This window comes from Dendropsophus ebraccatus, chromosome 8 (genome assembly GCF_027789765.1).
Source record: "Dendropsophus ebraccatus isolate aDenEbr1 chromosome 8, aDenEbr1.pat, whole genome shotgun sequence".
Classification (NCBI taxonomy): Eukaryota; Metazoa; Chordata; class Amphibia; order Anura; family Hylidae; genus Dendropsophus; species Dendropsophus ebraccatus.
Window position 1 is genome coordinate 27,996,342 of NC_091461.1, and position 72,089 is coordinate 28,068,430.

Sequence of the window (72,089 nt, forward strand, 5' to 3'; positions counted from 1 at the left end):
CTTTGTTTTAACCAATTGCAATTGCAAAATTCTGTACGTGTGAACACACCATAATATGGCTTTAACAGCACAGGTCGGGCCTTGTAACACATACTTATGTTATGTTCACATGATGCCGATCAGTTGCAGAAAATCTAAAGTTTCTGTACCAAAATAGAGACATTTTCAAACATGCCGATTTTCTGCAACTGATGAGCAGCATATCTGCAACTAACCGGCAGCAAATCCACACATGTAAATATACTCTCTGGTTATTGTTTACACATGCAGACCTCATGCGGATCAGTAAAAAAGCTGCAGCAAATCTGCACGTGTGAACATACCTTTAGGGAATGTTTACACGTGCAGATTTGCTGCAGATCTGTGGCTGATTAGCTGCAGAAAATGTGCAGTGATTATGCACCACAGCAGTGTATATACAATCAGTTGCAGATATGCTGCTGATCAGTTGCAAGAATCTCATCTTCAATAGAGATGTGTGAACCTCAAGCATGCAAGGGTTTATCCAGTCCCGAGAGTGCACCATTTGATTATCAGTGGCTGAAGAAGTTGAATGCATAGACTGTAGACTGTATACATGTTTTGTAGGACTCCCTAGGGCTGCATCCAACTTCTTTAACCACCAGAAATCCAATTTCGTATGCTCGGGTTTAGACGAACTAGCGCATGCTCCAAGTTTGCACATCTCTACATTCCAACTACAAACCTACCCTGAATATCCCAACTCTTCTTTAATATGGAAACAACATGTGGATCTCGCTAACAGCCTTTAACCATATCTTCTGACTGCTGTTCTATATCACAAAATCTGGTTAGCGATCCTGTCCATAAAATGGCCAACCATCTGACCATGCATGTGGTTTGGTGTCCTCCACTGCACCTGTGTTTGCTTTCTGTCCACAATGTACGCCTACGGAGGACACAAATTACAGAAACGTCACAAGATTCTCCATGCTCAGCCATTTTATGGACATGATTACCTTCTACAGGGGCAGCAAGGAGTTGGGGCTTCTTGTATATTTCCACCAGTCTGTTCTTTCTATATTTCTCAACTATTTCCTTACTTATGTTTATGTTTCATTTATGTCTTGCCTTGGGGATTCCTTGACATCTCACAGCGTTGATGACCCATAACCTTCGTCCACCTTTGACCATGAATACTGTATCTTATTGTGAAACCGCCATTCTCTGCAGCATTAAAAATTTATAGATATGACACACATGAGCCCAACTAAACATAGTCTCTGGAGGCTCCTAGAGAATTACTAAGATACCCATGACCTGTGGATCCTGGTGGTCATCTCCACTGGAGACCACAATACGTAGACTAGCAACCAAAGAAATGTTAAATTTGTATACATTGCAAACGACCCCTAAAGATATAGAAAATAAAACGTACATCAACCTTTAAAAGTTATGGCCATTTAATAACATTTGTTACCTTACGTTATTGCTTTCCATTATAAGAGATAAAACTTGGCTTTCTAGCTCGAAAGATGCAATTTCTGATAGGGCACGAAAGCTATTACACAGTGTCATTTCTAACTAAGTAACAAAACTACTCTTATTCTCACTTTCGCAGGCTTCTATAGTAAAGAATAGGAATACTCTTATTTCGCCAGCTGAAGAATCTGCCAACCCTTCGGAACAGATCTCTTTTTCAGCGACGTACCATTAATCAATTTCACCTCAAGATGGAGGAGAAGAGTATTAAACACACAACAATGCCGCAAGCCAAGTGCAAACATTATTGGCTGTAGACAATTGTCTGGGGAAAAATAGCCCCGTAATGGTGGAAAGATAAAACGAAATCCACTCTTGGGCACCTGATATTGGTCAGACCTCTGCGGAATATTGATGAACCTGGCCCTGCCGCTTGTACCCAACTTTGTTGCACAACTACAGATTAAAGAGATTTGTCTAAATGTCCGACTTTGGAGGGCGAGTGTATCCCGTGAGAAGGTACTGGAGAGTTGCAGTTGGAGGTAGTCTGTGCTTCAGCCTGACAAAGATCAGATACAAATGATCTTTTTATGTGTAACAAGGTTTATATCAGCGGAATATGCCGCCTGTCCACTTTCTTGGAAAGATGCCCAGGAAAGACAGATGCTTCTACGTTTATGGGACAGTCTGTGGATCATGTAAAAACATCATTGATTCTAACTTTCTGCATCTGCCAGACAGCAATTAAACTGACTGGGCTTTTGCCTAGCAACAGATTCTAGATCATTGCCTAGCAACAGAATTCTGGTCATTGTCTAGTAAGGAGAACTAAGGTTATTGTCTAGCAATAAATTCTAGCCCAAAGACCACAACCACAGATTCCAGGTTATTGCTTAGCAACTGGTGCCAGATCATTGCCTAGAAACAAATTCCAGCCAGTTGTTTAGCAACAACTTCCAGGACAACAGTTTCTAGGTTATTGCATAGCAACACATTCCAGGTAACTATCTAGCAACAATATCCAAGTCATTGCCTAGCAACAGTATCCAGGCAATTGTCTAGCAACTGATTCCAGGTTATTGCCTAGCAACAGATTGCAGATCACTGCCTATTACAGTATCAAGGACATTGCCTAGCAACAGGTACCAAATCATTGTTTAGAAACAGTCCCCAAGTTATTGCCAAGCAACAGTTTTCACATTACTGCCTTAAAACAGTATCCAGGTCATTGCCTAGCTGCCCCTAGCAACAAGTTCCTTGTTATTTCCTAGCAACAGCTTAAAAGCAATTAACCAGAAACAGACGGCAAAAAATCAACATATTTTGTTTTTTACAAAATGGGTGACAACTATAAAAATTTTTGAGGGTAGGTGGAGAAAATAAATACTGTTGTCATTCCTCTGCCATGGTGAATGACGCCACTGCTGAGAGCTTCTCCATCCCAACAGACAGAACCTACCCAATCAGTCCTGTGTGTTGTACTTACCTCACTGGGCTCCAGTGGCCAATCCCCTCTCCCTGCTGCAGTAAAGCTAGGGATCTCTGTGGCTACCAGCTTCACCAGATACACTGATCAGTGGGCATCCTCAGTGTTCCATGCTAGTCTAGGCTATTTTAATCAGATTCCTCTATGGCAGATGCCTATAACTGTTTCTTCCATGGGCATCACTAGCATTTTGGAGGTGAGTTCTGATCTTTAGATTTTTGACCATCTTCCTGAACTCCTGAAAGTTTATCCCTGTGTCTACTAATTCTGTACTTTGTAACCTCCTGGCTTGGACCTTGGACCACACCCTGTTAACCCTTTGACTGCTGATTTTACTCCTACATGACCTCCTGGGTTTCCACTTTTTGGAATATCCGAATAAAACCCCTGACTGGGAATTCTGCAGATTCGTGACCTCCAGATACTGACCCAGCTACTCAACCCTGTTCACTCTGTCACATCAGCATAGGAAAAGACCTTTTAAAAAAAAAAATTATGGTTGTGGTCACCCTTATTTGGGTGGGGACTTTAAGGGGAAAAGACAGTGGCTCGGGACAGATTAAATAGGTACTCTGGGCAAAGGTGAAAAATCCAGGTCAAGAAATGGGGTCAGGGGTTGGCAACATAATAATGAAGTCCCTCATACCCATCCTACTTCGCCCGCAGCGCAGTTCCACCAGTTTATTGTCAGCATCTGGTCTTCTGAATCTTCCAAGTTTCTGTTTTATCATGGCCCCATAGGAACGACCTGCTCAGCCAGTCAGTAGCTGCACCAGTGTACCACCTCAGTCACTGAGTACGTATTTCTGAGCAGAGCCATGACATCACAGGATCAGCAGCTGCGGGGGTCCATGAGTGGTGATGCTGCACCCCAGGGGCACAGGGACAGGTAAGTAGAAGGACTTCTTTATTATGTCCCCACCACCCTCTGCCCCCCCCCCCCCCCTGGATTTTTCTTCTGTGCCCGGAGTATCCCTTTAAGGCTTTACATTCCTTCCACTTTCATTGCACACTTATACACTTAGCACAAAATAAATGAAGAAACAGTGCAATTGCCGTTATTGTAGCGATTAACTAATAGAGGAAAAGTGGGACTTATAAGAGGAACAGTAGCAGAGTGTGAGCCAAGTATTGGTAAAGTGACTTCTTCAGAAGACACATCAAAGGCAGTGTGCAGAATGCTCAACGTATTTGGGTTTTCTGAATCCATGCACCTGGAACTAAGTACTGTGGGAAATAAAACACTTGACACTTTCAAGAAAAGCTCCAGAAGTGTAAGACATCTTGTGAACATCCCCGGAATGTAATTACATTGATTGCAGTTTGTGCTCTTAGGCAATGGCTTGATTACCAATATGACATAACGGTGACAAATGTGTCTGCGGCAAAAGTACAAGGTAGGAATAAAGGATCACATATCTGCAACTCCGAGACAAAAGAAATTCTCTGCACACCCTGCAAATCAGTGGAAGAATACCGCAGTAATTGGCTGATAAAAAAAAAAAACGTATATACATGACACTAGGGCAACGCTACCTTTATAGAGGCAAAGCTGGAACAAATCCATAGATTTCCTGAAACTATGCAGACTGGAAGTCTGTAATAAATGTAACAAGTGATACAACTAGAGAGATTGCTCACCTGTCATAATATGAGACAGCAGTCATCACGCTTTTGCTTAAAGGGGTTGCTCCACTGCTGAGACCCCCCCCCCCCTTAATAATGAATTGCAATCTATGGAGGAACCCTGCGGCAAGTGTTCAGTTTACCTGCCGTGTTACAGTAGATGAAAGGAAGCATTATATAGTTTTCACAGATATCAATGAGCTGCCTGTGTAATACACAAACATACCGGGCCCTCCGGAGTAAGAGACACTATGTAGCTGCACCTTTATAGACCTCTACATATTTACTGTATATTTTGGAATTTATTGACAATAAGAAAACATAACATCAGATATGATCCAATGTCTTGACATTTATACCAAATGCATATATATTTATATATATAACGTGATGAGCAAAGTTGCCAAACCCGAACACTCTGACTACTACTGGCAGCTGGAAAAGTTGAATTCAGCCTTAGGGCCGCCAGGAATACATGGATACAGTCTATGGCTATGTTCACACAGCATATTTTTTCATATCTATACGGCTGTTGTTGCAATTTGCAACAACGGCCGTAAAAATATGAAAAAATACATTGGCCGGGTGTCTATGGGATCACAGCCGGAGCGTATACACATAGGGGGACATTTATTAAGTCCGAAGTTTTTTTACGCCGGACTTATAAATGTCCGCATCTCCGGCGCTACAGAGATTTATGTAGAGACAGACTGCCTCTAGATAAATCCCGTGCGCGTCGGTGCGCACAGCCAAAAACCTACGCCACCTACCTAGGTTTTCGGTGTATCTTTTAGTTTAAAAAATGATAAATCGCGCGGAGTCCCGCCCCCGTTCCGCCCCCTTTGGTTTGGCGGGTTCGGGGACCTGAAACGGAAATTACAGTCTGGCTCTCAGGGGGTTGAGTGGAGATGCATAGCATCCCTACTTAACCCCTTGGGATCCAGACTGAACAGACTCAGTCTTGGGGCCAGACTGATTGGGGGGAGGGGAGTAATCATACTTACCCTTCTGGACTCAGGTCTTCTGTCTTCAGCAGGCTGACACACAGTGATTGATATGCTGGGTCTGTTCCTGCAGTGTCCCCTCAGTGGCCAAGGCGGGACAATTTTGCATCCACTGATTGGCTGAACAGCAATTGCAAGAGCCAATCAGAACACAGCAAATGCTGTGTGCAGGTTTAGTAAAGACCAGCTGTCCTGCTGACTGATTGACATTAGCTGTCGGCGTAATAAACGGGCGTCACCAGGATTATAGTCATGTGACTTTGGTTGCTCAGCCAGGATGCATCAGTGGAGCCTGCACGAGGAGTTCAAATTAATTGGTGCTTCTTTGAAAATTAAGTTGACAAAATTTGGTCATATTTTAGGCATCCAAGCAGCTTAAAGGGAATCTGGAATGGGACTTTGAGGAAGGGTAAGTATAAGGGGCTCCACCGGGGGGTCGGGCGGGCTTCAATCCGGCAGCCGGGGTGACAGGTCTTCTTTAGGAACAGTAGATAAGTCACAGTAGATATTCCATAGAACTTTGCAGGCTGTAGTGAATAGGAAACCTGCATTATCCAAACATTAAGAAAGGCTTCTCAAGACTTACAGTAAGACAGATGGCAAGCGAGAGATCAAAATGCACTAGTTTAATGAACGCCTTGAGTCAATTGAGTCCTTCAAAGATCCAGCCTTAATGTATGATGTTCTTGAAGAACTGTCCATCCTTTCATTACAGCTACAAATAAGAGCTCGCACAGTTACTCAGTTAGATAAATTTATTAGGTGATAGGTTCACATACTACTCACAGTGATAGACAAACCCTTCCTGACTAGCCTTGCTAATAACCTGGAAGCTAGGTGTTTCTGCATTGTTCTGCTTTTCGTGACAATTCTGAGATGATAAAATACTAATAGACTCTCAATATTTGTGCAGGACATGGCCAGAGGATACGGAAACAACAACAGATCAATAACAGTACCACGGCTTTTTATCAGTAAAATGGCAACTTAACACCATTACCCTTACCCAACTATCCACCATCCATATGAGCATAATCTATACTATGGGTATATCTATCTCCTGGGATTCTTACTCTTTACACCCTAAGGCCATGTTCACACAATGTGAGATACCAGCCGTTCCGTGACTCGGCCGGGTCACGGAACGGCTGGGGTCAGAAAAGATCATCCCGGACAATACTGCAGTACAGGCCGGATGATCTTTACGGCCGCTGAATTCGGATGCAGGTGCATCCATGTGTGCCCACATCCAAATTCCCTGCTGCTCACAATGGAGTATGCAGCTGGAGCCGCTTGCTCCATTGTGTGAACTGACAGGGTTTTCTGTTGCTGCTATTCATTTAATAGTGGCCGCAGAAAACTGACATTTTAGTTTCTTGCAGCACCGCTATGGATCCCGGCCGGAGTGTATACCATGTGTATACACTCAGGCTGGGATTCCATAGAGGGCAGCACAATGTAAGTTCAGTAGTAATCACGGCCGTTGTTAATAATGAACTTACATTGTGTAAACATAGCCTAAGAAACCATGGATAAGTTTTGCTTTTGCCTTCCAAAGAACTTAAAACGTTAAGGCAGAGAAAAGTATGGTAAGAATCAGTAATAGTAATTAATATTTATTAGAGACAAGCCAACCAAACTCATTGAACTCAAAATTTGTCTTAACTTTGCTAAAGGTTTTTTTCAGCACAAACTTGACCTTGGGGCAGTTCGCCTTGACGGAACCTGCTAAAATAGCATTGGCTGCTGCTGAAAGGGAAGCCTTGATTTACCTTTCAGGCACAGTGATGGTCCCCTAGATGAGGTAGACAGGATCACAGATTGCAGGTTCACAGACCAAGCTTGCGCTCCCCCTCTCCCAACAATAGCAGTAGCTAAACATAAGAAGATTGCAGGGAAGGTTGCCCCAGGTGGAAAATTCTTAGAGGTGAAAAGTACTAAGCCCCTAAGAATCCGTCTCTCTGCTTCTGTCCTGTACATACACTCCATGGAAATCTTTGCCAATAGCATAGCAAGCTATAAAATGTATATAAAAGAGAAGAACCTCCAGTGCTGTGCAGACTCCCTGCTCCTGTACTGTCCAGGGTTTCTATTGCAGCCACACATAATTACTTTATTTCATTGTGCACCACCTGCAGTAGAAGGCCTGTGCCACTCCAGGTGACCAGTCCCTGGGTGGAGGAGAAGAAGGAACTGGCATCAGTGCTAAAACAAAAGGAAATTAGATTTTTAATATTGTTTATTTTGATAGAGAATTGTCAAATGGGGTATTATCTCCCTATTGGGGGCTTCTACCTAATATGGAGGACTAACTACCTACTGGAGGCATCTACCTAATGTGGGGGGTTCTAATGGGGAGATTACCAATCCATTGGGAGCATTTACCTAATAGAGGATTACTTACCTACTGGCGGCAACTACTAATAGGGGGATTACCTACCTACTTGGGGCATCTACATAATAAGGGGGGATTATCTACTTACAGACACCTTCTACCTAATGGGGGATTACGTATTTATTGGAAGCATTTATCTAATGGTATTGAGGGGATTAGCTACTGTGGTATTAACCTAATGGAGGAGATTATCTACTTACTGGGGCATCTACTTCATGGGGGGCTAATCTACCTACTGGGGGAATCTACCTGATGGGGGATGGGTTGCACCTACTAGAGGCATCTAACTAACGGGGTTCTATCTACTAGAGACATCTATTGATTTAGTGGGGATATCTACCTACTAGAGGCTTCTACCTAATGAAGGGGATTATATACCTACAAGGGGGGGGGTCTAGTTATTGTGGGGGATTACCTACTCACTGGAGCTGATTAAATGCTGATTAACCAGGCAATGTCTCATGAAAACTGTAATCCTGGAAATGCTGTGCATCGAGATTGCAACAGCGTGAGCAGGGGGGGGAGTGAGAAAGGTAAGTATCACTTCTTCATGTTAAACAGCTGTCTGAGCACATTAAAAAAGATGGACAACCCCTTTAATACCAGGAAGCAATACAATAAAACCTCCATAGTAGAGTGAACCCAGGAAATAATTCAGCACATAAATCAAATGATAATCCAAGCATCAATGATATGATGTATCTCTTTCATTTTTCATCAGTCTGATGATTCATCTTTACCTGTAAGAGTTCCTGAAAGCCAAAGCTCAGGATGACAGCAGAAAAGCACAAGACATAGCACAGTTTGGAAATTGAATGTCAGAAACACTTACGAAATAGATGTCTCATTGTTGTAATTGCTTTTTGTCGTAATTTCACATTTCATAAACAATAAAACTGTAAAGGTAAAAATTTCAGCGAACACTGCTTTAATTTATCATAGTTTAAAACAATTACAAAATCTTACATTGCCTACGGAACATTTTAAAATTTCTATATAAAAGGTGCCCACTTTCTGCACATGTTCAGCACAAGGGTCCAAGAACCAGACGGACGTTACTATGAGAAGCTAGGAGCTCATACTCCGAACCCGAATACTTGGCATTGCAATTGGTTGGAGAAGTCTATTCAACACTTAACGTTCGTTTTGAATGGACTTCTCTGACCAACTTCTCTACCCATCGGGAGTGCAATGCCGAGCATTCGGGTTTGGACAATATTGTCGAACCCAAACAGCTTGGCAACATTCTCCCAACCTAAACTCTTGGCATTGCACTCCCTGCGACTAGAGACGTTGAATTCAGCCCTAGGGAGTACTAGGGCGGTATCCAATTTCTCCAGCCACGGGAAGTCAAATGCAGAGTGTTTAGGTTCAGAGAACATTGACCAACAAAACACAACAATCACTGAGCTCAAGGAGATCAGCAATCAATTTTAATGAAGTACTTAATCGAGTCCTCACCGATGCCCTCCAAAAAATTTAAATATGCAAAAATGGGGGTCCATGGAGCCTCGGTTGCCAGTCTCAAAACATGGAAATAGTCAGATATCCCCAGCCTGTTGCCAATGGGTGCCGCCAGATAGGGAAGGGGCACCAAGCCACCCTGATCCCCTTAAGTCCCACTTGGTTGAGAGTATTGGAGCATAAATAGGGAAGCAATAGGGTGCCCCCTTTAGTGTCAAAGTTCAACTCTGTGGCGAGCACAGCGACTTGACAAGCAGGACTCTGGCTAGTGGGGGCAATGAAAAATAGACCAACAAAACACAACAATCACTGAGCTCAAGGAGATCAGCGATAGATTGCAATGAAGTACTCAATCAAGAGTCCTCACCGATGACCTCCAAAAAATTTAAATATGCAAAATGGAGCCTCGGTTGCAAGTCTCAAAACACGGAAATAGCCAGATATGCCCAGCCTGTTGGGTGCCACCAGATAGGGAGAGCACCAAGCTCTGGTATCAGCTTTTCCCTCCGAGAACAAACAGATTAGGTAATAGAAATGCAACATGCCCAATCCTTCTCTTCCCTAAAACACATTACATAATGAGATTGGCATGATGGGCCAACTTATTTCTAATGGGTTTAGCAAATGCTGAGAAGGAGACCCATGACAAGAAGCCTAAAACAAAGGGAAACGGCTATTCTTAGCCTAAAATTGTTTATAGTAAAAAAAGAAATAATAAAAAATGTGGTGTTACATTCAGAAGAGTACAATACCTATATATCCTGTATAACTGCTGTCATCTGCCACTTTGGGCACTTATTTTTGCTGGAACCATTGGACTGTGTAGTAAAAAGGGGAAAACGGGCAACACAAGGCAACTGCAAGACTAGGGTGAATTCTGCTATATAAATATATGGCTGTCCTATAACAGCTTGCACTATCTCTGCCACCATAGTTAGCAAAATCACAGTTGCAAATAATAATTGCATGCTTCATAAAGAACAGAAAATGTAAGCATGTAAAAAATTATATATAAATCTATATATTAACACTACATCCCATATTTTTATCATTTCTGCCAAATCTCGGCAGCCGACGTATTTCCGTGCGCCGTACTTTACCTTCAATATTTACATCCCTTATTTTACATTAATGATTGCTTCTGCTTGCCAAGAACGCCTCAGTTTCTTAGCGTGCGTCACGCTGACAGCCAGCTATACGCCATCTATGTGATCTCCCTTTATTATAATGTTGTTGTAAGCACTTGATACGGAACGCTCATTCAATCTCTATTTGATCTGGCTCACGCTGTTCTGAGAATGGCCAATTCCCCGTTCTTTATGTTTACCATTGCGAAGGTAGGAACTTCAATGCTTTATGTTCTTCAGGTGGATAAATTAACAAACTCACAAAAGGAAGCGTGCCCATCAAAAGACGGATGTGCTTTCCTTGTGATATCAGGGCTTGAGAATATAAAAGGTCCTTTATCGTTTGTCTTTTCATGCATTTCAGATGCTGCCTTCTACATGAACAATGCATGAACAATAATCTTACCATGTCAGAAAAGTTGTAAGGCGCATAATATAAAGATATTGAACCGTCACTTCACCACTCAATAGAGGTACTGTAGAACACTGACATATATACAGTTCTTGGTCTATACAGAGGTACTTTACTCTTAGCAGTGACAACAACATATATACAGGTATACAGTTCTTGTACAACAGTAGTGGGCTGGTGATAAGTGTTGCAGAAATGGCTCAGGGTCTCTATACCCCATACCAGGGTCATACCCTCCAGACAATTAAAACCTATTAGTTGGGCCCAGGGACTGCGTCAGCACAGGGCCTACTCGGGCAGGTGCCAGGGCCCACAGCGCCTCTAGGGGCCCTGGCACTTGCTCACAGAGCAGGACCTGCACAGAGAAAGAAAAGGGTAAAGGACCTGATCCCATGACCCGAAGGTCCTCAACCTTACAGTATGGAGAGCTGCCTGATAGAGAGAAAGGGGTAGAAGACTGAGCTGTAAGTGCTGTGTGTCAGTGTCAGTCAGTCAATGTCTATGTCAATAATGTGTATTGTATGTTAGTGGTGTCTAAAGTGATTGTGCATACTGTGTAGATGATGGGTGCATAGTGGATGGATGAGGGGCCCGCAAAAAGCTGGAGCTGGCCCTGGTTTTGCCTGTCTGTAATCGAGCACCAATCTAGATGGTCGGTTCTTATCTCCACATGCACAAGCCTGGAGGACAGAAATGGCTGCACATCGCACCCATGGTTGATACGAAAGCTTGTTCAAGTTAGAATATAATTTGATCAAACCATATTGCCTCATGTATCAAGTGCAGGTCTTCTGCACATAAATCCCTACGCTAAACGACACTGTGCCAACGTATCTGTGCGATGTGCAGTCAATTCTGTCCTCCAGGCTTGTGCATTTTATGTATTCTGTCCCTTTTCTCTTTGTGGCTAGCACTCCTTCTTTGTAAGACCCATGTGATCCAAATTAGCAGGAAGCACCTGTGTACATATGGTAAGTACCTCCTCTTTCTCCCATTCTAACTGCTGGTACAATGGTGAGTAGTAACGCCTTGTTCCCACTTGTGTTGCTTGGCGGCCGCCTTCTCTGACGACTGCAGGGTATGGGGGCTCTTAGGTTTTGGTCCTGTAACAGTGGGATTGCAGGGCCATTCTATGGCCCCCCTTCCCTGCTTGCACTTGCTTTGCGGGGTTGGCGTTCGCTGACCGGCACAGTGTCTTTTAGCGTAGGAACTCATTTGTATCAGAAGACCTGCACGTGGTACGAGGAGTGCTAGCCACAAAGAAAAAAGGGACAGAATAAAATGCACAAGCCTGGAGGACAGAAATGGCTGCACATCGCACAGATACATCGGCACAGTGTCGTTTAGCGTAGGGATTCATGTGCAGAAGACCTGCACATGGTACATGAGGCAATATGGTTTGATCAAATTATATACTAACTTCTGATATTAGTTTTTAATGTAGCTGAACAAGTTTTCATATCAACCATGGGTGTGATATGCAGCCATTTCTGTCCTCCAGGTTTGCCTCAGCTCCACATCGCTCGATCAGTCATGTGGCCAGGCCACACCAATGATGACTGAATCATTTATCGGGTCCTTTCTGGCAATTGTCAGCCATCAGCCATGCATCCCCTATTGCACACGGTGATGTGCAGCTGACAGCCAATGATTCTTTACTGGCTCAAAGCAACCTGATGTCTTAGATGCTTCTGTCTATACCAGGAGTCCTCTGGCCTAGCTATCACTATCGCTGGTGGCAATCATATAGTCTAATAACTGCACAGCAAGAAAATTCACTCCACAGATATCCTCAGCCACAGCTCCACTTACAATTGATGGCTTCCCTGCACCCAGACAGACTTTTGCAATCACCACCAGAACAATCGTTGCATTTCACACAGGCCAGGAACCACCCACTATGTATCACAGAGTACTTTTTCCTATCCCACTATCACACAACATCAGGGGCGGATTAACTTTACCATAGGCCCCGGGCTTTTCACCAAGCCTAACCCCCCCCCCCCCCACTCCACTGTAACAGAGACCTGTCACCAATAACTGTCTAGCCTAGGGCTTCCCATTCTAGCCATGGCCCAAAGACTGCCCAGTGCCCATATTGCTAAACAAGCGAATAGGCCTAATGTAGAGTTCTCCTTCTGCTTTCAGCAGCGAGATGTAGAGAGAAGCACTTGGCCAAGCCCTTCTCCTGGCTTACTCTAATAATCAATGAGCATCTCAGCTCTAATACCCCGAACAATCAAAATTTTTGACACTTCAAAAGTTTATTTTAAGTGACAGAAGCACTTTAAGCATGGTAACAAAATGCTCTTGTACATTTTATGTTTCATTCTCCTTAAATATATACAAAGCTACTTTTCACCAACCACCATGACCTGATAACCCCTGAGATCAGTAGAGTACCAGAAAGCGCAGGGGTGGACTAAGACAGCAAAGGGCCCCAGTTCTGGAATGATATGTGGGATCCAGTGCTGAAACAGTATATGGGACCCAGCGCTGGAATGGTATATAGGATCAAGTGCTGGATCGGTATATGGGATCCAGTGCTGGAATAGTATATGGGATCCAGTTCTGGAATAGTATATGGGAACCAGTGCTGGAACGGTATATGAGATCCAGTGCTGGAACGGTATATGGGACCCAGAACTTGAACGGTATATGGGATCCAGTGCTGAAATCGTTTATGGGATCCAGTTCTGGAACAATATATGGGATCCAGTGCTGGAACGGTATATGGGATGCAATGCTGGAACAGTATATGGGTCCAGTGCTGGAACATTATATGGGATCCATTGCTGGAACATTATATGGGCCCCTTGTTCTTAAATAACTCAGCATAAAGCACCCCCTTATGTTCCTCTAGAAATCCTCCAGTAATTGTGAGCTCAGTACTTGCCTTAAATTCAATACCTAATAGAAAGCTACTGTTAGCGTGATATTGGGGGCCCTCACCTTCTGGGCCTATGTACAATTACACCTGTTGGACGTATTTCCATGTATGTCCTGCACTTTATAGCATTCTTTGACTAACAAACAGACACACTTTCTTACTTTGTTTCCGCAATTTGAGATCACAATGACACTTTACCAGCTCTTATTTAGGATGAGGGTTTTGTTGAGAAGACTTTGTTGCGTGAATGAGGGCAAGTTATGCGAATCTAGAACATTTTACATATGAAAATATTACTGTCATGAATTAAAAGAGAGGGGCTGACTGAATAACCACTTGGCATTTGAGTTTTCTGATTTATCGCCACTTGCTTTATAGGGCATAATAAAATATGAACGATGCATGGTTTAGGGAGACCAATTTAAATTCCAAATTTATATGTAAGTAGTGCAGAAGTTAAAAGGCGTGAGGTGATCGTATAAAGAGAGCATGACAGTAAAGCAGACATTATTGTTTCCTTAAAGGGGACAAACTAAAGATTTGCTGGTGAAAAAAAATGAAAAAGAAACATGAACAAACATTAAAAGATGCTCATCTGTCTACACTGTCAATCTCAAGGGTAACTTTTTATATGTTATATACTGTATATATATATATATATATATATATATATATATACACTCAACGGCCACTTTATTAGGTATACCATGCTAGTAACGGGTGGTCTTCTGCTGCTGTAGCCCATCTCAAAGTTCGAGGTACTGTGCGTTCAGAGATGCTCTTCTGCCTACCTTGGTTGTAACGGTTGGCTATTTGAGTCACTGTTGCCTTTCTATCAGCTCAAACCAGTCTGCCCATTCTCCTCTGACCTCTGGCATCAACAAGGCATTTCCGCCCACAGAACTGCCGCTCACTGGATGTTTTTTCTTTTTCGGACCATTCTCTGTAAACCCTAGAGATGGTTGTGCGTGAAAATCCCAGTAGATCAGCAGTTTCTGAAATACTCAGACCAGCCCTTCTGGCACCAACAACCATGCCACGTTCAAAGGCACTCAAATCACCTTTCTTCCCCATACTGATGCTCAGTTTGAACTGCAGGAAATTGTCTTGACCATGTCTACATGCCTAAATGCACTGAGTTGCCGCCATGTGATTGGCTGATTAGAAATTAAGTGGTAACGTGCAGTTGGACAGGTGTACCTAATAAAGTGGCCGGTGAGTGTATATATATATATATATATAGAGAGAGAGAGAGAGAGAGAGAGAGAGAGATACAGTACCTCACATCAAATATTTCCCTTTCTTCATTAAGCATCATGTTCTCCATACACTTTACTAGGGCCAGAGGATAAGGGAGGAAAAGATAAAGTTGGCTTTATCCCTCATTGTGCTCATGGGGCAACGACCTGGTATCCTCTAGTAGCAGAAGTCCAGTTTCCACATCCTTTTAGGCTGTATAATATGGCACAATAATCAGGGGGAAGTGAATGGTGACCTGTCAGCTCAGTGCTTGCTTCTCCCTCATCCCCCACTCTCCAAATTGAGCTATTAGCTATTATACATACAGTGAGTGGAGAGCAGTGGGAGGAGCTGCCCAAACGATCCTTAGATCATTCAGGCTACCCACTGAAGTCGGCGGCAGTCTGTTGCTGCCACCGCTCCTCTTACATGGCACAACGTGCTGCAGACTGTTGCTGGTGTGATAATAATCTTTCAACATGCTGAAAAATTACTCTTCGAAATGCGCTATTACACTAAACGAATATCAACCTGAACGGTCAGTAATTGGCCAAGTACATCTGATAATCATTTAGTGTAATAGGGCCTTAAGTGGGTAAAGGCTGAAAACCTTAGAGGAAACTTCCTTCCTTCCTTTCTTTCTTCTTTTCCTACTTCCCCTCCCCCTACATTCCCTTCCTTCCTCCTCCCCTCCCCACTCCCTCTTTCTTGCCATCCCTCCCTCCCTTCCTTTCTCTTTCTTTCCTTCTTTTTTCTCTTTTCTTCCTTCCATCCTTTTCCCATGCATATCTTCTCTTATTCTTTCTTGCTTAATCCCACCCTTCCTTCTTCATTTTCTCTCATTCTTTCTTAATTCAATCCTCCTCCCACTTCCCACCTCCCTTCATTCCTGCCTTCCTTCCTCTCTCTCATTTCAATCCATCCTTCCTTTCTTTCTCCCTCTTTCTGCATCCTTTCCTTCCCTTTTCCTTCTTTACTTTCTTCTTTCCTTCACATCTTTTCTCCTTCTTTTTTTCTTAAGTCCACCCCCCCTCACTTCTCACTTCCCTTCATTCCTGCCTTCCTTCCTCCTCTCTCTCCTTCCTCCTTCCTATTCATCCTTCTTTCCTTCCATGTGAGGAACCATTTACATAAACATTTGATGACAAACAAGGATGAAGAGGCTAATATGATCGCTGTGATTGAGAGTAATTACTTTTTACTTTCCTGACACTCCAGCTAAGCTAAATTTAGCCCGGACTGGATCACAAAAGTTACACTGAATATTTTTAGCATGAAGTATACATTTATTAAACTTGACACCGTTACTAAAGAACCAATTTGACATAATTAACAGCTACACATTGTTACAGCCATCTGCTTGATACATTTTCCCTCTTATCGAGCTTTCACCTTTAGTTGATGACACCAAAGCCGTTTTAAGTTCACAAAATTCTTTTTGTGGCAAATAGCCTGGGAATTGTTTGATGTCACAGAATGAAAGACGCAAAAGCTTTTATATATTATGCATGTGCAGATTATTTTGGTTGTATAAACTATACTATTTTAGTTTTATCTTTTTCATCTCTTTGATATAGAACTTTGTAGAGACTTTTTAAAAGGGCAATATAGTAACAAAGTAAAAAATATAATGCAAAAATTACAAGCTACATTAACCATGATGTCCTGCTGTATCTTGGTTCTATTCTTGATTTCAGAGCCTGATGTACTGTATGCTGCTTCTATGTTCCAATGGTTTTATGGCATCACTTCAGTTTTAGATGGAAAGATAGATGGATAGATAGATAGATAGATAGATAGATAGATAGATAGATAGATAGATAAGATAGATAGATAGATAAGATAGATAAGATAGATAAGATAGATAGATAGATAGATAGATAGATAGATAGATAGATAGATAGATAGACAGATAGATAGATAGATGAATATCTGGCTATTCCTGTGTTTTGAGACTCGCAACTGAGGCTCCACGGACCCCTTCTTTGCATAGATAGATAGATAGATAGATAAAAAAAATTCTGAAAAAGACGCAGCACTCCATGGACTTGTGCAAAATGTTTAACCATATTTATTGCATCTAGTGCCCATCTAAAAATATACAATGTTTCAACGCCCTCACTGGATGTTTTCCAAGCCCAAGTCAAAGAGTAGGAAAAGAGCACAGGCCGCAGTTGCCGCACATGATCAGTGAGCGCTACAGTCATTATGGGGTGGACTGTTCTCAGGATCAGTGGGGGTTGCTGTAGCCGGACCCCAATTGAACAGCTTGTTATCCTATGGATAGTGGATAACAAGCTGAGATGGAATTACCCCTTTAGTCTATGTTCTCACTCAGTATTTTTGCTCAGTATTTTGGTCAGTGTTTTGCAACCAAACCCAGGAATGGATTAGGAACACAGAAAGGCTATGTTCTACACTGTTGAAATTGAGTGGATGGCCGCCATTTAACGGCAAATAATTGGTGTTATTTTAAAACAATACTCGTATTTGTCAATAAATGGCGGCCATCCACTCAATTTCAGCAGTGTGGAAACATAGACTTTCTGTGTTTCCAACCCACTCCTGGTTTTGGTTGCAAAATACTGACTATAATACTGATCGAAAATACTGTGTGGGAACATAGCCTTAAAGTGAAACTATCAGCAGGTTAGAAGTACCTAACCTGCTGATATGTCCATATAATGCACAGGACGCTAAGGATGGGGGTAAGTTACTTACTTTGATCCTTGGCACCGTTTTCGTTTAGTTTGTAGTATAATCCATATGCTAATGAGGTTTGGTGTGCTTGGGGGGGGCTACTGCCCTCAGTGCACCGATCCGACCCGGCCAGCAAGCCCCTGCTAATGAATATTCATTTGGCGCTCTGCAGTGATCACTAAGAAATGTCACTGCAGACAGCAACCCCAGTATTCATTAGAAGGGGCTAGCTGGCTAGGATGGAACTCTATGTTGAGGTGGTTGTCCCGTCCCCAGAGCACCAAACTGCCTCATTAGTATACGGATTAAACTAAAAATGTACATAAAAATAGTGCAGAGGATCAAGGTATTAACCCCTTGCCTCCGCAGCCTGTTTTGGCCTTAATGACCAGGGCCTATTTTCCAAATCTGACCTGTCTCTCTTTATGTAGTGGTAACTCTGCGGTGCTTTTAATTATCATGGTTATTCTGAGATTGTTTTTTCGTGACATATTCCTCTTTATGTTTGTGGTATACTTTGGTTGATACACTCAGTAGTTTTTTGTGAAAAACACAAAATTTGCGCAAAAATTAGAAACATTTACAATCCTTTATATTCAAAATTCTCTTTTTCTGAGAAAAATAGTTATGCCACATGAATTAATTATTACTGCAACATCTACAACATGTCTACTTTATGGTGACGTCATTTGGTGAATGTCCTTTTACTAGTTAGGATGTTAGAGGGCTTCGAAATTTTGCAATGATTTTCAAATTTTCAGGAAAATTTCAAATTCAGATTTTTTTAGGGACCAGTTCAGTTCTGAAGTGGATTTGTGGGGCCTGTATGTTAGTTACCCCCATAAATCCCTCCATTGTAAAAACAGCACCCCTCAACGTATTCAGAGTAACGTTTCATAAGTGTATTAACCCTTTAGGTGTTTCGCAGAAATGTAAGCAAGTTGGAGGGGAAATTTAAAATTCTCATTTTTTTGGAAGATATTCCATTTTAATCCATTTTTTTCCTCTAACACAGCAAATACTGACTGAGAAATGGAGCTCACTGTTTATTCCCCTTATTCCAATGTTTCTAGAAATCCCCCATATGTGGCCGCTGTGCGTCACCTGACTCAACCACAGGCCGCAGACATGACAGAAGCCTTATGTATTTTTGGGGTCTTTTCTTATTTAAGGTTTTTTATAGTCATTATATCATGTCACGGAGGCCTTGGGGTGCCAAAATATTTGTGAAAGACAAGTTTACGTTTCCATCAGTAACATTGGGGGGAACATGTGACACTCTGATCATTATTTATTAAATTTTTTTATGAGATGGTACGAATAAAAAACACAATTTAGCAGCTGTTTTTCATCTTTTTTTGTACGCCGTTTACTATACGTTGCATATGACATGTTATAGTTATTTGTCAGGTCGGTACGATTACAGTGATATCCATTTTATATAGCTCTTGTTATAGTTTATGGCATTTATACTATAAAAACTGTTTGTGTCTTGCATATTGTAAGAGTGGTAATATTTTAATTTCTTCGCCAATGGAGTTATGTGAGGGCTTTTTTTTTGCGGCATAAGCTGATGCTTTTAGTGGTACACCTTTTGGGTATATGTGACGTTTTTTCTATATTTTTTAGGGGCGGGATTAACAAAAACTTTAAATTTTTGTTAGTTTTTTATTGATGTTTTTAATGGCGTTAATCGGGTGGAAAAATTAATGTAACGGGTTAATAGATGGGGTCATTACGGACGCGTCGATACCACATATGTGTACTTTATTTATAGGGGATCATTAATAAAGGGAGGAAGGGGAATGTGTATATTTATTTATGTTTATTTATTTCAATTATTTTTTTATTTATTATGTATTTATTTATTTATTTAATTTATTTATTGTAATTAAATATTTATTTATGTATGTATGTGTGTGCTTAGTGGGGTTTTTTTACTTTCACCTTTTCACAAATATAATGCATTACAGCACATGATCAGTGCTGTAATGCATTATATATTGAATGATCTGTCAGTGTTATACTGACAGATCATTCAAATGATCAGGTCCCTGCCTCAGTGCAGGGGCCTGATCATTAGAAATCATAGCACCCCAGACGCACTGGGAAGCGTCTGGGTTGCTATGGTTACCCTCCCGGAGTCGCGCGGCTCCGGGGAGGGGGGGTCTGGGGAGAGGGCGCACGGGGAGGGGGGCGCCTGGAGAGGGAGAGAGCGGGCTGGGGAGGCAGAGCACGGGGAGGAGGGGGTGCGGGGTCGGCTAGGGCAGGGAGCGGGTGCCTGGGAGGAGCACAGCAGCGGCACAGCATGTGCAGCTGCCTCCTCCCAGCATCCGATCTGCGAGAAGCAGCAGATCTCCCCATAGACGCTGCGGTCGGACCGACCGCGGCGTCTATGGGGTTAACTGCCCGGGGGGAGCGCGGCCCCTCTCTGGGCAGTGGCAGCAGGAGGAGGCTGTGTGACACAGCCTCCTTCTGCTGCCCGATCTCAGCCAGGGACAGTGGGGGGAGGCAGGGAGAGCATGACGTCCAGGGACGTCATGATGCAGAATGGCACTGCTTTTCATGACGTCCCTGGACGTCATATTGGGGGAAGGGGTTAAACTTACCTTCATCCTCAGCTCCCTGTGCACTATAGGGACATATCAGCAGGTTAGGTTTCCCCTTTAATAATTGCTGATGGATAAATCATATGAAGTGAAAAAAGTCCAGTCTCCACTCGGTGTCATCTAGGGGGGAAAAAAAACACGCTTTGTTTTGTTGATCGCCCGGGTCTATACATAATATTGTAATATTTCCAGATTTATTTTCCTAATCTTTCTCTGAATCCTCAGCGCACCCTTCATTTTCCGGTACAATGGATTGAGTAAATCTTAGACCATGTATATCGCTGCGGCGTGATTCTCCCAGAAATGTCACGAGCCTGTAGGAATAAATATGTTTCTGACATTTCATGCTTTATTGTCTTATTAGAAAATGTTCAAGATGAATAATGTGCTATCCGTTTCCGAATATCTTTGTTACGCTTCAGTAGTAAAGGGTCCAATAAGACATTGCAGTAATCCAGAGAGCTCGGATTCATTAGTGTACTCATCGCAAACGCGCGGCGGAGGCGGCCATTTTCTGGCAAGATGGCAGATTAATAATGCTGTATGAACTGGTAAAGTCATAGCGTCTCATAAATCCTATGTAAGAGCACAATAACAGTATCTTGAGGACCCATAGGGAAATGTATGACACCCCCTGTATGAAGCAGACACGATTATAGAAACACGCACAAGATACACATATATACACACAGATACAGATAATTATAGCCCATTGTCTGTATCTCACCAACATATTCTGTAGCCATATACAGAGATTGTGACTATGCACATAGCCAGTGGGGCTATTACATAGGGAACCAATTTAAGGGATTTTCTGAGTATACATAAAAAAGGGGCATGAATTGGGATGAAAAAAAACAAAAACTTTTACTGACCCTAGTGTCATAGTGCCTGACTGAAGTGCCCCGATGACATTCATATAAACAGGACACTTATACCAGTCACTGTGGTTATGTGGGCCAGCATTTATTCTGATTCACTAGGCCTTGTACACAGGACTTGCCGGTATCTATGGCAACCCATAGCAGGGTGACTGCACACAGCTTGAGATACTGTAGGCGTGCATAATGACAGGAATGCTTTGGGGGGCAGGTGTTTCTAATAAAGTGACCCTCTAACATGGACCCAAAATCCACTTTGTAGATACCCCCCCCCCCCCCGTTTATATAGCCCCCCTGTATGCTCCCCCCATTTATATAGCCCCCCTGTGTGCTCCCCCCCCCCCTCCGTTTATATAGACCCCGCTGTGTGCTCCCCCTCCCATATAGTATATAACACAAAAAAAAAAAAAAACACTTATACTCATCCGGGTCCGGGCGTCTCCTCTTCTTTTGTCGCCGGCACCAGAGACCGTCGCCGGCCTCTTGTGACCGCAGTGAAAACACTTCCTGCGGCCACAAGAGTGACTGACAGGGAGGGAGCGAATGGCTCTCACCCTGTCAGTGCCGCTGCTGCCTGTAACTATGAGCACTCGTTATGAGCGCACATAGTTACAGTTAAGATCGGGGCAGCGGTCTTGGTCACCAGAGCAGGGCCCCCCTGGATGTTGGGGGCCCCACGCAATTGCGTGGGATGCTTGGTGCCCAAGACCACTGCATCTAATATGTCCCTATAGCACACATCATATGCACTTTACACATGTACTGTAATTCAGATGTTAATAGGGTTAATAAGCACTGCCCAAATATTCATTAGAAAGAGAGGGCTGGCTGTGCAGCTTCATCTGTGCACTGAGGAGGGGGGGGGCGCACCAAACTGCCTCATTAGCAAATGAAGTAAACTACAAAGTATATGGAAATGGGGCAGAGGATGAATGTAAGAAACTTACCTTCATCCTCAGCGCCTCAGACATTATAGGGACAGATCAGCAGTTAATATGCTTCAACCCGCTTATAGTCTCAATTTAAAAAAAAAAAAAACACTCCAAGAAATTGATGTTTATATAGACCAGCACAGGCCATTATTAAATAAAGAGGTAAGTTTGTAAGGAATCAGCACGCTTGGCAGCAATGGGTTCTTTTGTCTTATTATTAAAGGAGAAGTGCGGCCAAAATAATTTTTTTATATGTTATTACTTATGAAAAGTTATACAATTTTCTAATGTACATTAATTATGAGAAATGCTCATATACTGCTATTTCCCTTAATTTAGTGTATCAGGAAGTGTTAGAATTCTCTCACATCCAGTGACGTCATGACGAAAGGTGTAATTCCTATGGAGTGTCCAGCAGGGGGCGCTCTTTATATAGAAGTCAATGAGTACCATTGACTTCTATATATATATAGTGCGCCCCTGCTGGACACTCCATAGGAATTACAGTGTATGTAATGTAATGTTATGCACTGTACTTTTGGGGACTTCATGAATACATTTATATAATACTTTGGGGAGCAAGTGTCCCTATAAATCCTGATTATACAGACAGACAATACTTGATCAATGTTATTTGCTCAGCTACACAAAAATCTGTTTATTCCAAGCTGAACTTTCCGTTCTGATCATCTATCACAGACTGATTACCTTGTATGCTCATACATAACGTATGTTATACTAATACCAGTAGATGCTATACATATTATATGCCCGTTTTTCAACCTGTATCATTGCTAAGGCTGACCATACACATCTGCTGGCATCCCCCCCCCCCAAAAAAAAATATATATATATATAAATATATATATATATATATATATATATATATATCAGGCATACTGAAATTCTGCCATTTCAGATATGCAAATGAATCATTTGGTAGCCATTGGGGTGTGGTTAGCATGTCAATGCCACAGGCTGTGTGTTAGCCCTGCCTGACGTGAATTACTGGTTGTCACACTCTGATGGCTAGTCAGTAAAGATGATCACAAGTAGAACCCACTCAGATCCGTCCAAACTCCAAACACCACTACTGGTGTTGACAAGTGTTGAGCGGAGGAGTCAAACTATTCACATAGATATAGCCAATGGCCTATAGCTGTATCCATGTTTTCCAGAACTCCCTTAGGCTTCAGTTTGGCCTATCTGCTAAACACTAGTGGTGATATCTTCTGCCCTTCCTTCCCTTGACAAGATTAGGGGGAAAGAAACATAAGGTCCCAATATACAAAACATAATATGCCAGTCCAACTGCATTTACTGGTATCCATGTTTAGACTATGTCTGACCACCTTGTGCCCTACAGTATTGAGTGACCCAAGTGATACAAGCCCCAGTCGTGGTTATCTGGGTGTAGCAAGCACTGCAAGATAGGAGCCGTAGACCTCTTTTGGTAGCTTTGTCTTTTCCAGACTAGTTCCTCTTGTGTTTCAGCATACTGCCCTGCACCTTTTAGACGTGTTCTCGGCGTGGGTTAGAGTGTTCATGGACTCTTCTCCCTTTGAAAGTGCTTAGCACTGCATAGTAGAACTAGTAGTAGTTAGGGAAGAACTAGTTGTCTCTAGCTGCCTCTAAGATACTGACATCTAGCGGTGAAACTGCAAAGTACCCTTTATCACCACTTAACCTGAAGGAAGGAGCTTTTTGAGAGGTGCAAAGGAGAGATACAAAACCACCTGTGGTGTGACACCACACTTGCACTGTCTACACTTTTTGGATTTCAGGTGTGTATTATTTTCCTGTCTACGCGCAACAATTTCATCTCCCAAAAATCTCCCAAAATCACCTGCGTCTGTAAACATAAGGCGTCTTCACAGTTCATCCCCAATCTGTGCTGTACACAATCCTGGTTCGCTGCCCTTCCTCATTCACTCTTGCTTACCAACATAGCGGTGCACAACAAGCTGCAAGCTCTGCCGCTATGAGGAAGACGAGATGAAGAAGTCTTACTTGGATATTACTTTCTACAGCTCATTGAGATTTCTGCTGATTACAAAACAAAGGTTTTCAAGCATACAGAAAGAGCCGATTGGAAAATGAACATTTTCCTACTTAGAATGTACGGGATGACATGCGGACGCGTTAATACACGGTTCTAAGTTATCGAGGCAGCAAGTTGGCAAATAGATAATTTAGTAGCATGTAAATGAGGCATGGTGTAATCTAATCAGAATAAATACATTATCACTTATTACAGACATCAGCTCGGGGGGATGGATCTGAGTGTGTTTGCAGCACACTATTACTAGTTATAGGTTTTTGCATGGGGTTAAATTGGTGCTATTATTGTATTACCTACTCTGGTTCTTTCCGGCAGTGAAAAAAACTATGGATCTATGAAATATAAAATGGAGAACTGATATGAAATAGTCTTCATTTAAGAGTTACTGCCACTTAAAAAAAAAAAAAAAAAAAGTTTGCAACAGGTCAAATAAAGCAGCTAGCCTGGGAGTGAAGCGCACAGCTATGTGCTTCTCCCAGCTATATATAGCGATTGGTGGGGTCCTAGCTTCAACAAATGTAAACATTTGACATCCAAGTGAGAGTAATGCTTTAAAGAGGATGTACCATCAGGTACATTCTCTATAAAATTACACATGAATCAAACGGCGCCGGCACGGAGAAGCCGGTGCCGCGGTCCTTTTTTTAGAATCAATGGAGCCACGTCATGGAGGGGCGGGGGTTTCCTCCTACTGGGGGCGGGCCGGCCCATCTCCAGTGCTTCACCTCCGGCCAGGTAACCATGAATAGTATGGCACCGTACGCAGGAACCATGCCGCAGTTCAAAAAAAGGACCACGGCACCGGTTTCCCCGTGCCAGCGCCATTCGATTCATGTGTAATTTTAAAGAGAGTGTACCTGATGGCACATCCTCTTTAAAGGAGAAGTCCCACAAACTATGAAATCTGCAGGCAGGTGGGTGTGAAAATAACAAGCAACTTAACTCACCCATCCCCTGTACCACATATCGCCGCCACCGGACGTCATCTTCTGCAGGAAACCAGGTAGTTCACGTACCTGGCTCCTGCAGCAGCAATGTCATGGTGCGGCTGAGCCATTTATTGCTCAGCCAGTCAGTGACTGGGGTGGTGTCCTACCCTAGTCACTGTTTGGCTGAGCAAGCAATCACTCAGCTGGGGACATGAGGTTGCTGCAGGACCCCGGCTGCGGCAAACAGGACCCGGCGGTGGCGCTACAAGACAAAGGGGACAGGGGAGTTAACTTTCACACCCACCCTGCCTGTCTGCAGATTTCATAGTTGGTGGAACTTGTTCAAAAATACTGTATTCTGAGTATGCAGCTCTCATGCAGACTTTATGTTGCTCCATGGTAACAGACTACAAACTCTGTGTAGTCAGATCCTGCATGCATGCACTGGATTAATCTCTGCCAGTTGTCTATAGATAGTAGAACATAAGGCTGATGGATGGAATATATAGCTACAAAATCAGACTACAGATAAGGTTAAAGGATATTGTCACTAGAGATGAGCAGACTTTTCGGATTTCTGGTTCGTGAGAACCAGAACGATCGGCGTCGGATTTCCGCTGTCTGCTCGCTCCGTGCAGTGGGTGGATACCTCCTAAGGAACGCCTGGAAAACTAGTATACAGCCAATGCCAATGGCTGTATCACGAACCAGAAATCCGAAAAGTCCGCTCATCTCTAATTGTCACTATGCCACTGCTTCTGACTATCTCCTGCTGTACCAAGCAGAGGGTAATGGTAGAAGGGTCTGCACATGTGTACATATCTCTATGGGAGTGTGGGAGTTACAGCATGCTTGCAGGGCTCATTCCATAAATCCCATAGATAAGAATGAAGAGAACAATGCAAATGCATGGTAGTCTCCTCCATTGTCTGGCTGGATGTAGAAGCCGACACCAATTTTGTAAAATGAAAAAGGGTCTGGGAACCCACTGTTATTGTCTCATGTACTTGGATCTAGCATGCACTATGGGAGTCCCTGCTCCTGTACGGTTTTAATTAACTAGTGTCACAGTTACTCCTATTATAAAAAATCTCAAACCTTCAAGTACTTATCAGCTGCTATATGCCCTGCAGGAAGTGGTGTTGTTTCCAGTCTGGCACAGTGCTCTCTACTGTCACCTCTGTCTGTGACAGGAACTGTCCAGAGGAGAAGCAAATCCTCATAGAAAACTTCTACAGCCTTGGATAGTCCCTGACATGGACAGAGGTGGTAGCAGAGAGCACTGTGTCAGACTGGAGACAATACACCACTTCCTGCTGGACATACACTATGACTGTCCTACTGTATGTCTGCTCATATGGTGGTTGATGATAAACTGTAGCACTATTGAAATGTCTCCTTGTCTTCTAGTGCGTTACCAATCCAGATTACCAGTCAGAACCAAAGGCATGGACAAAATTTTCGGTGCGTCAAAATATATTTCAGAAAATTGTGAAACTACAGGACTCTATGAACCGGTGATTCCCTCCTGTGAATAGTGCTTCCATGTAGAGATGAAGAAGGTGTAAAGTCTGTAATAATTTATTTATGACCTTACATATTCTCTATGACTAACTTGGGGTCTGACAGCCTGTGATCGGATATCTGCCGCTACTGATTACCACTTGACAAATCCACTTTGCTGTAATGAAATGCTATTTGGCCCATAAGAAATTGTGAAATCAATGGAAAAGGACATTGGATTGTACCAATAAACATTAGTAGCTAAAATCTCTAGCAACTTGGAAATTCAATTTTCCAACAATTGAGTTATATGAGATAATAAGAGTGGAAGCATTCCTTCAAGAAAGGAAAGGCTAGGTCATACTGTTGCTCTCCAGCTGCTGAGAACCTACAACTCCTATCATGTCCTAACAGTCTTTGACTGGAGAGCTGGAGATCCACAGGTTGGAGCACACCAATGTGTATGGGTCATTACTATAGGGCAGCAATTGGGGCCCATCAGCCCTCCATATGTTACAAAACTACAGTTCCCATTATGCCTGGACACATCAAGGCATAATGGAAATTGTAGTTTTGCAACAGCTGGAGGGCCAAAGGTTACCCACCCCTGCTATAAAGCCATTACACTTACGCACTTTAGGACATCCTGTTATGTTATGGGGTTAAAATGCTTAAAGGGGTATTCCACTTAAACACAACTTTTTGCTCACCATGCTGCCCATGGTGAGACTAATAATTCCCTCCATGCTTGTTATTATCTATTCAGTCTCTTGCCCCCAGTTCTGAGCTTGCTGCTTTCTGCTGAATACACAAAAAACTGTGTGTGAGCTTTTCCCTCTGTCACCCCCTCCTCCCCTTCTCTTCCGAGACAGCTGATGTGAACAAGTCCCTGGTAGGCTTCATCTGCAACTTTGTAGTTTCTATGCAATGCTGTTAGGGTTATTCTGAGGTCAAGTTGCTGATGAACTCACTGTTATATATCCTCCCAGCATTAGGGTACATTTACATTGAGGAATCCGTGCAGAGAAGTTCCTGCAGATTCTGCTGCTCGCCTCCGCACGCTTCCGCTCGCATCTCTGCCTGTCCCATTGACTTCATTCTATGGTCAGGTTGATGTCCATTCTTGGGGCGGATGGTGGAATCCGCCTTAGCCTAGAATGGAGTCTATGCGACCGGCAAACAGTCAAGGGGGAGGGTGCGGGGGCGAGCAGCAGAATCTGCTGGATGTTCTCTGTGCAGATTGCATAGTCTGAATGTGCCCTTACAAAGAAGCTTCAAAGTTGCAGATAGGGACTTGTTTACATCAGCCATCTGGGTAAGGAGGAGGGGGAGACGGAGAGAAAAGCTCACACACAGTTTTTGCATTTTCAGCACAAAGCAGCAGAATCAGAACTGGTGGAAGTAGACTGTAAAGACATGTATGGAAGGATTTCTTAGTCTCTCCATGGGCCGCAACATATGAGAAGTTATGTTTGAGCGGAGGGGAAAAAAGCATTTCTGTTCTTTTTATAAAACAGCCCCACACCTGTCCACAGGATAGATGTGGTATTGCAGCTTAGCCCCATTCACTTCAAAGGAGTTGAACTGCAATGCAACACATAACCTGTGAACATTGGTGGCACGCTTTTTGGAGGGAAATAAACATACCTTTTAACCCAATAATGACAGAAGGAAACACAAACATTTTATTTCTATCTTATTCTTATAGCTATAGTTATAGTTGGGGATGCAGTGGTATTAGTCCCATACAGACCCATACATGCCCAGACACCAGTATTATAAGTTGCACATGATGGTTACGGGCTTCATAATAGCGTGTGATACGAATAAGTGTCTCCAGTCACTGGCAGCATTTCTAACCTTATCATCTGATAATCCCCCTAAACCCTCCATCAGCTTCTCACTTCCATTCATTGGTTAAATGTCTACAAGTTTTGTCACAAAGCAGTCTCCTGCCTAAGGGGAACCTAAGAGAAGATAAAAGGGAACACTTCACGTGTTCATTTACATGCCCAAAACCATCAATGTAAAAGCCTTGGGTGCTGCACAGTGTGTGATGTGCAGGTGTCTGAGAGCGGACTCTGCTGGGCATACCAATGAGCCCGCAAGAGATTGCACTACAGTACGGCACTACAGTCCACGCTCTCCTCCCTTTCATCTTAGCCTGACAGAGGACAGCTGCTGCTCTCCATACCGTATGCAACTAGATGCACACAAAGTTATCAACAGGTTTGTTAGGATATTAAACCTAATCCACCATTGTCAGTTCTGGACACATCATTACAGCTCGCGGCTGATCAATATTGTTCTCACATTAAAGGCTATGGACACCTCTGCATTGATGTTTCTTTTATTACTCATTAGTTTCCTGAATGCAAAATTAAAGGGGTATTCGCATTATCCCCATTATTTTACAAAGGCCTGCTCTAAAAGGCTCTAAAAGCATTAGTCCACCTGGTATATATATATATATATTAGGGATGGTCCGAACCGAGTTCGTACGGAGTTCGTACGAACCCGAACCATAAGCAATGATTACCGCTGTCTGCCCGCTCCGTGCAGCGGGCAGATCCAGCGGGAGGAACGCCTGGAAAACTGGAATACAGCCATAGCCATAGGCTGTATCCCAGTTTTCCAGGCGGTCCTCCCGCTGTATCCACCCGCTGCACGGAGCGTGCCGAACCCGAACCTCGGCTGGTTCGGACCATCCCTGATATGTGTGTGTATATATATATATATATATATATATATATATATATATATAGTGGTGGATATATATATACAGTGGTACCTTGGTTTACGAGTAACTTGGATTGAGAGCGATTTGCAAGAAGAGCTCACAGTTTTTCAAAATTGTAACTTGGATTAAGAGCATTGCTTTGGTTTAAGAGCTACCTGTACTGGGTGGAAGGGGGAGTGGGGGAGGGGCATGGTCTGCATAGCAGGGTCTACAGCCCTGTACTCTGACCCAGGAAGTCTCCCTCACCTTCCAAATTAAAGCAGATCCACTTCAGGCTGGGGCTTACATCAGGGGACAGGATTGGGGAGGCAATCTCTTCATAGCTATAACCCCTCTCTTCCTGGACAGAGAGTGCTGCTATACTGTGCCCACATATGTTCTACTCATTCCTCCATGCTCCCTGCAGTCTCTATCAGCCCTTGTGTTTCCCATCCTCTCCATCCCAGCTATAATGTGCCTGCTTTTACACTCAGCTATACACACTGCTGCTATAATGTGCCTGCACTTACACTCCGCTATACATGTTGTTCCTATAATGTGCCTGCACTCACACTCAGCTATACACACTGCTGCTATAATGTGCCTACACTCACACTCAGCTATACACACTGCTGCTATAATGTGCTTGCACTCGCACTCAGCCATACACACTGCTGCTATAATGTGCCTGCACTCACACTCCGCCATTCACACTGCTGTATAAAAATGTTTTTGTCACTCTCCTCCTGCACAGCTCTGTGACTCTCACTTCCTGATTGGTCCATGCTGTCATTTGACCACATAGACCTCTGACAGCAGCCCTGCTTCTCTATTCTAGCCTGTTGTACGCTACTGCACGGTCCCAGAACAAATTATGCTCGTAATCCAAGACACCACTGTATAGCAATAGTCTATATTTACATATTACTCTGTATTTATATACACAATGGGGGGGCGCATTTTTCAAGTCTAATAAAGCATGCCTCTCAGTAAATCTAGGGAATCTGAAGCTGCCCCCTAGCAGGCGTAAATCATGAAAGCACGGGAGGAGGCCAAGCCCATCAGGGGAGCAGGGCGTACTTTGGGAAAAGGCACAGATCTGTGCAAAAAACGCACACTTTTTCCCCAAAGTACACCAGGTGCATCTGAGAAATCCCCCTCCCCCCCCCCCCCAACATATATGTATACAAAAGGGAAAAAGTCATATTTGAAAACCCTAGCAAATAATGGGTAAAGTGGTCTATTTTTTAGCCAAAATCCAGAATATAGAAAGCCGCCATACTGGATCAAGGGCAAGTTTTTTCGAATAGGAAGGTGGTCTCGGAGAATATCAGAAACCAGAAATGCCTCAGAAATCCAACAACTGGAAACGTTCACTGTGACCACAACATGTGCTGTCCATGGTGCTGAAGCTGAACACAAGGCAACTTTCTGGGGGATATTTATCAAGGCTAGTGTACGAGTACAACCATCTTAAATAAAGCCTCGTCCCCAGTTTCCTGGACAGATTTATCAAGAGGTTCTTAGTAAGTCTGGCCAACCCTGCGCCTGGCCTGAAACAATTCTGCTACATGACCACCTTCCTTCTGGAAAAAAAACTTTTCCCTGATCCAATATGGCGGCAATAGCCTAAAAGATAGGTCCCCTCTCATATTACTTGTTGGGATATTTATATATGGAAGTCATACATCTGACTGTGTATCATAGAAGCATAAGAAGGTTCAGTCTGTTGGGCTTTCTGCACTCTTTCAGTGTTAGGGCCCTATTACTTGAAGTGATTATCGTGCGAAAAATAGTTTGAATCTAAATGATAATCGTTCTGTGTAATTGCAGGCAGCCTTTGAAAAATCGTTCATGTATCGATCGTTTATTTAGATCTGAACCTAAAATCATCGTTAATCGTTCGCTGTGATTCCACATGTCCCACATGTTATATTACTGTGAGCATAGAACACAAATCTGAACCTAGAAGCAAGTGGCAAACTTCCTATCAAGGAGTAAATCAAAGTATGAACATTGCAGATTCAAATTTAGTGCAAGATTATTAACTAGCCTCTAAGAGATGTCAATGTCAAAAGTGTCCATAGCCTTTATTTGGATTTTTATTAGAAATGTATGTCTGGTGGTCTCAGGACTATATATACATGATATGATTCAATTTTCATTTTTATAAACATTTTTTATTCTATATAGACCTAAATGTCTGTACAGATTCATTTTTATGCTATATTACTATATAATGTTGAGAATTCTGTATGTTTGTATTGTACTGTAAATTGTCATGCAGAATTAGCACCATACATCATATCTAAACTCCCTGTATACTCCCCCACCATTGATTTCAGTAGTGTTCTCCAACCTGTGACTTTCTAACCGTTGCAGAACTCCACCTCCCAGATGTAATAGCTCCATTAGAGAACACTTACTATTTTCATGCTTCTAACCCTATGAGTATTTCTCTGCTTGTGCATGCTGGTCATACTATATGTAATCTACTGCCCCCTTGTGTACATTCATGAACACGCACATACTGTACATCTACATACATCTACTTGTACACAAAGGGAATATGATGCCCGTTTTGGGATCATTTTCAATATTTTACCAAATTTTATGTGAAAATAATTCATTTTGATTGCTGATTTTTACACAGACAATACAAGTAGGTATATAGTTATAATTACATCTTTAGTCGTTTAGTTATTTACCAAAATGTACAATTTTTGTGGAATATTTTGATACTTCATCATAAATAAGACACGATCTGCTGGATTGTGACAATGGGCAGTACAGAGATTTTGGAAGTCATTGCATTAGGACTATGGACGGTGGCTCAATACTTACCATTTTTTTAGACTATCCCCATTCAGACTGCAGACTAAGCCCATTCCTGGCAGCAGGACCCCTAATGACAGTGGCCTCTATCAGCTGCATAATGCCCTGGCCGTAGTACAGACATTGTTCAGGAATAAAGAATGTGACACAGAGATCAAGGTGATGACGTGGCCATATTTTTATTCTAATAATGTGTTTAACTAAAATCTATGGAAAAGTGACAGGCTGTGCACCAGAAAGAATATATACAGCATGTGTACACACTAGCGATTTTTCCATAGATTTTAATGTATTAGATTCAAAATATGGGCATGTTTTATACCTATTTTACTATTGTATTTGCCTTTTATTTTACTGCGTGTGTGAACATAGCCTAAAAGTTATTACTAGACATGCGTGCAACCTGAGCATATTCGAGTCTGACCATTCGGCTTTTGATTACCTAAAGAGACTCGGAAAACATGGATACAGCCTATGACCTTAGGGCTGCATCCAACTTCTTCAGCCACCAACTGGACTTGATTTGTGTTCATCTCCAGTTATTACCTATGTAAAGAATTGGAATGAACTATTTGATTGGTTGGGGTCTGACCACTGGAACTCTCAATGATCACAAAAAATTGTCCCCAATAAATAGGGGCTAGGTCTCTGCTCCATTCATTCTCTATGGGACGTAACCGAGTTCAGAGCTCTACTATCTTTAGAAGTCCCATAGAGAGTTACTGGATCAGAAGCTTAGTCGGCCTTTAATCGGGCACAATTGACCTCTGTTCTTGTGATAGTGACCCTCACTATTAGCTATTTATCACCTATCCAGTGAACAGGTGTGGACTTTTAATCAATGGATAATCCCATTAAGTGTTTTGTCTTCGAATTGCACCCCCACGGGAGAAATTGCGTTGATATAATTTGTCCTCCAGACACTCTTTTTAGCCACTCTCTATTCTGACCAATACATGAGGATTCTGAATGAGGCTTTATACACCATTACAGTAAGTATTTTAGCCCTGTAAGAGTTTAATGAAATGTACATGTGTAGATGTTTCTCATTTAACCTCACCCCCTACCCCCGGTACAGCTCATCGTCGTCTCCGCACTTCCTCCTCACTTACATGTTTACAAATTTAATCAAATCTCTTTTTATAAAATGTGCAAAGAGTAGATTTGTATTAAAATGGTATTTCCAGATCAGCGTGTTAGCGATTCCTTTGAATTACCACAGTGTATTATCCGTCTCATTTGAAGGCTGCTCAGAAGGAAGATTTAACACTTGTTTCTATTCATATGGTAAATTCAATGGAGGATATAATGATGCCCCTAAAGATGGATCGGAGGAGATTGGCATCTAGTGTTTTGCTTGGAACCTGCTCACTCGCCATATGCTGAAACTATGGAAAGCCGCAACTATCCTGGGGTTAATTTAAATTTATTTGCATTACTTCTTAATAAGAGGAAAATAACTGGTGAATTGTCAGCGTTTTTATATGCAGCCTGGTCTGGAATGAGGAAAAGGTTTTTATACTCGCTCGGTGAGTCTTTGCACAAGCGACAGTGGTGTAGCTACCATAGAGGCAGGGTAGGCAGTTGCTATGGGGCCCGTGCAGGAGGGGGCCCAGGGGACAAGGTAAGAGCATGTGTCCTTCTGCTTAACCCCTTATGTACTGCAGTGTGTAAGTGTTCCAATGTTTATTTACATGCTGACACACAAAAAAAGGGTTAACAAGCAGATAAAAAGGGTTAACAAGCAGATAAAAATGGTTCACTGCACTAATAACCTCTGACCTCTGTTATCCAGCTGCGCAATCAGGTCGGAAAGGAAAATATGCAGAGCTCCGTGCAGAGGTCAGGGGTTACCAGTGCACCAGCAGTAAAGCAGATATATATATATATATATATATATATATATATGCGCAGTTTTAAGGGGGGGGGGCTTAAAAAATTGGGGCTATGGGGCCCCATGAATCTTAACTACGCCCCCTGACAAGCGACACATTGTCCTGCTGCTTTTATAGCTGCACATGAATCATAGTCGTAAGAAGTTTGGCCATTTGAAAATCCTGCAGCCGGCAGGGGGAAATGGATAACAGGTAGGAACTTACCTCTCCCCGTGCCTGGAGTAAGTGGCGGGACCAGCCATGGGACCCCCGCCGGGCTCCGATCTTTGAGGTGTACACATCATGATCCGACTGATGGACTGGCCGCTCAGCCATACAGTAATTGGGACAGGACCCCACTCTAGTCACTGATTGACATTGTCACAATTCAGGGGAAAATGCCCCGAGAAAATGTTCCGTGATCGGTCCCGCCACTCACCACGGGCACAGGGAGAGGTAAGTGCGTACTTGCTATTAGATTTTCCCCCCTGCCTCGGCCGGATGCTGGATTTTCAAAATGGCCAGACTTCTCCTTTACTGAAAACAGGGCCTTCAAAGGGATGTCTTATAGAGAACCTATCACTACTCCTGTCCCGACTTGTCTGTTTAAGCAAATACATTCAAAGTCCATGAAATAATTCTGGAGCATCTATTCTTACAGTATGTTCCTCTGTTATTCTTCTTAGAAACGTATGACTCACAAGTTGTGTTCACACTCCGGCTGGGTTCACACTCCATTTTTGCAGTCCGTTTATTGTATCAATTTTATGGGGGGGGGGGGGGGGAGAGAATGGATGCATGTGTGCATTAGTTTGGATCCATTGGATCTGTTGCAGAACTACAACTCTCATCATGTGATGTTGCCCTGCATATTACCACACACCATTCAGGGAGATGTAGTTCTACAGCTTACCCTATACACCTTGATAGGAGATGTAGAACTGCATGTTACCATATACCATGATAGGAGATGTAGTTCTTACTGCTTACCCTACACACTTTGCTGGGAGATGTAGTCCTGCATATTACCACGAACCATCCTAGGAAATGTAGTCCTGCATATTACCCCGCATACCATGCTGGGAGATGTAGTTCTACAACTTACCCTATACACAATGATGGGAGATGTAGTCCTGCATATTACCACACACCTTGCTGGGAGATGTAGTTCTACAGCTTACCCTATATACCATGATGGGAGAAGTAGTTCTACGACTTACCCTACTGTATACCCCATGATGGGAGATATAGTTCTACATCCTACCATATACAACATGATGGGAGAAGTAGTTTTACAGCTTACCCTATACACCATAAGGCTATGTTCACACTACGTAAGTCTCAGTTCCGTGAATAAGCGGCCGGAGACTTGCGTAGTTCGCGTACAATGGAAAGTATAGGATCTACGGCTGCACAGTTCACACTACGTACGAACTTACGGCAGGATCGTACGCGGCGCCGTTAAAAAAGGAACCAGATCATTGTTTGAGGACGAAAATGCCGTAACTTACGCCCGTAGTGTAACATGCGGTCCCGTACGTAGTGGGTATTTCTTCATTTTTCCACTTTTCTTTGCCGATCCAAAAGGTTCTGTGGGGTGTCCGGGGCTAGCCGAAGATTTCCAAGTAAAAGACCGCTGTCAGATCGATACGTAGAGCGCTCGGGAAGCGTAAGTACACTGCGGGCATAAGTTCGCAGTCTGTACGTAGCCAGCCGAAACTTGCGTAAATCCCCGGCTGGAGTTTAACACGTATATGTCCGGACGCGAAAATATGCAGCCGGACATATACGTAGTGTGAACATAGCCTAATGGGAGATGTAGCTCTACAGCTTACCCTATACACCATGCTGGGAGATGTAGTTTTACTGTGCCACTGCCTCCCCCTGTATACTGTCATGCTCTAATCTGTTGCAGAACAACAACACCAATAAGGCTTGATGGGGGTTTAGTTCTAGGCAGGTAATCTCACCTGTAGTGGTTCCTGCACTGGCCTCCTGTCAGCCTTCCAGGGGGAGATCACTGCCGAGATCACCAGCGGAGGTTCAGTGGTGGGTGTGGAGATTAGGTTATGGGGGATCACTGCTGAGGTCCGAGGGTAAGAGAGGTGATGCGGTAGGGGAATCACTGCTGAGGTCTGGGGGGATCCCTGCAAGGGGCACTTTTCCAACCAATCAGGATGTGCATCAGAAAGGCGTCCAGGATTTCTGATGCTTCATAGACCTTTATGGGGCGTCTGTGATGGAGTTGCGTATGAAAATAGGACAGGATCTATAAAATCCTGAAGGGTGTCCATAACTAATGCACCTGTATGTGTCTGGAAATCCCCAATATTACTAATGACTGGACTTGTTTAGACCCCTTCACCACCGTACGGATTTACTGGTTCTGTGAAGGGGTCTAAACAAGTCCAGTCATTAGTAATAATGTATACATTATGGGCCACATGTATCATCCGGCAAATGGATGATTTTCGGTGGAAAGTGCTGATTTGCGTCTTTTTTTATTCAAAAATGGCGGATTTGCGAATAGAATATTCGCAAATCGTCACTTTCCGCCGAGTACGCCAGGGGGCGGAAAGGGGGCGGAGAAGGGGCGGAAAGTGGGCGGAACGGAGGGCGCGGACTCAGAGTCCGCACGATTTACCATTCGTTCCGCCAAAATGTAACCCGAAAACCTACTCCAGTCCTCAGCTGGCGTAGGTTTTCGGCGGTGCACAACGGCGCGCACGGGATTTATGTAGAGGTAGTCCGCCTCTACATAAATCTCCGTAGCGCCGGAGCTGCGGGGGCATTTTTACGTCCGGCGTAAAAAACGCCTGACTTAATAAATGCCTCCCTATGTGTTCTCCTCCCTTCTGGTGGGCTTCAGCTTGCCTTATATTATATGAATATCCTCTCATCTGAATGGCAGCCATGTAATAATATTAGTCAGTACAAAAGAAATGTCTGGCTGCTAAAAGCTTCCCAAAGCAAAAGCAACTATGATATCCCTTTAAGTATACACACAAAAATAGAAGAAACGACTCAGACACGGCAATTAATGTGAAGTAATATAAAGTTTTTATTGGAAGTGTATGTGTATGTGGTTGTTACCTCCCAGTACAGCGACACTCAGGACAGGAAAAAACCCCAGGGGGGAAAACCTGCAGGGAAGCCATGGCCGCTGTACTACCCTTCCTCTGGCATACTAAGGGAGGTAACACTATAACATTTCTGTAGTGTGTGTGAGTGTATGTGTGTGTGTGTGTGTGTCTGTGTGTGTGACAGTGTAGGTTGGTGTATGAATACAATAAAAAAGGATACCTCATTGCTGATCTTGGCTTTGGGATCCTCTTCTCCTTGATGTTCTTCATTCTTCCTCACCGGAATCCTCCTCTGTGTCTGTCTGGCAGATTTCCCCCTTGCACGGATGGAGCTGGAGGGCCTTACACAGGGAGCAAGACGGAGGGATCCTCGATGGGCCATAGGTGGTGAATTCTCTAGGATCCCTCAGGTAGTAGCGAATGGCCCAGCTGTGGTGGATCTTCCTCTCCCTTCTCCAGGCCCAATGCAAGGGTTCTTCTGCCATGACCTAGAATGAAAGAGAATATGCATTACAATAATAATATTACCACAGACGCTACATCAAGACTGGAGAGATTTATTATCTCTTTACTCACCAGATCACAGGTGGTCCGGTCCACCCAAGCACGAAATCCGATACGGAGGAGCAACTGGTTGCGTCTATGGAGAAGTTCTTCTTTCTTCGCAGTCCAGGTGGTTCCTCTGGTCCAGGCGTAGATCTCTCGCCGAAAATCTTCCTCGTCTTCCTCCAACTGGTTTGCTAGGAACCTGTCAGAAAATATTACAATAGAAGATGAAACATGTCAGAACAGTGTTGTGCGATAAGCTGTAAGGAAACAAAGACCTGGTTATCTAAGTGATAATAAAAGATACTCACAGAGCTGGAAAAAAGTTCCTTCTATATTCCTCGGTACGTAGGTGTCCTCTCCGAAGGTACACGAGGACCATGGCCAGGAGGTACTAGAGGGAGAAGAAAGACAGGGAGAGGTTACTATAGATTTACTTCCTTCAAAACTGATAGACAAGTGCGGTGCTGCTCCTGGAATCCTGGAATTCATGTAGAATATAAAGCAATGACCAAATCACCTTTACTCCATAATACATGCAAGTCATTGAAAGAGAGACCCAAGTGCTGCCCAGAACCTGTATATATGTACCCGCTATCCTGTAATATAATAACATTGCTATCCGCTATCTACACACAGAGTTATAATACCTTATCCGAGATCCTCATACAGCGATCCCTGGCCAGGAAGGTGTTGATGTGGATGTCGTCCAGGAGGCTGATGAATGCGGCCATCTCTTCCTGCTGGGGGGTCTGCTCCTTCTTCTTCCTCTTCTGGGCCTCTTCCTGGGTGGTAGATGCTGCACTGTGGTAGAAATGTAAGATATTACATTACTAATAGGCCAATGGTAAAACATAAAATAACTAATCACTGTACTGAGCTCTGCTACATGAACATTGCATAGTGAAAGGGTCACCAGCCACTCAGGACTTATGGCTTCCAGGTGGCCCATGGCCTCTAAACTGCATATATGTAAGAGCAGCACTGATGAAGAAATAGTGACGGGTGCCGATAGAGCAGGGAGTTGATCTATTTAATATATCAGGAATCACTGTAGATTTCCAAAGTTGGTTATCAATATAAGGTCCAATATCAATATCATGTTCTTTTTTCTATCAAAAGCTTTATAAAGTGCAACATTCCTACTCCATCATACGGTGTCCTTTAAAGTCCTGTTGATATTGAAATATTGGCGTTTTATGGAATAAAATACCATTGGACATTTCACAATGCAGTGATCCTAATATACCTGCATATATATATATATATATATATATATATATATATATATATAGCATAACCATCAGTGGTCACATGACTGAGCAGGAAAGCCAGTAGAAATGGCCGGTGACCTGTGCTGGATAATACATTTATTTTTTATCACTGGACATTTAGAGGGAAATTTATCAAACATGGTGTAAAGTGGAATTGGCTCAGTTGCCCCTAGCAACCAATCAGATTACTCCTTTTATTCCTCACAGACTCTTTGGAAAATGAAAGGTGGAATCTGATTGGTTGCTAGGGGCAACTGAGCCAGTTTCACTTTACACCATGTTTGATAAACCTCCCCCTAACAGGTGTAAAGAAGACATGGCGCTGCTGACTATTTGGTCTATGTACAGGTAACCCTCCACCACCCATTACTGCTGTGTCGGACACTGCCAGTATGTGACATGAGCATAGGGGGGCGCCATCTCTGTGTAATGTAAGAGTGTCCTGTATATAGTATAGACTAGGAGGAAGGGGCCAGACTATGGACAGCCAATGTGTATGTTTATGTCCAATATATTATATGCCCCCGCCATACATAGATGGGGATTTCCTATACATGTACTGTCCCCTATACGGTTGCCCTGGTAACCACCCTCCTGTGTCAGTATATGGGAGACATGGGATACATTGTAGTGCTGTGTCCCTATTGGTTGTACTTACGCCTCCTCCTCATACTGGCTGATCAGCTCTCTCTTCCTCTTCCTGCTGGTCATGGTGAATCCTCCTCCTTCTCCTCCTCCTCCTCCGCGCTGGGTCGATCCTCACTCGCGCTCGGTGGTAAATCCTCTTCCTTCTCTCCGCTGGGTTGATCCGGGTCTCAGTCGAAAAATCCGAAAAAAAATCGATTCGATCCGAAAAAAAAGCCGGTCCTAACTCTAAAAGAGCGATCGCAGACTGGCACCGATTGCTGTTTGTTTACGCATTTCTAAGCGCTAATCCTGCAATCCTATTGGCTGCTGGATGTTGCTATAGGGACTCCCACAACAACAACACATTCAAACAACAACAACAACAACTCATTTAAATAATCATGTGATATGTTTATATGTTATTATTCAAATCCTATTGGCTGTTGGCTGTTGCTATAGAGACTCCCACGGCAACAACTTATTCAAACAACAACAAATTTAAATAATCATGTGATATATTTATATGTTATTATTCAAATCCTATTGGTTGTTGGCTGTTTCCATTGAGATTCATGCAACAACAACTAACTTAAAGGGCCAGTAACCCTTATAATAGTATCATATATGTGTATGTGTTATTTTTCAGATTGCTAGTTAATACAAAGATTCATTCTAGTATTCATCATCCTTATATCTAATGTTATGTGTAGAGGCCGCCATGTTGTTTTCTCGGATGAAGTCCAGTTTGTCTTATTTCTAAGTCCTTATTCACATATGTTAGATGAGTGTCGCCCTCTCTGGTAATATATCTGGGATCTGTACTGTGTACACATAACTTACATATATACTGATCAGCTACCACCAGCAATGTCTCCAGTCTAGTGACAGGTTATACGTCATATATCTTCTCTATTACTACAGGAAATTGATTTTTGGTACAAAGGGTTAATATTATTGTGAAGAAAAAAATCTTTCTGTCTCTAATTTATTCTATGTTATTACTTTACATAAAAACCTGTGACAATGATTTATCAGGAAATGAAGGGAAGGACACAGTGATTATGTAGTCGGGGTCTTGTGTCACCATCATCATCAAAATCAGATTCTAAAAGGGGGGGAAATTCCCAATATCCTCCCCTCCCAGCACCTTTATATCCCGATCAGTGTGCCATGTGCCACACGTACTGGCATGTCTTCTGCACACAGGGATTGCTGTGCTGTATACTGACACCGGCCGGGGGTCTGGGCACCATTGGCTCTAGGGCAGTAATCTGTATAATTTTATATGATAATAATCTCTTCCACCTTCTGCCTTTCTCATGTTGTCATCTACTGATATTCTCTACTGGATTAGTGCCCATCCTCTCTAATGCTATGACTGTAATAGCTGTGGAATGTAACAGAATGCTAAAAATGATGTAGATACTGCGGCCATGCTGTGACCTGGAAAAAAAATCTGTATTTTGGGTTGAATCCACATGTATAATAATGGCAGGGTATGGCAGGTATTATAATATATTTTTTAAGCCAGAGTGTTTGTTATTATAAATTTTAGGGACCGCAGTGTATGTTATAAAAAAAATTCAGGGGGCAAAATGTATGTTATAATAAAATCCAGGGGGCACAGTATAAAACCTAAAATCCTAGGAATCTGTGTAAGGCTATGTTCATACAGCGTAAGAGGTCGGACCGTTCCGTGACCCGGCCGGGTCAAGAAGCGTCCGCTCTCCGAAAAAATCATGATGATCTTTGCAGCCGCAGAGTTCTGATGGGGGCACATTCGTGTGCACCCGGATCAGAACTCCCCACTGCACACTATGGGGCGAGCGTCACTGACAGGGTTTTCTGCAGCCGCTATTCAATGAATAACGGCCACAGAAAACTGACATGTCAGTTGTTTGCGGTGTTGCTAGGGATCCCAGCCGGAGCGTATACTATTTATATACGCTCCGGCCGGGATTCCATAGACAGCAAAGTAACATATTTTTTCATATTAACCACGGCTATTGTTGCAATCAGCAACAACGGCCGTAGTTTTACGAAAAAATAGGTAGTGTGAACATAGCCTAAAATGTAAATAAAAATCCCAGCCAATGATTTGAACTTCCCATAGATATTTTATTCACTGTAGAACACAGAACACATATCAGATAGGAGACATTTTTCCACGTCATGAAAAAAAAAAAAGAACTAGTTTAGAACCTGTTGGCAGCAAAGCATCTGAAAAAAGTTTGGACAGGGAAACAAAGAGCTGGAAAAGTAAGTAGTATTAATTAAAAAAAAAAAAAAAAAAACACAGCTGTAGAAGAATGTTGTAAGTCTTGTGACTGAGTATAAGTCGTGTTAGAGGCAGAGTCTCTAAGAAGGAAAGATGGGAAAAGATTCACTAATCTGTAGAAAACAAAATTTGGGAATAATTTCAGAAAAAAATTAAAAAAAAATTTGTAAAGATCCCGCCATCTAGAGTATATAACATGATCAAAAGATTCAGAGAACCTGGAGAAATCTAAGTGTACACGAGACAAGACCGTCAGTCAGTATTGGATGCTCATGATCCACCAAACCTCTGGCAGTACTGCATTAAAACAGGCATGACTCTAAACTGAAAATTAGTGCATGGGCTCAGGGGCGCTCCCAGACATCATGACTATTTTGTCCTCTCGAACGTCATAGTTTAGCACACAACTCTTAGCGGCCTATTCCACAGAGCGATACTTGGCCGAATCGGAATAGAGAGAACGATCAGTCGATGATCGTGTCATCGGATGATCGTTCATTTAGGTTCAAACCTAAAATCATCAGTTGCCACCCGCGCATTGCTACGTGAAATAGCAGGCGGGGTGGGTGGGCGGGCGACCGACGATTTCACAAACACCATACTTTACCTGTCCAGGCTGCAGGTCTTCTCCTTCTCCCCGGGTCCTGCGCCGCAACAGCAGCTTCGGAGCGGCCTGTCGAGCTGACAGACCACTCAGCCAATCACTGGCTGGGACCACCGCGCCCAGTGATTGGCTCAGCGATCTGTCAGTTCAGACAGGCCGCTCCGAAGCTGCTGCGGCACGGGACCAGGAGAAGACCTGCAGCCTGGACAGGTAAAGTATGAAACAAGGGCTGCAAGGACATTGGTAACGATGTCCCTGCAGCCCTCGCTAAACGATTGTCGGGCCGTGGAATAGGCCCAGTAAACGAGCACCGATCGTCAGATCGGCGCTCGTTTGCATTGTTGATCAGGCCCCTATCGGCCCGTGGAATAGGATCCTTAGTCAAAGCCACAAGCGGATTTAAAGAGGAATGGAAAATATTCCTCTACTGTCTTTGGCTCAAAAAACTACATCAACAATTGCTATGGCATTTGTCTAAAAACTACTGTACTGTGTGACACCTGCCTTAATACTGCATATGACCCCCCCCCCCCCCCTTAAGATCTTTAATGTTTGGCAGCCCAATTAGGGGAGAAGTGTCAGGCTGGGTATATCAGGGTCTGCACTACAATGGTTACCAAATAGAAAGGACTGATAATACTTAATTGGAAAAAAATCTGTCCAAATAGGCTGAAGACTCCTGCAGAGTGAGAAGGGTCGACGTCCCCCAATGTGAACGGCTCCTTGAAATATAGGAATGCAGGTCCTGATGTGGCCGTCATCTCACTGTCACATAATTAAAGATACATCAAGGTTTACAAGTCGCTGCTTCCAAACAGCATGATTTAATACGAGCTCGCTGCTTCTGTCTCCCAGTCTCATAAAATATGGCAAAATTGCAATTCCTCTGTGAAAAAAGAATCCAGGACAATGTGGCTGTAACATTATAACAAGTCATGTATAATTGCTATTTTTCCTCTTCTAGATGTAGATGACGATAACAACAGATGAGTTAATGAGGTGAATTTTAACATGAAAACATTCCACTGTAAGCAATGTAATATAGAGTTTAGGTGAAAAAACACTGTAAACACTTAGGGAATTCTGGTTCAAGAGACGAAAGTTTTTCTTAATCTAAGAAGGTCTTTTTGACTGGAGGACTCAACACATCCAAGCATACAGCAGCTCACGGATTTCACCTGTGGTGGCGCTGCTGAGAAACTAATTGCTTCCTTTTTATACTCACAGATAACAACTTATTAAATAAACTTATTTCTCTTTTTAAATCAACTGGTTTCAGAAAGTTTTATAGATTTGTAATTTACTTCTATTTAAAAATCTCCAGTCGTCCCATACTTATCAGCTGCAGGAAGTGGTGTATTCTTTCAGTCTGACTCTATGCTGCCACCTCTGTCCGAGACAGGAACTGTCTAGATCAGATGGATTTTAATAAAAAAAAGTCTATGGTCCTATATCCTGTTGGTTGAACAGACTGTGGAAAAGCAACACTTAACCATGCACTTCTCCCATTTGCTTGAACAATAGGTAAGGGATTGGGTTTGAACACCCGATCCCTGACCGATCAAAACTTTTGACATGTGCCTGCAAAATATATCAGCTTTTATAAGTGACAAGTAGATTTTAAAGGAGTACTCGCCCCCCCCCCAAAAAAAAAAACAAAAAAAACAACACAGACACACACAGCTGATATACTTACCATCCCTCCAGTAACGATCGCCGCTTGAATCTCCCGCCAGGTGCGTCCCCGTCATCTTCGTCCTCGCATCTCTCTCGCTTCCGGGTTGCTGAGCAGTGAATAGGAGAGAAAAGACTTTTCCATTCCCGACACCCCCTGGAAGAGATGGGGGCAGTCTTGGCAGGAGGCCGGCCTGGTCTTCTTCCTCTTCGCCGTCTTCCACAGCAGGGAATTGGGGAGAAAAAGGCTTCCGTTGCAAGCTGGAAGCCATGTGATGCGCTCCAGCCAATGAAAAGGCTGCTGGTGTGCAAGTGCACCAGCAGCCTTTTCCTCTCCCATTCACTGCTGTGGAAGACGGCGAAGAGGAAGAAGACCAGGTCCTCCCCCTGCCTGTTCTGATGACATCAACCCAAGATGGCGCCCAGGAGAAGAGGACGGGGTCAACAGGTATTTGGTAGGTATACTTTCTCTCTCGGGGATTGTCGGGAGTGGGAAAGGGGCAAATACATTAATATTGATTTTAAAATTGACAGCTAGGGTGATAAAAGGGTCCTGGGTGTATAAGATATAGGATCAGGTTAGGATCCTGTGATTGATATTATTCCCTATTCTATGGAGGTTTTAAGGTTTTCTGCATTAATAAAAGCTTTTAAGGGTGAGTGTTGCAATAAAGCTGTTTTTTTGCCCCAGGCTTCGGCCTTAGGGTTTTTGTTGACTATATTAGATGGGTACCCCTGACCCACTTGAGTGGTTGAGTTTTCTGTATAACATTATGGACATACCGATTATGTGGTTTGCCACAAAAGGTCTAAACCCTGCCAAGATCTATCCCATAGGGCTCAAAAAAATATTGGCTTCTACATGACACATCTATAGCATGGACCAAAACCATGCCTAGGGAAAAGCAAAGGCACTCCAGGAATATTTCTATGAATCATTAATAAATAATCAAAAACGGAGCAACTTTTAAGACTATATTTCCTTTGAAATGGAAAATCAAAGTGGCGCAGAAAACATTACCCTTAATCAAAAGCCGTGTTGACTGTAAAAGAAGCAATCTGATAGGGAACGGATTACGCCGAAAATCATTATGACAGAACCAATTTCCTCCCAAGGACAAGATTTGCTATAAGTTTTCATTCTGGTCGGGAAATGTATTTTGTTCTTTTCACTGGATTCCGAGCTCATTACGGAAAACTTCACATAATTCAAGTAGAGAGCATTACCGGTATGAGCGTGCCGTAGTAGAAAGCATTTCGGGCATGAGCTTGCCGTTAAACACATGGACGGGATTCACTATCTTGGCAGGTTAACAATCCCCAAAGAAACAGGTTTCGCAGTACAATCTTTTGGATGCTGCGGTGTTTGCCATCTTTACAAGTGAATTACCTTACAGCTTTATATTCCAAAAACATTCACTTCCCGAAAAGTGACCGTCTTGTAAAATCCATGAAGTGCCTTGGGAACGGAGTTGTTCTGGTAAAGCAGAACACAAATATTTGCTCATTATTTTGCAATTACAATGTGTGCAGATAATGCGCTACAAAGAATCCTGAACAATTTGAGTCGGCTGGTGGACGCTGAGTCAGCAGTAATATTGGGAAGACATCCGCACAATTTACTATGCGGTTAAGAGATCAATCTGTAAAGCAATCAGACAATATATAATACAGATTATTGTAGTATCGTTTACATGGAGTATGCTAGGAATTAAAGGGGTACTTCAGTAAAAAAAATATATATAAATAAACTAGTGTCAGAAATTTATACAGATTTGTATATTACTTCTATTAAAAAATCTCAAGTCTTACAGGAATTATCAGCTGCTGTACGCCCTGCAGGAAGTGCTGTATTATTTCCAGTCTGACACAGTACTCTCTGCTGCCACCTCTGTCCATGTCAGGAACTGTCCAGAGCAGAAGTGCTTTTCTATGGGGTTTTAGTACTGCTCTAGACAGTTCCTGACATGGACAGAGGTGGCAGCAGAGAGCACTGTGTCAGACTGAAAAGAAAACACCACTTCCTGCAGGGGATACAGTAGCTGATAGGTACTGGAAGACTGGGGATTTTTAAATTGATTTTTTTTTTTAATTATGTAGATTTTCTTACACCAGCTTATTTGAAAAAAAAAATTCCCAGGAGTACCCCTTTAAAGGGGTTATCCAGAGCTACAAAAACATGGTCCCTTTTCCCCCTCTGTTGTCTTCAGTTCAGGTGCGGTTTGCAATTAAGCTTCATTTACTTCAATGGAACTGAGTTCCAAACCCCACCCAATCTGGAGACAAGAGAGAGGGGAAAGTGGCCATGTTTTTGTAGCACTGGATAACCCCTTTAATAAAAACAAAATCTTACATGTCATAGATATAAGGTGGTAGGCTTCCAGGTGCTGAGACCCCACTGATTACACTGATGACACTGTTACTTCTGTCTCATTTTACTGTAAGCATTTGTATTTCCAACAATATCCATTCTGTTTAACCAAATCTATTTTGTAATAATAAAAATCCTATTACAAAATTCATTCCGTGATATAGATTTAATTATACACTAACATCTGCAGCCTAATTGTAGAGTAAATGGTAATTGTAATATAATTTTATAAACACAAAGTACATCAGGAAATATTACTAAGAATTTTCTTTCCACTGAGAATTTATTTTCAGTTCCCATAGAATAATAGAAAATCCCCCAGACCATCCCCTGAAGCTGTTTTCTGCCCTAAAGGCCTAAGGGCTTAATATCTCTATGGGATTCTTATTATGAAATACAGAAATGTTACCATCTACTTTTCTGTGTATTATTTGTCAAAGTTTACTTAAGTTTTGTTTACTTAAAAAAAAATTATATATATATATATATATATATATATATATATATATATATACAAAAAGGACCATGGGCATAAATTCTGAAGCACTATAAAATTTATTAATCACAGTTATGTTCATAACATGATAGAAATTTCACATAAAATATCATTAAAACGTATTTAAAAAAATAACCAAATACCATATATGTAAAAAGGTAGACCACAACATAAGATAAATGGGTGATAGGAAAAATTAAAATGAACTACAAAAATGTGTCCTGTCTCAAAGTAACCCGCTACTCTAGCAATCGTATGGCATAAGACAGAACATAAAGGATCATAAACCGTATTGTCACTCACCCATCAATCCTATGTGGGACGTGTGGGACCCACATAGGATTGATGGGTGAGTGACAATACGGTTTATGATCCTTTGTGTTCTGTCTTATGCCATACGATTGCTAGAGTAGCGGGTTACTTTGAGACAGGACACATTTTTGTAGTTCATTTTAATTTTTCCTATCACCCATTTATCTTATGTTGTGGTCTACCTTTTTACATATATGGTATTTGGTTATTTTTTTAAATACGTTTTAATGATATTTTATGTGAAATTTCTATCATGTTATGAACATAACTGTGATTAATAAATTTTATAGTGCTTCAGAATTTATGCCCATGGTCCTTTTTGTATTCATCTTTGTGGTGGGTTTTTCTGGTATTTGAGTAAGAGTGACACCGATAGCCATAATTAATTAGTAGGCTATAATACAAATTTGGGTGACTTAGTCCCTCTTCCGTGAACCTTTTTGTATATATATATATATATATATATATATATATATATGTAGAATGTTATTGTGAATAAAAAGTGCAACCATTTTTTAAAGAGGGAAATATGGCAATATGGCAGCTGTATGAAAGGAGATTGGGGAATCCTAAACCAATGCACTTTAAGTATTTGTATGAATGAGAAGACTTGGCTTGTATATATGTACAAGATTATTTGTAGGATGTCAACATTTAAAGGGGTTAACAGAAGTTGTGGTTTTGTCAATTTTTTATTATTTTTATACAATGTTTTGTTTAATTTGTTAATTTATTATTTTATTTTTATTTACTTTTCACTTTGATTTTTATTATATATATTCTGTCCCCATAAAATACATTTATAGGGCATTTTAACATTATAATTATACTTTTTTTTTAAATTGTTAATTTGACTTGTAACACATTAGTTTTAGATACAGAATGAATACTACCCCATGATCTGGATCTTCAATAACCCAGCAAGGGTCCTATTAGACTAAGCGATTTTTCAACGATCAACTATACATTATCTCGAATTACTGCTTTGACGACCTGAAATTGTTTACTCAATTACACGGAAAGATGATTATTACTTGCGATTGTTCTAGCAGTCATCCTGTTCTTGCTGAGTGATCTGGCTCTAAGATGTAAGGGTATGTGCACACTATGGAATCCACACAGATAACTTCCAGAGGATTGCACCACTTTCCCCCCCCCCCCCCCCCCACACACACACACACACACTCACACTCACTCCCACTCGAAGTTCCACCTGTCCCATAGGCTCCATTCTATGCTCAGGCAGATTCTGCTGTCGGATGGGGGAATCTGCCTGAGCATAGAATGGAGCCTATGGGACGGGCAGAACTTCAAGTGGGAGCGTGCATGGAATCCGCTGGATGTTATCTGTGTGGATTCTGTAGTGTGCACATACCCTTAGAGGCAAGTCCTGTAGGTTGCGCAAAGGGGTCTTCGTGGCTTGGACACACATCAGTGAGCTTTGCCCACCCTTGACTCTCTCACTAGTATAGAGCAGAGAGGCTGTATCCATGTTTTCCAGGATTTCTTAAGGCTGCATCCAACTTCTGAAGCCGTAGGGAGTCAAATGCTGAGCATTCAGGTTTGGAGAACGTTGCCAAACCCAAACAGTTTGGCCCCTCCCCTTTAGACTAATCACCAATTTTCCTTTTTGGACCTACTCTGGTTGGTACTAACCATGTGTCAGACTCGCTCAGACATTCTCGCTCATTTGTCTTCATTGCAACACATTAATCTCAATGACTGACTCTTATCTCGCCATTATATCCCATTCCGTGACAGGCGCCATTGTCATGAGATAATCAATGGTGTTCACCTCACCTCTCAGCGGTTTTAACACTAAGTCTGATTGCTGTGAACACGACAATAAAGGCACCAGTTACTTTCTGTCAGACATAAATGTCAATTCCAGCAAGTACGAAAAAGAAATAACAAATTATTCCTAAAAGGAATCAATAATAATAGTGCTTGATGATCAAAGGGAACACACTGCACCCAACCTGCGTTTCACAAGCCGTCATATTGTGATCAAATAATACTATTATATGGAGTCAAAAACGCACTAGGTTATTATGCTGAAATAATGGCATACATGCATACATTGATGGAAATCATCTTCTTGGTGGTTGAACATGTAGCGAGCACATTTCTTATTCCACTTTAATGAAAAATACAGAATCAGCCGGCGCAGTCCAGCACAGAAGAGCCGGAAGAGAACAGGGCGAGATTACACAGAAGGGGCACTGGCTGAATTAAATGAACTTAGTTTTTAATGCATAGATAATGATAGGGACAACCTGAAGCCATTTTCACATTAAATAGAGGCTTATAATGAGTTAACCCCAGGCAGCGGTCTCATGCAGTTTGCCTCTCGGAGTACTAATAGAGTAATTTTCTAGGCCACATACTAGATACCTTGTTTCACAAGTGTATGCAATGAGAACTTTGGATAAAAACTGTGCAGCCTATTAAAGGGGTTTTCCACAGAAATATAAACTTAAGTGTACAGCAATAAAAGCTGGTATACTTACTCCCCCCACCAAAGCCCCCTTCCTCCCCTCGCCGCCGCTGCTGCTGTCAAATCTTCCAGTGTCTCAGTGTCTACTGAGATTCTATTTTCTCTCCTTCTGATGATGCTCGGCTCTCCCTTCAGTCCTGTTATTGGATGAGCAGGAGAATAATGTCATTGGAAGGAGAAAGAACAGGACCGCAGTGGGGACCACAAGATCGGACAGTGGCGGGGGAGGTAAGTTTTATAACTTTTAGGGGAACATTTATCAAGACGCCTCTTATTGAATCCTTAAAGCGAATGTACCATTATGTACATTCACTTTAAGTTCTGCACATGTATAGAATAGCGTGCAGAACAGCGTGACATTGGCCCAGGCTGAAGCACTCAAGGCCGGCCAGCCTGTCCCCAGTGGTTGAAAACCCCCACCCCTCTATAACGCGGCTCCATTAGAATCAATGGAGCCGCATCATAGAGGGGCGGCGGTTTTCTCCTACTGGGGGCGGGCCAGCCCGCCTCTAGTGCTTCAGCCTGGGCCGATGCCCGGGGGTAGAACAGCGCTGTACGCGGAAACCCGGCCGCAGTTCAAAAAAAGGACCACAGCCCCGGCTTCCCCACACTGGTTCCATTCAATACATGTGCAGAGCTTAAAGCGAATGACCCTGATGGAACATTCGCTTTAACCCCTAGACGACCCTAGACGTACAGGTACATCCAGGGCTGACTACGGGTGTTCAGAGCAGGGCCGCGCGGCCCCAGGTGCTGCATGTAGCCAGGGACCGTGGCTATTAGCAGGCCACGGTCTGATCGCCGTGCCCGCTAATTAAGTAATCGGATGCAGCTGTCAAAGTTGACAGCTGCATCCGATTACCTTATGCAGCCCTTCCCTGGTGTCTAGTGAGGTGGACGTTGTCCCGGAGGAGCGATCCACACATCTGGCTCGGGCCGGGGTCTGCGCTGTAATGGCGCTGCAGCAGCCGGAAGCAATCAAGTGCCAATCTCATTGATCTATGCTGTATAACTATACAGCATAGATCTCAATGAGAGATCAGTGTGATTATACTAGAAGTTCCCCAGGGGGAATAACCCTAACCCCAGGGGGAATAACCCTAACCCCAGGGGGAGTAACCCTAACCCCAGGGGGGCTTCTAGTATAAGTGTAAAAAAAAAAAAAAAATGTTGTTAATAAAAAGCCCCCTCCCCTAATAAAAGTTTGAATCACCCCCCTTTTCCCATGTTTTGCATCGCCGCATGCGTAATCGCCTGAATTATTAATTAATCCCATTCCTGGTCTCGCACGGTAAACGGCGTAAGCGCCAAAAAATCCCAAAGTGCAAAATTGCGCATTTTTGGTCGCATCAAATCCAGAAAAATTGTAATAAAAAGCGATCAAAAAGTTTCATGTGCGCAATCAAGGTACCGATAGAAAGAACACATCATGGCGCAAAAAATGACACCTGACACAGCCCCATAGACCAAAGGATAAAAGCGCTATAAGCCTGGGAATAGAGCGATTTTAAGGAACATATATTTGTTAACAATGGTTTGAATTTTTTACAAGCCATCACATAATATAAAAGTTATATATCTTACATATTGTTGTAATCGTAACGACTTGAGGAACATATATAACAAGTCAGTTTTACCCCAGGGCGAACGCCGTAAAAAATACCCTCCAAATTAAAACAAATTTTTTGTTTGTTTGTTTTTCAATTTCACCACACATTGAATTTTTTTCTGCTTTTGCAGTGTACTTTATGAAAAAATTCAGCCTGTCATTGCAAAATACAATTAGCGGCACAAAAAATAAGGGCTCATGTGGGTTTCTAGGTGAAAAAATGCAAGTGCTATAGTCTTTTAAGCACAAGGAGGAAAAAACGAAAATGCAAAAATTAAAATTAGCCCGGTCCTCTAAGGGTTAATAGAGGACCTGCAGAAATCGCAGAAATCTATACCTCTGGAGCAGATGCATTTTTCTGTATGGTTTACATCTCTTTCCAGGAGTTAAACTTAAGTTAAGTTAAACTTTTAAAAAACACAAAAATCTTAGGGTCCAACTTAATATGTCATAATTCATCAAAGAATACTTTATTGTTACATACAGAAAATGTATTTTCATTTAATTTATTAAAATAAAATAAATTTTCTGTATGTAACAATAAAGTATTCTTTGATAAATTTAGAATATTGTCCAGCATTCTTTAGTTGTAGGTTATGGGTATTGTTCTGATGCGCATGGATATTGGCTATTAGTAGTCCCATTTAGGTTAATTAATATGTCATAAATTGTAAGTTCTTGTGAGCCTGGCCCTCAGGCAGCTTGTTTGAAATGTTAGTTTATGTAATGTGTGATTTTGTCAGTACATGTACTTCACTGTAGAATATGTTGGCACTACAGGAAGGTAGCACCCATGAACTTGTTCAGAGCAGTTCTTTATATAGCTAGCACAGCACATAGACACAGCTGCTCTAGTACCTTGCCTGATGGAGAAGTCCAACTGGCTGTTTGAAGGAGGATTGGGAGGTCTCATGGGTTTTAATGGAGACTAAGTGGGGGCTCCCTGACAAAGTTGGCCTGTAGCTGTAAGACCTCTTTCATAACCCAGCCCCAGTATCTTACTTTGTGTATTGTAAGAGGTCAGGGCTAGGGTCTGAATTACTGTACAGTACATTACATAAGTAGTGTCTCATATGTCTCAGGTGTGCCACTACTTCTCTAGCACAACCTCTTATCAGGTATTGTCATATGTTTCTATGCTCGGGGCTGAAGGTTGCTTTCTACTCTTTTGCTATTAGGGGTCTCACTTTTCTGTTATCTGCACAGCTGAATGTGTGAGAAGGGTTAACTTTGTACTATTCTTTGCCGCTATTCCACCAATCCTTGAGCTGGGTACCACCGCCTATCACACACTCACGGTTAGTCTGTTCCAGAAGCTTCCCCATCAATAAGAGCTTAGTCCCAACCTCTGTTATAAAACTCCCTGTAGGTTTCTGGTGGGCAGTTCAGGTCTAGCTTAGTCAGAGAAAGTGTATACAAAAAAAAAAAAGTCTGTTCCTGATGAAGCTTACTCCGGGGCATGGCCTTGCGGCCAGGTCCTGTGCCAAGGGCTCTTTGCCACAGCTAATTTCTCCCAAGTGTGTATTCCAGATTACTATGGAGTACTAAAAGCTAAAGGTCGGGTAACTACCATATCGGGATACAACCTTGTCTACATCTGAAGTGACTATTCTTTATTAAGTCAGGATGTCCCAGTACAAAAGGGGTTAGTATGCAGTGGAGCAAAGAGCTCCTGAGTACTCTTGAGTGATTAGCTACGCTCGCTTGTGCCAGCCTGGGGTTCATGCTACCAGAACTCGCACCAGGTGATCTTTCTGGTAGGAGGTGATATCTTTTCTAAATCCCTGAGTACGAGTTCTGCTACTAACTATGCAAGGTCCCATTGGTAGCCCCCTAGCCTTATTTCAAGCCAAGTCCAACTTCACCTTAACCCAACCTAACTCACCAAGGTAGAAGTACACAGAGACTGACCTAGACCTATATACCTCAAGTACCCAGCTCAAGTACTCTGTGTTGTCCACAAGGAGAAGGACTATTGTTTTACTTTTGCATCTTATTGACAAGCACTACATTTTTTGTGTATTGCACTGAAGTTCACAGCAAACTGTGTACATGTTTAAGAACTGGACTCTGTGGTTAATCTGTCCTAACACCTACACCTCTTCTGTTTTCAAAGTCGTAAGTGAGTATACTCGTGGGAAGGGCATACAACTCCTGGGCGCCATGAAAAGTGCCTAGTCAGTACACCCAACACCTAGCCCACTGCTAAACAAACACTTTGCAACCCCAGTGTCAGGACTGTGTGCTGGCGTTCCTCGGTTCGAGCTGTGCAGCGGAGAAGGCGCTGCATTCCAGAATCCTGTCTGAACATAGGTTTATTTTGGGTTTGTTCAGCCCCACCCGTCTTGCTTCTTGTGCCTTGGCAGCTTGAGGGTTACCTGCTGCTGTGCAGGTTAGCTGTGTGGAGGATCAGAGGCTGGTTCAATCACCTGCTGGACTGAGTTCCTGATCCTGTATAAATAGTAGGTAAGCCCAGCATTCAGAGCTGGCTATTAGTTGTTACTAGTCCTAGCTCCCCTGCTCCTTTCCCAGCATTCCCTGTCCTAATACCTTTGCTTTTGCTCTGCCCGTGTTCTGACCTCTTGCTTGACATTTGACTATCCGCTCTCTTTCTGATTTTGTACTGCGTTGTCCGTTTGGTTTTTGACTCTGTTAGCTGACTATCCTCCACTGTGTTTTGTTTGTCTGTCTACGTTTGTGTGCTCACCTACTGAGTGTAGGGACCGCCCCTGTGGTTGTCCGTGACCGTTTAGGGCCGTCCGTGGCAAGTAGGTAGGGTCATTGGTTGGGGCAAGTTCAGGGCTCACTGTCTTGTCCGTGTCTCCCCAGCCTAACACCCAGGTTATTGTACATACAATACCTCTTGTAGCCTCAATATTTCTCCTTTCGTCAAGTCCTGTACAGAGAGGCTGTGGGTCTGGCTATGCATTCCATGGCACGCTATACCAACAGCACAGTGCACCATGTAAACAGAGTAATGCACCACCATGGGCACCACTACTATGGGCAGACACAATATATAAAGATGTTTTAAAGGCTACATGTCAGTTGGGTAAAAATTAATTGAGAATGGGCAACTTGTATATGCCCTCAAAAAGAAGAAGAGGAAGGGTGCTCTAGGCACAGGGCTGATCCTAGAGGTGTGCAACATGTGGCTGAACAGAGCCTATTACTCTTCTCTAATGCAGAGGACATAATCAACCTAGCAGCGTGGCTGCCTAACATAGGGGTAAAGAGGGATTGATGTTGTGATTAGAGAGGACGACGCAAGACACCTAGCCCTCTGCAGGCTTCATTTCTAATTTTGCTGTCTGTCTCTACAGCACACCCTCAGAAGAAGCAGCAGCGTAGAGAACATTATAAAGCAGTACAGAGCAATGTAAGTTGTGAATACTGTCCTGTTCTTTTTTTAGTGATTGTGTTGCTGCTGTGTGTATTGTAGATATGAAATTTACCGATTACTCAAGAATAAGCTGAATCATATGTATTATGCATCCAGTTAGTCTGACACCAGGGCAATGAATTCGTCATGATGCTCAGCAACCTCAGCTGTGATTTTTTTTTCCTTTTCTCAATACCAGTTTAGGCTAATTGAATTGTATGTTATTAAAATAACGCTTAACATACAAATCAGCTAAGCTTATCCCAAGCTGCAGGTGTATTAGCAGCCTAGGTTTTAGCACTTTTAATCATGTCTATCCTGCATACAATTTAATAGATTAACCCCTTCACTCCTTGGCCAATTTTTATTTTTGCATTTTCACTATTTCCTTCTTGCAATTTAAAAGCTATAACTCTTATTTTTTCATCATCATAGCCATAGTGCTTGGTTTTTGTGGGACCATTTGTACTTCCTAATGACACTTTTCATTTTACCATAAAATAAAAGAAACCGAAAAAGAAAATCATATTTGTGGGGGTGTTATAAAAAACAAAACACAATTTAGCAAAATGGGGGGAGGGTACGTTTTTTCAATAACAATAAAACTGACATGATATCTGTACTCTATGGCTGTGTATAATCACAGTGATACTTATGGTACTTTATATACCATTTATTTTATTTTACTACTTTAAAAATCTTAAATGTTTTTCTTTAAAAATTACGAGCTGAATTTTTTTTTAGCCTACAAAGTTGTATGATGAAGACTTTTTTGCAATTTTTTTTATCAGCCAGCAGTCTGGCTGGATGGTGCATACACAGCTACACAAACATGCACGCACCCACATATATCTATATTATACAGTATATATACACTATGGCCCAAATTTATCAAATCGTGTGAATTATACACTGGTGTAAACTGCCCACAGCAACCAATCACAGCTCAGCTCTCATTTTACCAGAGCTGAAAGCTGAGCTGTGATTGGTTGCTGTGGGCAGTTTACACCAGTGTATATTTTACACTATTTAATAAATCTCCACCTATATCTCTATACATCTACATTATAGCTATAAATACATCAGTCTGACCACTGATTTTAAAGCAGAGTGGTGGTCGGTAAACTTAGTCAACAAGCTGTCAACAATCGAAGGGAAAGAGCAACATATGAGGAGAAGGAGACAAGTTGTATTTGTATTTGCAAAAATAATTAAAGGGGAACTATCAGAAGGTATGTGGCCTACCTTCATCCTCAGCGCCGTTGCTGTGCTGTTAGTGGTGGCCAGTAAGCTGTTAGGGGCACTGGAGGCGTAGCCACTGCCCCTCCGGGCACTGATCTAGCCCCCTCCATTAATAATCATTGAGGAGGAGAGACAGGAACCCGGCCGGAGGGTGTGGCCCAGGGGTGGGCCTTTTCAGTGCTCGGTGCTCCTAAAGGCTTAAGGGCCACAACTAACGGCACAGGAAGAGCACTGAGGATGACAGTAAGAAACATACCTTCATCCTCAGCGCCCTGTGCCCACTAGGGAGCTGTCAGCAGGTTAGATTAGTCTGATAGTTATGTTCTTAATAACCCTTTAAGAACAAAAATGCCACTGCTTTAAGGGCATAAAAATGTTGACTATACTTTGTCATAGTCAAAAAGCACTTTGAAACACATTTATAAGAAGTTTCTTTTTTGCATTTTGCATGTGTCAGAAATATTAGTAAACGGTCAGACTACTCGTCTTACATCTAGACCATTCTTTTTTCTAGACACAATTTTTTTTATGCAATACTGCCCCCTAATGGAGACTCCTGTAATCTCTTGGGTTACATCATGAGGGAATTATGTGGTATACTACTGTATGTCTTTTGCAGGAAACAACAGTGAAATCTCCTGTGACGACCGATCCTTTAAGAAGACCCTCATTCAGTCTTGACCATTTTGTCAGAGATCAATTTTCCTTTCTTTACAGCAGGGGTGGGGAACCTTTTCCATGTCGAGGGCCGGTCGGGCATTAATAAAATCATTCGAAGGCCGCATACCGTGTGCGGCAGTTAGTAGCGATGGTTTGCAGCACCCGGGGCAAGGCAAAGTATTGTTCCCCTAGTGCCCCTGCTATTGTAGTTAACCCCCAGTGATGCCCTGCTATTGTAGTTAACCCCCCCAGTGATGCCCCTTGTAGTCTAGTTAACCCCCAAGTCATGTCCCTGGTAGCCTAGTTAACCCCCCAGTGATGCCTCTGGTAGGCCTAGTTAACCCCCATCAGTCATGTCCCTGGTAGCCTAGTTAACCCCCATCAGTCATGTCCCAGGTGGCCTAGTTAACCCCCATCAGGCATGTCCCTGGTGGCCTAGTTAACCCCCATCAGGCATGTCCCTGGTGGCCTAGTTAACCCCCATCAGGCATGTCCCTGGTGGCTTAGTTAACCCCCATCAGGCATGTCCCTGGTGGCCTAGTTAACCCCCATCAGGCATGTCCCTGGTGGCCTAGTTAACCCCCATCAGGCATGTCCCTGGTGGCCTAGTTAACCCCCAAATAAAAAAAAATAAACATCCCACTCACCTTACCTCCTCTCCCACGCTGCCCATGTCCTCTTCTGTCCCAGGTCCTCTGTGCCGGTCTTCTCCTGCAGGCGGCGCGCGATGAAATGATGTCATTGCGCGCGGACCGCAGGAGACTGAAGACACGCGCCACTCTGCTGGGGAAGAAGCCGGCATAGACAGCATCCTCCTGTGTCCGGCAGCTGTCACAGACACCGGAGGATGCTGTGTATGCCGGCTCCTTCCTCCTCCAGAGCGGCACGCATCACAGGGGAGCTGCGGGCCGCGGGCCGCATCGGGAGGTCTCAGGGGCCGGATGCGGCCCGCGGACCGGAGGTTCCCCACCCCTACTTTACAGTCTATAGAAGCTGCCCCTCTATAATCAGACTACACCCTTACATGACCACTTTTTTGAACACATGAAACATGTTATTGATACTCAAAACAACGGCCATGGTTTAGCATATTCCAACAGCCGTTATTACAATGATGGCGATTAGAACATTTTTCTAGTTCCAAATCAAAGATGGCCCTTTTAGGGGTGTCCCTAATTAAAGGGTCCATTGATTTTAATACAAAGGATGGTGAACAAAGTACTATTGGGGAGATTTATCAAACATGGTGTAAAGTGAAACTGGCTCAGTTGCCCCTAGCAACCAGTCAGATTCCACCTTTCATCCCTCACAGACTCTTTGGAAAATGAAAGGTGGAATATGATTGGTTGCTAGGGGCAACTGGGCCAGTTTCACTTTACACCATGTTTGATAAATCTCCCCCTATGTGTGAGTAACTTAAGATAATGGCTGAGGTTCTCGCAATAACAGACGTGAATACATGACACAAAGGTTATTTTGATGGCTGTGGCAAAGAGGGGCCGTTATTTAATACAAGGAATGAATCAACGACCGTTGTTTTCATAGACTTCAATGAAAAGCATTAAATATGAAAACAACGGACGGTATTTTAAATAGAAAAAGGCGTCCGTTCCTTGCAGAAAAATTACGTTGCGTGAACATAGCCTTACACTGTGCTGTACTGCAAAATTGAAGCAAGGGACATCAAGGGGAGATGTTGCCAGCATCGTACCTTATCATTGGAGCTAGAAGAGCAAGAAGAGGAGTGTGTTCAGCATCCAGTGAGCATAGGAGGATAAGAGGAAGGAGGATGTCATAGGCAGGGAGAGCAAAGTCCATGTCATGCTGTACTAAGGACAGGAGCCATACTGGCTACTAAGAACGAGAGTGAGAGCCATGCTGGGGGTGAGGGTGCATGAGATAAACATAGGAAACAATAGGGAGACCATACTGGGGACCTGAACAAGAAAGAAAGCCATGTTAACCCCTTAGTGACCGCCGATACGGCTTTTTACGGCGGTCACTAAGGGTCCTTATTCTGCTGCCATCAGCTTTTTACGGCGATGGCAGAGAATAAGGCTGCGGGGCTGGGACGGCCCCCACCCGATTCCCCCGGCTACCGGAGGTAGCTGAGGGGTTGGGGCAGTGTGTGGGGTCCGTCCCGCCCCCCCCCCCCCCCCTTACCGACGATCGCCGCTATTAACGCGATTATCGGTGCTGCCGCCGCCTTTCATCTCCCCCCGCCGTGAATCTACGGCGGGGGGAGATGAAATAAGTGTCCCCCAGACCTCAGATCAGCCCCCCCTAGTAGGGCGATCACTAACCCCCCTCCCCCGGCGGCCATCATTTCCAAGATGGCCGCCGCCATCGCTGTGAACCGACTAATGACCACGCCATGATGCCTCTGACCACGCCACGATGCCTCTGACCACGCCACGATGCCTCTGACCACACCACGATGCCTCTGACCACCGCGCGTCGCCTCTGACCACCGCACATCGCCTCTGACCACCGCACGTCGCTTCTGACCACCGCACGTCGCCTCTGACCACCGCACGTCGCCTTTGACCACCACACGTCGCCTCTGACCACGCCACGGCGCCTCTGACCACCCCAAATTGCTAATGACCCCCTCCAGATTGCGGTGCCCATGCCAGATTACAGGTATCCACCCCAGATTGCCTATAAGAACTTCAGTTTATCCGTAACCACCCCACATTGCCCGTAACCACCCCACGTTGCCCGTAACCACCCCAGATTGTCAGTAAGCACTGCAGGTTGCCCGTAACCACCCCACGTTGCCCGTAACCACCCCAGATTGTCTGTAAGCACTGCAGGTTGCCCGTAACCACCCCAGATTGTCTGTAAGCACTGCAGGTTGCCCGTAACCACCCCACGTTGCCCATATCCACCCCAGATTGTCTGTAAGCACTGAAGGTTGCCCGTAACCACCCCACGTTTCCCATAACCATCCCAGATTGTCTGTAAGCACAGCAGATTGCCTGTAACCAGCCCACGTTGCCTGTAACCAGCCCACGTTGCCTGTAACCAGCCCACGTTGCCTGTAACCACCCCACGTTGCCGTAACCACAGCAGATTGCCCGTGACCACCACACGTTGCCCATAACCACCCCTCGTTACCCGTAACCACCCCACGTTGCCTGTAACCACCCCAGGTTGCCGTAACCACAGCAGGTTGCCCGTGACCACCCCATGTTGTCCGTAACCACCCCAGATTACCTGTAACCACCTCAGGTTGCCCATAACCACCCCTGGTTGCCCGTAACCACCCCACATTACCTGTAATCTCATTTTTTTATTTTATTTTAGTAACTGCGCTATTCTAATAACCATTACTAGCTGCGGTTTTGCTCCTGTAAATTGGCGCTCCTTCCCTTCTGAGCCCTGCTGTGTGCCCATACAGTGGTTTATGCCCACATATGGGGTACCGTTGTACTCAGGAGAACCTGCGTTATAGATTTTGGGGTACGTTTTCTCTCCTGTTCCTCGTCAAATTGAGAAATTTCAAACTAAACCAACATATTATTGGAAAAATTCGAGTTTTGCATTTTTACTGGCCAATTTTGAATACTTTCCTCTAATACCTGTGGGGTAAAAATGGTCACCACACCCCAAGATGAATTCTTTGAGGGGTGCACTTTCCAAAATGGGGTGACTTTTGGGGGGAATCTATTCTGCTGACACTACAGGGGCTCTGCAAACGCACCTGGCGCTCAGAAACTTCTTCAGAAAAATCTGCACTGAAAATGCTAATTGGCGCTCCTTCCCTTCTGAGCCCGGCTGTGTGCCCATGCAGTGGTTTATGCCAACATATGGGGTAGCGTTCTACTCAGGAGAACCTGCTTTACATATATTGGGGTGACATTTCTCTCCTGTTCCTCGAGAAATTGAGAAATTTCAAACTAAAGGAACATATTATTGGAAAAAATCGAGTTTTTCATTTTTACTGTCTACTTTTGAATACTTTCCTCAAATACCTGTGGGGTCAAAATGCTCACCACACCCCAAAATAAATTCTTTGAGGGGTACACTTTCTAAAATGGGGTGACTTATTGGGAGATTTTACTCTGCGGACACTACAGGGGCTCTGCAAACGCACCTGGCGCTCGGAAACTTCTTCAGCAAAATCTGCATTGAAAAAGCTAATTGGCGCTCCTTTCCTTCTGAGCCCTCCTGTGTGCCCATGCAGTGGTTTATGCCCACATATGAGGTACCTTTTCACTTAGGAGAACCTGCGTTACAAATTTTGGGGTACTTTTTTCCTCTTATTTCTCATAAAATTGAGAAATTTCAAACTAAAAGAACATAATATTGGAAAAATTTCAGTTTTTCATTTTTACTGTCTACTTTTGAATACTTTCCTGTAATACCTGTGGGGTCAAAATGGTCACCACACCAAGATGAATACTTTGAGGGGTGCACTTTCCAAAATGGAGTGACTTATGGCGAGATTTTACTCCGCTGGCACTACAGGGGCACTGCAAACGCACCTGGCGCTCGGAAACTTCTGCAGCAAAATCTGCATTGAAAAAGCTAATTGGCGCTCCTTCCCTTCTGAGCCCTTCTGTGTGCCCATGCAGTGGTTTATGCCCACATATGGGGTACCATTGTACTCAGGAGAACCTGCGTTACAAATTTTGGGGTACTTTTTTCCTCTTGTTCCTCGTGAAATTGAGAAATTTCAAACTAAACGAACATATTATTGGAAGAATTTGAGTTTTTCATTTTTACTGTCTTCTTTTGAATACTTTCCTGTAATACCTGTGGGGTCAAAATGGTCACCACACACCAAGATGAATTCTTTGACGGGTGTACTTTCCAAAATGGGGTGACTTATGGGGGGTTTTCTCTCTGCTGACACTACAGGGGCACTGCAAACGCACCTGGCGCTCAGAAACTTCTTCAGCAAAATTTGCATTGGAAAAGCTATTTGGCGCTCCCTTCCTTCTGAGCCCTGCTGTGTGCCCATACAGTGGTTTACGCCCACATATGGGGTACCGTTGTACTCAAGAGAACCTGCATTACAAATTTTGGGGTGCTTTTTGTCTCATATTCCTTTTGAAAATGAGAAACTTTAATCTAAACGTATATATTATTGGAAAATTAAAATTTTCAATTTTTTTACTGCCTAATTGTGAATACTTTCCTCCAGCCCCTGTAGGGTTAAAATGCTCATTATACCCCTAGATTAATTCTTTAAGGTGTGTAGTTTCCAAAATGGGGTCACTTATGGGGGTTTTCAGGATAGCAGACTTCTAAATCCATTTAAAAAAAGAACTGGTCCCTAAAAAAATCAGTTTCACGAAAATGTGATAATTTGCTGATAAATTTCTAAGCCCCATAACACCCTAAAAAAGTAAAATATGTTTACCAAATTATGCCAGAATAAAGAAGACATATTGATAATGTGACTTAGTAACTAATTTATGTGCTACGACTTTCTTTTTTTAGAAGCAGAGATTTTCAAAGTTCATAAAATGCAAATTTTTAAAATTTTTCATGATATTTTGATGTTTTTCACAAAAAACACACAAAGTAGTGACCAAATTTTGCCACTAACATAAAGTGCCATATGTCACGAAAAAACAATCTCAGAATCGCTAGCATACGTTAAAGCATCACTGAGCTATAAGAGCATAAAGTGAGACAGGTCAGATTTTGAAAAATTAGCCTGGTCATTAAGGCCCAAACTAGCTGCAGCACGAAGGGGTTAAGGACTAGGAATGAGATGGAGATCAGCCTCCTCTTATCACCACAGACAGAACAGGAAGTCTCAGGTTAGTTTTAGACCTAGTGGTTTTATAACATAGACAGTAAAATGGAACATTAGAAAAAACATCTTTAAAAAATTTTAAAAAAATGTATTTAGCATAAAAACTTATAGTACATCGCTTTGTTATTTTTTTGCATGAACAGACCGGTGCCAGCGCAGGGACGCCAGTGCTATGGTCCTGTTTTTGAAATGCCACACGTTTCCTTTGCACAGCGCCAGTCTATTCCTGAGCATCGGCCCAGCATGAGGCACTGGGGTAAAGCCCCCCAGAGTGATGATCTCCCCTCCCCTATGTGATTCGGCTCTATTGATCCTAATGGAGCCGCGTCACAGAGGGGAGGGGGTTTCTTCACACTGGGAGCCGATGGGCCCCCCTCCAGTGCTTCATGCCGGACCGATGCTCAAGAAAAGACCAGCGCTGTGCGCGGGAACCCGGGCGATGGTTAAAAAACAGGACCGTGGCACTGGCATCCCTGCGCTAGCAACAGTCTGCTCATGTAACAAAACACAAAGCGATGTACCTAGTGGTACATTCACTTTAAGCAATAGTTCATTTTCTGATGAGACATTCCCTTTAAATTTAGCTGTTCGTTGAAAATATTCAGTAAGCTTTTGTTTAGCAGAACAGGCGTAGATCAATAATAAAGCTGCCCTACCTTGTGGTTATTTCTCTGTAGAGCCTTAATGCCCCTTAAAGGAATCCCTCCAATCCAATCGCTGTAATGAGCATGCTCCTGAGATGGGCATAGTGAGGAAGACGAGGCATTTTATACATTCAATTATCTATCTATTGGAAGTCTTTTTCCTTGTGCCTTTGGCTATTTATACAAACACAAGTGAAACAACTGCTGGTTCCAATTAGTAGTAAAATACTGCGCTTTAGAAAGGACCTTGAGTGCTTAACATTCACTATTCATCTGATAAAAAGTGATGAATTAAACATCAGAATCATGAGAAAATGTTGATATTGAACTGGAGGAGCAAACAAATCTAGACTTGAACTGCATTTGATATCTCTGACTTACATGGCACAGCACTGAGTGATGCATAATATAATGTATACAGTAAGGTGATAAGTCTGTCGTGCGGAGAGTTGATGGGTATGCCCCTAGTGCAGGGATGGGGAATCTTCAGCCCTCCAGCTGTTGCAAAACTACAATTCCCATCATGCCTGGACAGCCAAAGTTATAGCGGCCGGGGTGTGGCTGGGGGTGGGGTCTCTCGGTTGCTAATTGGTCACTCAGTTTTGCAGAAAAAACAACTGTATTGTATGTGTGCAGCCAATTACATAGGAATGAGTTGTGTAGCTGTCCTGCCGCAATATAAAAAATTTCCTACATGTTTGTCAGTAGTAGATTGGAATTAAAGGGATTTTCATGCACATTTTTACTGACATCCTAGTCTCAAGATAGACTATTAATATCTGATAATGGACCCTAGTGGCAAACCCCTTTAGGGTACAAACACATAGGCAGGATCCGCAGCGGATTTCTCGCTGCAAAATCTGCTTCCTGTTGGTTTGTATGAAAGAATATACTCGCAGCGGGGTTGACATCCCGCTTCGATTATGCAACTGACAGCCCTGTTAACCCCCCGCTGGTCAGATCATACCGTACCTGCTCCAAGCTCTGGCTTGCCTCGGGAATTCCTGGCTGGACGTCCCACTTAGCCAATCAGTGCGCTGCCCCGTCGCTGCGCCCTGCCATCAATCCCGCAGCGAGTATGTCCTCTCATAGAAACCAACAGGAAGGGATTCCCGCTGCAGATTCGGCCTGTGTGTTTGTACCCTTAAAGGGAATCCATCGGATGCCAAGGGCTTCCGATACAGTTGTAATGGGCAGCAAGTGTGGACACAATGTGCTACTTCTAGGTCTTCATTCTTTATCCCACTCCAAGGTAAGGAAGCTAGAGGACTTCAGGTCAATTCCACAAGTGTGGCCCCAGTGTGAGCAGAAGCTGGCTCTCAAAGACCAGACAGAGTCAGTGCGAGGCACCAGGGAACTGATCAAGTATACGTAAGAATATATATACAAGGGATGAGATGGTAATCACAATCAAACAGGCGAAGGATCAGGGCAGCCGGCTTTGGATGATCATAATTGGCAACAGGAGAGATAACTGAGGTGACAGGAGTGAAGCAGGAAGTGTAAACCAAGAAAAAGGCACAGGTAAGAATATATGGGATATCAAAAGAAACACAGCAACACATCTTTGGTAGGAATGCAAGAATGCAACAAGACTCAGGTAAGGAGGAACAGGTGGACCAAGTTTAAAAAGGTGTAGATGACTAAAAGTTTAAAAAGGTGTAGATGTGAATTGGCAGAAAAAAGTAGTGGCAGCAGGAACAGGACCTGGAGGGCATCATGACTGTTGCACTGGTTATATTGTTGAAAGGTCAATAAACTTGGATAACCTTCCTTTGGAGCAACAAAAGCAATTGTAGTCATCATTTTTTAAATATCAACGTGTCTGCAGTTCTATTTTAAGCTGGCAGATTCTGTTTTTTAGGTTAAGGTCAACACATTTGCACTGTTTGACGAATAAAGTTTTTCAGCTTTATTGAATTTTTGAAGCTCTGTGGTTTCGTCCTGTTTTTCCAGATTTCCTCTTTACTACCCTCAATGCTAAAACGAGGACCAGGCATCCGCTCAGAATGGCCCATCTCTGCTTTATAGTAACCACATGTCAATCTTATACCCACATGTTCTTCTTATCCATATTCTAAGCACCAGGAGGTCAATGCTTGCAGTACATACTCGAAATAAACCAATTAAAGGGGTATTCCAGAAAATAAAATAATATCAACTGATGCCAGAAAGTTATACAGATTTGTCAATTATTTGTTTTTCAAAAAAAAAAAAACTCTGACAGGGTGCTCTCTGCTGCCACCTCTGTTGCTGACTGGAAGTGTCTAGAGCAGGAGAGGTTTTCTATAGGGATTTACTACTGCTCTGGACAGTTCCTGACATGGACAGAAGTGGAAAAGGGAGAACTGTGTCAGAATACAAAGAATACACCACTTCCTGCAGGATATAAAGCAACTGATAAGTACTGGAAGTCAATTTATTTTTTTTTATACAAATCTGTATAACTTTCTGACACCAGTTTTTTGTTCCTCTAAAGTATTTTTTTAAAGAGACTAGCATCTAAATTCACAGGAAAGTGATGTGATCCTTCTCAGCACTATTACATATTATATCAATCTAATCTCCATCTACCTAGTTGAGTACTGTATCATTTTTGGGCAGTATGGGAAGGTGTTCTCTATAGGTTACTACAGCCTTTCATCCCTGAAAGGTGCCATTTACCCTGACATTTACAGATATGTTTCTTCCATCTTTTTGATGTTTTCTGTGAGGCACACCTAAGCAGACATTTCCAGCCCAGTTGTAGCATAATTGGAAGTGAAATATGAAGTCAGTGGTGCGTTCCTCAGTAAGATGCCCTGTGAGAGTTACACAGCCAGCAGTATGTAATCTTTGAAACTACTTAACCATGCATTGCTCAGCAATGTTCTGCTGCCCCCTCCTAATGTCTCCGCTTACAGGAAATGCATGCTTCTCTCAAAGCTTCTGCCTAGAAGCCGGAGGATACTACGGGGTCATCATTTATCAGTAACGAACCTGTTTAAATATATTTTTAAAAAAATGTTTTAATCCTTGTGAGATGTTTTACATGCAGCAAAAGGCCAGCAGTATCAGCAGGGCCGTATTAACAACTGCTACTGCCCTAGGCACTAAACCTAAAGACGCCCCATCTTCACTCACCAATTAGCATAATGATTTTCTCGTTTTTGAACATCATATTGATATCTGATCAGTCTTAGGCCGCATTCCCACATTTACTGTATGTCACCACATGCAGCCAAAGCCAGACCCTCATGTGGTAACCAATAGGCATATGGCCACTAATCCTGGTAACACCCGGATTAACACCCCCATACCAGACCTGACCAACAACAACCCCCCCCCCCCCCCTCCTTGAAAAGGCACCAGATTTACTGGAAAGTCTGAACGGGAGGTGGGAGATTAAAAAAATAAAAACAAAAAAAGTTGTTTCCTTCCCCTTGCTCCCTGGTGCTGCACCCCTGAAAGGTGCTGCCCTAGGCACAGGACCACGGGTGCCTAGTGATAAATACGGCCCTGAGTATCAGAAGAACATAATACCGCTATATTTTAGTGTCCATTTTATGTGGAACTTCCACCTGTTGAAGTGAAGCTACAACCACTTGTGACACCATGAGGTCCCCTAGGCTTCAGGTTTTTTACATTTAGGCTATGTTCACACTATGTTAGTTTTGTATTAATAACAGCTGTTGTTGCCGATGCCGTGATTAATATGAAACTTACATAGTGCGACCGTCTATGGAATCCCGGACAGAGTGTATACACATAGTATACGCTCCGGACGCGATTGTTAGCGGCGCCACAGAAAACTGACATGTCAGTTTTCCTGCGGCCGCTATTCATTGAATGGCGACCACAGAGAACCTGTCAGTTCACACAATGGAGGGAGCGGCTCCGGTGGCACGCTCCATTGTGTGCAGCGGGGAATTCGGATGCGAGTGCACACTGATGCGCCCGCATCTAAATTCAGTGGCAGTGATGATCATCCAGCCGGTACTGCAGTACAGGCCAGTACAGACATGTTAGATACAAATCAAATAATAAAAATTAAAGGAATGTAATACATGATAAGAATTCATTAACATGATAATAATTCAATTCCATATGACTGTGTAAAAATAAAATTTTTGAATATACAAAAATCATTAAATCAACAGTATTAAAATAAATATCAATCATGTCAAAATATCATAAGTGAATTATAAAATAAATATCACTACTAGTGCATTCATTCATGAATAAAAATGTGTTGTAAACTAGATATATGACAAGCTATCAATTATAATGAAATGAATAAAAAAATCGCATCATGTGAACAGGAAGAAAAAAGAAATATTTATTTTTTTTATAAAATATTACTGTCTTCCATCAATGATTAATAAAGGCTGCCCTGACATAATTCAGTCCACAATAGAGATCCAAATCTGAAAGTTATAGTTCTTCCTGTTCTTAGTTTTTAGCAATAATGGCCCCTACAACCTAAATCATATAGAAATACTGTAAAAAAACAAAACAAAAAATATAGAAAGAAAATAGTATAGGGGAAAAAAGAGAAGGAGAGAAAACAGACATATAAGTAACACTGAATTACTAAATGGATTCACAAAAATTAAACAAAGCTGCAATTTTCAACCCATGGGGGCCACTGTACCTAACATCGTAATCCATCGGTAATCTTTCTGTGCCAGGATCTTCTGCACATTGCCACCCCTGATTCCAATCTTTACTTTCTCAATGCCTCTAAGGGTCCAGTTACACAGAAAGATTATCTGACAGATTATCTGCCAAAGATTTGAAGCCAAAGCCAGAAACAGACTAAAAACAGAGATCAGGTCATAAAGGAAAGCCTGAGATTCCTCCTCTTTTCAAATCCATTCCTGGCTTTGGCTTCAAATCTTTGGCAGATAATCTTTCTGTGTAAATGGACCCTAAGGAGCTCTTTGGGTCACTGTCATGACATAATATAAAGTGACAAGGAATTGTTTTTAATGTGTCCACATCCTCCACATTATTTGCTGCCAGTATTCCTCTCACGTGTTCCCTTAGCGTACAAACTCACTGGGCGTATCTGCAGCGGATTTCTCATGGCAAATTCGCAGTGAGACCAGCTGCGGATCCCTGCCCTGTACACACTATGGACAGACAAACTCGCAACAGGATGCACATCCCGCTGCGAGTTTGTCAGCAGCCCGCCCCATTAACCCCCGGAGCGTTCACCGCATCCCCGGCTTGCTTCGGGGGTTCCCGGCACGTCCCACTCGGCCAATCAGTGCGCTGCCCCGCTGCAGCGCACTGATTGGCCGAGCAGGACATGAAGACACCGGGAGCTCCCGGTGAAGTATATGCTCCGGCGGCCAGGGGGTTAACGGGACGGGCTGCTGACACACTCGCAGCGGGATGTGTAGAGGGTCTCGCTGCGAATTTGCCTCCTCTGCAGATACGCCCAGTGACTTTGTACCCTTTGATTTTACCACAACCACATGTGTGTGGCATAGTACACAGTGTGCTATTACAAGACACATAGGGGGAGATTTATCAATCATGATGTAAAGTAAAACTGGCTCAGTTGCCCCTAGCAACCAATCAGATTCCACCTTTCATTCCTCACAGACTCTTTGAAAAATGAAAGGTGGAATCTGATTGGTTGCTAGGGGTAACTGAGCCAGTTTCACTTTACACCGTGTTTGATAAATCTCCCCATAGTCCCGTATGGTGTACGCTCGTGTGCCATCCGCTGTTGTGAATGTTCCTATTCTGGCTATATTCTAGCAGAAAATCGCCCTGTGTAATAGGGCCCTAACTTTTTTGCTCCTAGATAACCCCTATTATAGGGGCATCAAATATTTAATGGGGCTGAAATATTTGCTTAAAGAACGTAAAAAAAACACCACTGTATGGAAACCACCCTAGTTGTGTTATGGCTCTGTACTGCTTAGAATTGGTAATATACTTGTATGCCTGGGCCCTTGGCCTTTGTGTATCCACCTGTTCTAGGGCATACAAGCCGCTGGCTATACCGAGCATGTTTCTACAGTATAGAATCTTAATATGTTTATTAATTTAGGCAAATCCACTTTGTTCTTCATTAGTCGGCATAAAGTTACAATTTTCGTATCGGAGCGGCGCTATCTAATATTATAAAGCTATCCGGAATGAAATTCAGTAAACACAGAAGAAATACTTCGAAAATATCTCCAAAATATCATTAATTTGTAGCGCTTTGTAAAATGAAAGATAATTGAATTTCACTGTTAAATGACAGAGCGATAAAGATTTGCAAATTCACGCAAGTATCCAAAGAGCTGAAAGAAGCGCCTGGCATTATCTCTCTGCCATATTAAAATGTATGCAAGCAGTGACATTAGTTTATGAACCAGAAATTATTATTCTGAAGTTGTACGGGAGCAGTCGCATTCAAACAAATCTGCAGATTAGCGCTGACAGAACACAGCACAATAGCCAAATTTGATACTATTGAGACTGGGAAGGGAGGGCTGCAGATGTAAAATTAAAAAAACCCAGTATAGCTGGGGACATATAAACATCAAGTACACACAGATATACGCCATTATGACTGGGAAATCGCTGCCGAAATTACAAGCTTGACATGACAATTTCTACATTTAGCCAAAGGTGAAGACACAGAATTGGATAAGACCCGTCCACTGGATGGATGGAAACTACTGCGCGATCTGCTAAGGTCCCCACTAATTAACATTATAGTTTCCATCATATCTATTTGCCTAGTTATAACATATGAGTTGCACAATGGACCAGGTATTCTATGGATATACAAAGTAAGGCTATGTTCACACAACGTATATTTTTGTAAAACCACGCCCATTGTACAACTGCAGTAATTTATAGGAAAATATACGTGCCATCGCCACCTAGGAATGCCGGCAGGAGCGTATACACATAGAATGCGCTCCGGCCGGGATCCTTAGCGGTGCCGCAAACAGCTGACATGTCAGTTTCCTGCAGCTGCTATTCATTGAATAGCAGCCGCAGAAAACCATGTCAGTGCACACTATGGAGCGAGCAGCTCCGGCCTCTCGCTTCATAGTGTACAGTGGAGAGTTCTGATGCGGGCGCGCACGGATGCGCTCGCATCAGAACTCTGCGGCTGCAAAGATCATCCGGCCAGTACTGCAGTATCAGCCGGGATGATCTTTTCAGAGACCGGTCATTTAGGTGCCCGGCCGGGTCACAGAACGGCCGGTCTCTTAATGTGTGTGCGAATGTACCATCAGGTAAATCGATTTGGGTTTTTTGCATTAACAGATCAGTGCTGGTGTGGGGATGCTGGTGTCGCGGTCTGTTTTTTGAACCAACACCTGGTTTCTACTAGCAGCAGTGGTCTATTCCCGAGCACCGGCCCACGCGGAGGACTGGGGGCAGCCCCTCTGGTCCCCAGTGTCATGATCTCCCCTCCCCCTCCATTAAAATTTTAAGGCAATGAGCACCTTTTTGCTGATGTACACCAAAGTGCATATCGACCCCCCCCCATCAAACTTTTTGACATGTCTCTTTGATGAAACCAAAAAAACACCACTCACTTAAAGGCTATGCTCCCACAACGTCAAAAAAAAGAAAAAAGCCGTCCACCTTTTCCATTTAAAAAGACGCCAGTTATTGCCACAATTTAACTGACTGCAATGCATTGAAGTCAATGGAATGACGGACGTCCAATGCACACCGTGTATGTCGTCAATTATTTTCGGACATCTTTGGCAAACAGCGGACATTATTTTTATGTACCAACAGCCATCATTGCACTGACGGACAGCCGAACAGCAAAATAACGTCTGTCATTGTAACCTCAAAATGACGGACGTCATTTTAAATGGAGAGGGAAGAAACGTTGTGTGAACAAAAGAGGCCCAAACACAGTATTTTGGAAAAAATAAAATGGGTATAAGGATCAGAATATGGCAATGCAAAGTAATATATAAAACTATATAAAAAGTTTTTTTTTTTAATCTTTTGAAAGTTGTAAAACAAACAAGCTATATGATTTAATATGATGTAATAATACTATCCTGCAGAATAAAATGTAGATGTCCATTTTACTGCACAGTTGATCTTGAATACACCAAAAAGGTTGCAGAAAGACCCTTTTTTCTTTAAATTCACCACACATTATTTTATTTATTTTGAAAAGTTGCATAAAAAAAATGTAACTCATATGGCTTTATTAATAAAAAAAAAAAAAAAACATTGTAGGGCCTAGAAGGTGAGGAGGAAAAAAAAACAACCAAGTAAGTGAAAGTGATTAGTGTTACAACTCCAGATGTATGCAACCACCAGTAGGGGCTTATTGTATACTATTTTAATATTAAGTTCAATGTATAAACAGTATGCAGTATGCTTTATCCTCACCTACCAGCCTACATTTTACCATTTGTGTTTATGCAAGAAAGTTCATCCTGGTATCATAGTAAGAAAAAAAAAGCTCTGACCACTTTAAAAATATAAAAGGAAATAATTCTGCACAAAATGACCTCAGTGGCGTTAATAGGTGGAAACTCACTTTAAAATGCATCGAAACAAACACTGAATGGCCATTGAAATTACTGTCAGCTCATTTTGGAGAAAAAAAATGGTCTCAAGTCGACTGCATTGTAAGGCTCCCACATAGACTACATATGGCCGAAATGGACATTGATCCTGCCGCCAGGTGGTTTATGGACCCTTTCAAGTGTGTAGATAAAATCTATGTCAAATTAAGGATCTGGAGGTTTCTAAGTAAGTGCGGGAAGCTTGTCGTACCCCAGCCGCCTGCACATTTAGCTGCTTTGTGGCTCTAATTGAAGCCGATTGCTCAGACGTGTGTTCATTTGCTTGCGTAGTTGGGTGAGAAATATCTCATCGTCTAGCAATAACTTTGGTTCAATCAGATTAT

At 42.9% G+C, this 72,089-nt stretch overlaps 1 protein-coding gene across 2 annotated transcripts; it reads right to left on the minus strand.

Annotated features, from left to right (window-relative positions):
• Positions 1-37,201: 37,201 nt before the first annotated feature.
• On the minus strand, positions 37,202-39,967 carry LOC138798471 (speedy protein 1-A-like). Of its 2 annotated transcripts, none has more exons than XM_069978943.1 (5): positions 39,692-39,967; positions 38,410-38,563; positions 38,071-38,153; positions 37,790-37,961; positions 37,202-37,701 (listed from the first exon to the last, which is right to left on the minus strand). In XM_069978943.1, the coding sequence occupies exons 1-5, from the start codon at positions 39,742-39,744 to the stop codon at positions 37,480-37,482; spliced, it is 684 nt and encodes a 227-aa protein (XP_069835044.1). In that variant the 5' UTR covers positions 39,745-39,967; the 3' UTR covers positions 37,202-37,479. The 2 variants fall into 2 exon arrangements, with proteins under 2 accessions (XP_069835044.1, XP_069835043.1); XM_069978942.1 differs by lacking the exon at positions 39,692-39,967 and adding an exon at positions 38,906-39,191.
• Between the last annotated feature and the right edge of the window lie 32,122 nt (positions 39,968-72,089).

Bases quoted from the DNA above. Each gene is read 5' to 3' on its own strand.
- LOC138798471 (XM_069978942.1), bottom strand. From the start codon at position 39,063: ATGGTTATGCTATATATATATATATATATATATATATATATATATATA. The intron at 37,962-38,070 runs GTGAGTATCTTT...ATTTTCTGACAG, and splicing joins AGGAACTTTTTTCCAGCTCT to GTTCCTAGCAAACCAGTTGG. The intron at 37,702-37,789 runs GTGAGTAAAGAG...CTTTCATTCTAG, and splicing joins ACCGGACCACCTGTGATCTG to GTCATGGCAGAAGAACCCTT.